Source organism: Lycium ferocissimum, chromosome 1, assembly GCF_029784015.1.
Source record: "Lycium ferocissimum isolate CSIRO_LF1 chromosome 1, AGI_CSIRO_Lferr_CH_V1, whole genome shotgun sequence".
NCBI lineage: Eukaryota > Viridiplantae > Streptophyta > Magnoliopsida > Solanales > Solanaceae > Lycium > Lycium ferocissimum.
The window spans coordinates 64,814,515-64,886,603 of NC_081342.1; the positions used below are offsets into that span (position 1 = coordinate 64,814,515).

At 35.8% G+C, this 72,089-nt stretch overlaps 4 protein-coding genes and 1 pseudogene across 4 annotated transcripts in view; all 5 read right to left on the bottom strand.

The window, feature by feature from the left end:
* Window positions 1–9,771, bottom strand: part of LOC132057379 (B3 domain-containing protein REM17-like) — a 15,154-nt gene extending 5,383 nt beyond the window's left edge. The window contains exons 1-3 of the mRNA XM_059449965.1: window positions 9,727–9,771; window positions 239–408; window positions 1–89 (exon numbers count right to left, since the gene is read on the bottom strand). The exon at window positions 1–89 is cut by the window's left edge and continues 140 nt beyond it. Of these exons, the coding sequence (XP_059305948.1) occupies window positions 1–89; window positions 239–268 (119 nt within the window). The 5' untranslated portion in view covers window positions 269–408; window positions 9,727–9,771. The remainder of the gene's footprint in view (window positions 90–238; window positions 409–9,726) is intronic.
* A 4,400-nt stretch (window positions 9,772–14,171) lies between these two features.
* LOC132057384 (F-box protein At2g26160-like) lies at window positions 14,172–17,254 on the bottom strand. The gene is made up of 2 exons (XM_059449978.1): window positions 15,940–17,254; window positions 14,172–15,464 (listed from the first exon to the last, which is right to left on the bottom strand). Exons 1-2 carry the CDS (start codon window positions 16,126–16,128, stop codon window positions 14,364–14,366), a joined length of 1,290 nt encoding a protein of 429 aa, XP_059305961.1. The 5' UTR covers window positions 16,129–17,254; the 3' UTR covers window positions 14,172–14,363.
* A 7,990-nt stretch (window positions 17,255–25,244) lies between these two features.
* Window positions 25,245–27,433, bottom strand: LOC132057393 (pentatricopeptide repeat-containing protein At2g36240). Its single transcript, XM_059449989.1, has one exon. It carries the CDS (start codon window positions 27,409–27,411, stop codon window positions 25,987–25,989), a length of 1,425 nt encoding a protein of 474 aa, XP_059305972.1. The 5' UTR covers window positions 27,412–27,433; the 3' UTR covers window positions 25,245–25,986.
* Window positions 27,434–34,260: 6,827 nt separating this feature from the next.
* On the bottom strand, window positions 34,261–35,799 carry LOC132030583 (lignin-forming anionic peroxidase-like; annotated as a pseudogene).
* Window positions 35,800–45,399: 9,600 nt separating this feature from the next.
* Window positions 45,400–46,775, bottom strand: LOC132030594 (lignin-forming anionic peroxidase-like). The gene is made up of 4 exons (XM_059420294.1): window positions 46,550–46,775; window positions 46,260–46,451; window positions 45,980–46,145; window positions 45,400–45,888 (listed from the first exon to the last, which is right to left on the bottom strand). The coding sequence occupies exons 1-4, from the start codon at window positions 46,769–46,771 to the stop codon at window positions 45,500–45,502; spliced, it is 969 nt and encodes a 322-aa protein (XP_059276277.1). The 5' UTR covers window positions 46,772–46,775; the 3' UTR covers window positions 45,400–45,499.
* Between the last annotated feature and the right edge of the window lie 25,314 nt (window positions 46,776–72,089).

The following is a 72,089-nucleotide window of genomic DNA, read 5'->3' on the forward strand; positions in this document are numbered from 1 at the left end:
ACTGACCATGATCTCTGTTTCTCATCTCTGAGAATCATCTCACAATGTCTCATCAAGCCATTTGATCTTGCAAAAGCCAATGGAAGATGCTGCTCAAGTTTATCCAAACATGTAAATCAATGCCGTGTTATCACAAAAAAGAGAATGTACTACTGTATTCTTAAATATTAAGGGCTTAACTCAAATGACTTTAAATTAAATAAAAACAGAAAAATTAAAGTTAATTCAAATTACTTACAAAATAAGGTCTGCTGATGGAATAAGCCATAATACTAGAAACAAATTGACTGTTAGCATTAGCAGATGTTGAAGCAGGTATATTTGCTTCTTTCCTTCGGGCTGAAACACTTTTAGCATCCAAATTAGGCTTCTTTCCTTCGGGCTGAAGTGATGCGTTTGCTCTCAAATCTAGTTTTTAAATTGAAACAACAATGTCAGAACTGAGACAAAAGACGAATTTAAAATTATGAGGATAGAAGCAGTTAAAAGAGACTAAAATAACTGGACGGATCGCATAAAGAAAAGTAATACTATCATTTCATCATATTATGATTTAAAGAAAGAAATTGATAAAAAGTGGAAGATGGACGAAATTTAAGAGAAGGAATCAGATGAGAAACTTGCCGTAAAATCTCCAACAACAACACCCAGCGAAATCCCACAAAGCGGGGTCCGGGGAGGGTAGATTGTATGCAGACCTTACCCCTACCTTGGGAGGTAGAGAGGTTGTTTCTGGTAGACCCTCGGCACAAGAACAAGCAATTTAAAGCTGTATACATAATATAATCAATGGCAAAATATTATAGAGCTTGATAAAGCTGACTGGAAAAAAAAAAAAAAAAAAAAAGGCCGTAACTAACACAAAATAATACAATAATTGAAGAACAAAGAACAACAGATAATACAAGTAACAAAAATCGAAGGACAAAGAACTACAAGAATAAAGGTTACTAGTATGAAAGGATAGTACTCGACTACTTACTAACTTTCTACCCTAATCCGCGTCCTCCATAACCTCCTATCTAAGGTCATGTCCTTGCTAAGCTGGACCTGCGCCATGTCCTGTCTAATCACCTATCCCCAATACTTCTTCAGCCTACCTCTGCCTTTTAGAAAACCGTCCATAGCCAACCTCTCACACCTCCGCACTGGGGCATCCATGCATCTCCTCTGCACATGCCTGAATCATCTGAGACTCGCTTCCCGCATCTTATCCTCCACCGACTCCATTCCCACCTTGTCCTGGATCTCTTCATTTCTAATCCTACCTCTCCTATTATACCCACACATTCATCGTAACATCCTCATTTCCGCAACTTTCATCTTCAGAACGTGAGTGTTCTTGACTGGCCAACACTCCGCCCTATACAACAGCGTCAGTCTAACCACCACCCTGTAGAACTTGCCTTTAAGTTTTGGGGGCACCTTTTTATCACACAAAACCCCATATGCGAGCCTTTATTTCATCCGCCCTACCCCAATACGATGTGTGACATCATCATTAGTCTCTCCATTTCTTTGGATAATAGACCCAAGATACTTGAAACTTCTTTTTTGTTGAATGGCCTGGTCACCAAGCCTCACTTCCATGCCAGCCTCATGCGTTACATTACTGAACTTGCACTTCATATACTCTGTCTTGCTTGTACTCAATCTGAGCCCTTTAGACTCCAGAGTCCGTTTCCAAACCTCCAGCTTAGCGTTGACTCCACTAAAAGTCTCGTCAATCAAAACTATGTCATCCGTGAATAACATACACCATGACACCTCACCTTGAATTTGCCGCGTCAGTCCATCCATAACTAAGGCAAATTGGAAAGAACTAAGAGCTGATCCCTGATGTAACCCCATCACCATCGAAAGTGCTCTGAATCACCTCCTACTGTCTTTACCCTGGTCTTGGCTTCATCATACATGTCCTTGATAGCCCTACCTCTAGCCTCCAAGCATCGTCATAGAATCTCCCTTGGAACTTTGCCGTATGCCTTTTCCATGTTGATAACGTCCAAATCCACTCCTCAAAGAAAAAGTGTATATGGCCGTCACAATATAATTCATCCAACTATGAGTCGGGGTCGAATCCACAGGGAACAATATAAAGGCGATTTAAATAAGGAATTATCACCAACTAAGCTAAGCCAAACACTTTTTTAACATTTGATTTTTGGTTTAACAACTAACAAAGATAAAACTAACTAGAAAGCGGGTAAAATGATCAATGACCACAAGTATGGATACAAAGGAAATTACGCTCAAGTAACGATCCAATGTATTTCACGATTTTACAACTAAGAGTGTGTTTATGCTAATTAGATAATGATTTCTAAAATCTCATTGAAAGTCTTCCAATCAATTCAATGAATTTCACTCTAAGCTTTTCCAAGCCTTAGAGTGTGATATCACGCACAATCAATATAATCTCAAGTAACTATTCTATTCCTAGCTCAAGTTATTAGATGGGTTTTAAAGCTCAAATTCTTGTTAATTAATTTTTCCCAACCTCAATTTTCCTCTTCCGAGTTCAAATCAAAGTAAATGGGCGGGTCTTAGGGTTGGCTAATCCCTTAAGAAACATTAAAGAACAAGATTAATTAAAACAACATTAACTCACTTCATTAGCAATAAAAATCATTCAATATATATAAGTAAAAAAAGAGTTTCATCCAACACTTTAATCATAGAATATTTCCATAAGCAAGATTCAAGTGAAGAAAATAAGTACTACACACTTAGATATTCATTACAAAGCAAGGAATCAAAGAAATGGAGAAAAGTTTAAGAAAGTTCTCAACCCAAATCTTCAAATCTTCAACCCCAAAGTTTGGTGTAAAAACCCTAGCCTCCAAAAATGTGTTTTCTACTAAAGATGTCTCTCCAAGGAGCTGTGGTCGAGTTTTATTTGGTTTGGGATAACAAAATCGTGAAATTCCAAAACTGCCTGAATTTGCCCAAAATTACTTCATCGCGATCGCAGGAAGGTCCCACGCGATCGTGCGAAGTATGACACGCGTGCGATCGCAATTGCGCGAGTCGACATCGCGATCGCGAAGGGTATTTCGGCGGCAGAAATTCCAGTTCTTCATTTCAGCTCTTTTTGCCTCGCTTTCACTTGGTTTGATCCTAATTCTCTTCATGACTCGATGCACCTGAAATAGCAAAGAATACACACCAAGCAATACACACAATCATAGCCTCATATCCTAGATAAAGGACACAAAAACCAAAGCAAAAAGGCTATAATAAGTGGTAAATTCGCCACTTATTAACACCCCAACTTAAAGTCTTTGCTTGTCCTCAAGCAAATCAAAAACCAAAATCTTAATGAGGATCCATCAATACAAGCATAGGTAGTACTACTATCATTTTCAAAGCACATTCTTCAACTAAGCACAACTCTCATGGCTTTGGTTGGTACCAACAATTAGGCTACAAGCATGTGAACTTTAACCAAATAACTCTCTCATTTCAAAATACAATTTCCAGAATGCAATGGAGGTTCAAAACAATCAAGCATCAACACTCAAGCCTCAATAAGTGACTCACAACCACTAGCTTACTAGATATGCTCACTTGACTCAACTCGAAATTTGTCAACCTCACCAATCTTTCATAATCCATATGCCCTCGCAAGAAAGAAAGTCCCAAAATCACTATATTCACAACAACAACACGAGGGACATATACATAAAGTCACTCACACTCAACAAAGAAATTCTAGTGCTAACAAATATCACACCATAAGCTTGTCCTTATTTTCATTCATCACTAACTCAAGAACATTCGGTTGGAGATCATATAGGGACTTTTTAAGCTTGTAACGTAAGCTTAGGGAAGGGTAGGTTAACTATTTGGGATACAAGTGATTACGCCCTCCTTGAACAATACACAATATCTTTTGTCCACTTTCCTCTTCATTTCAAAACATCACTCCTTCCTTTGCATACTAGTTTCCCAAATTATTCCAACTTCTTTTTGTGCAACCATTTTCTTGATTTCTAATATTTTTGTTCTTTTCCAATTCCTTTTTCACACAGATACATTTTTTTGCACAAAAAGTCTGCAACCTTTTTGTATTTTTTTCTTTTCAAATTTCCGTCATTTCTTTTGACTTTTCCATAACACCAACCTTCACCACTTCTCAAGCAACATTAACACCCCCAATGTAGGCTTTTGGCCTCAAATTCACAATTTAATGTTCAAGGAGGGAAAGGTTCAAAAGAGAGAATTTCATCAAAAAGGGTAAAAGCTCATAATGTGGCAATCAAAGAAAAGGTCATAGGCTGAAATGGGGTTACTAGTAAATATTATTTATGCAATGGTAGGCTAAAGAGGCTTTTTCAAAAATCAAAAAGATAGCCCAAGGTCATCTCTCCAACCAACATAGCCAAAATTGGCATTGAATGACTAACCGGGCAAGTTCTAGATGATAAAAGTAAGCACAAGAATTGTTCAACAAACACTCACCACACATGGCATATGAACTGGTCAAAATAGATGAATTTCACTTCCTATGCAAGAATAAATAGACCAACATCTCATCATCCCAATTAAACTCATCCAGTAAGTAAAGAGTCACAAAATGAGCCAAAAAGCGCCACAAAGATCACTCTCCATGCATCTTGCTTTTCATTTCACTAAAAAAAAATCGGAGTGGTATGCTCAATTGAACTCTTCACATGCAAGAGACTACTCTATTAGTACCAAACAAGCCACAAGTTTCCACAGTTTGCTCAACGGAGAACCTACACCTAAACTACTAAGACTAATAAAGAAACTACTACAGAAAAATAAAAATAATAAAAGAGAGTAATCCACAACTACACCAATTATCACAAAACAAGCCCAACAATATCCATACATAACATAAAAGCCCGGCAAGGGCACAAATCAAGCATAAACAAAATATAATGTGCCACTACATGCCACCTCCAACTAAAAACATTGCAGTGTCCTCACTGCACAATATCAAAACAAAACATAAACCAGTTTGAGGGACTCCCTGAAGTCTGCATCAGACTAACCGACAACAGGAGAGGCTAATCGCTATGACATGTGCATCACTCAGAGCTGGAGCTACTAGGCTCGGATAGGACAATGTCGTCCTCATCTACATCATCATCCTGTGCTCCACAGAACTATCGCAGTGTGCTCATGAGCTTTGTTAGCAACTTGCTCTTTTTCTTTTCATGCTCTCTTTGCTTCTTCTGTCTCCTCTCAATCTTTCTCAGTCTTTCTTTGATGTGTTGCTGCTCCTGCACAACACTCAATAAGGTCGGAACATTCGATCCAGACAGAAGTGTAGAAGAGCCCTCTCTAGTTGGGCCCGAAGGGAGACCAGCCACAAGCTGGCGAATATGTGTGTCCATATCATGGACTTGAGTGGAGATGTATCTAAATGGCATGGCACCATCTCGAATTGGTTCCATGGGCTCTACAGCTGCAGTCGAACCAGTTGTCTCACCAGTAGAGTCAGGGAACTGACCAAATAATGGAGATGTCACATCAATTTTCCTTTTCTTCTGTGAATTCCCTGCCGCTCTTTTCTTCAACGGATGAATCGGCTTCTCGGGACCCTTCTCCCTATCACCATCCTTTTTTATTACCCCATCTTGCTGGCATAGATATGTGATCAAGGATGGAAAGAATAGGCTCTTGGTTCTCTCCATGACCACCTCATGAATCTCTTGCACAATGAACTGGCCAACATCAACCGGCAACCCATCCATAACTGCACAAATTATTCTAGCCCTCTCAAGTGTCACCTCTGTCTCGTTCTTTGACGGCAGGACTCGAGCACACAAAATGGAAAGCCATGTCCTGGTTTCAGCAGTAAACTCAGAGGACTCAATCTTCAAATTGTTGGCTATCCACTTTGGCATTTCCCCCCCGTGCAGATTTGTTACAAACCATTTTGTACCCAACTCTTTGCCCCTTGCCCTATGCACATCATTGTCCCCATTTGGAAGGTTGTAATGTGCATTTATTCTCTCTGAATCAAATCGGACTTGCTTGCCTCGGACCGTGACGACTAAGTCATTGGAAAAGTCGCTCTCAGTTGCGTTAGCATAAAATTCACGGACAATTGTGTAGTTGGCTTTGATTGGTTCCGCAGCAAAGCACATCCAACCACTCGTCATCAACCTTCCATAGAAATCAGGCCATCTTGCTTTAAGATTATCCAAGACGATGCCTCTTTCCTGGTAATGTTCTTCGCCAAATTTTTGTTGAACCACCGGGTACATTTTGGCGACTTGAATGTTTCTTGGTCAAAGTACTCTTTTTTGGCCACTTGGTCGACATTTTCTTGAACATTTTCATTTGATACCGAAGCCATTTTCAAGCTCAAAGTACCTACAAAATGAGTAAACATGTCAAACACTTATATGGGCATCTAAAGCAATGCATTATGAAGCAGTTAGGCTAAAGAAATGGGTCAGAAAGCTTTCGGGAAAGTCTGTGCGAAGCTACTGTCAGATTCTTTCCTGATTATTGTGTTTTTGAAGACCTTCATACAGGGAAGAAGATTGGCAGTGGTAGATTGCATGATGGCTTATATTTGATCGATGGAACTCGAGACTCTGGTCAGGCCTTTTTTGTAGGAAATAAGGATGTCAACCGAGAAATAATACAGTGGCATAGACGGTTGGGGCACCCATCTTTTTTTGCTTTAATTATACCCCAGTTTATTTTCTAGAACTGAGTTTGAATCTTTGTCTTGTGATGCATGTGAATATGCCAAGCACACTAAAAACTCTTATCCTCTGAGTGACAATAAAAGCACAATTCCCTTTTCGACTATTCATTCTGATGTCTGGGGTCCTACTCAAACACTTTCTTTGTCTGGTAGTCGATGGTTTGTTACTTTTATCATTATTGCACTACAATGACATGGGTATATCTGTTAAAAGCCAAAAGTGGAGTTTTCTCCTGTTTTCAGTCATTTCATAAGATGATTTGTACTCGGTTTGAGGCTAAGATAAAGATATTTCGAACTGACAATGACACAAAATACATGGATAAAACTTTTGGAGCTTACTTGGAGTCTTTTAGGATAATCCATCAAACTAGTTTCCTTATACTAGTGCACAAAATGGAGTTGCTGAAAGAAAAAATAGGCATTTGTTAGAAGTAGCAAGATCCCTTTTGTTTACCATGAATCTGCCGAAGCCTTATCGGGGATGCCATTCTAGTAGCTGTCTACCTCATCAATAGAATGCCACTTAAAACTCTTAATTTTTAGAGTCCTTTAGAAGCTTTAAAGTGTAAAAAGGACTGTACTGTTCCTCCAAAGATATTTGGGTGTGTTTGCTTTGTTCACACTAGTAACTTTGGGAAACTTGAACCTAGAGCTCTTAAATGTGTCTTTATTGGATATTCTCCAACACAGAAAGGGTACAAATATTATCACCCTCCTTCTAGGAGATTCTTTGTCAGCATGGATGTTATCTTTTGGGAATCTGAGCCCTATTTCAAAGATTACACCATAACTTCTTTAGGGGGAGAATTATAAGGAAGAAGAGATGATTTTTCCTAGTTCCATTGTTGAAACTACGGCCACAAGGGAAAGTGAAATTGGAGAAAGAATTCAGAGGGAGATTGTTGAAACTACCGCCACAAGTGAAAGTGAAATTGAGAAAGAATTCGGGGGAAGATCGGGCGTTTGGATAGGCGATTTGATAACTTACTCGAGAGAAATAAAGCGAAGAAGCCATCATGCAACCCGCCGAAGCCGAACCTTCTTCTTCTCGGCGAGTTATCTATATTTCTTAATGAGTTAGATTTGCCTATCGCGCGGTGAAAGGAGTCGATCTTACACTAAACACCCTTTATCTAACTTTTTTCCTATAATTCTTTGTCTCCCTCCTATGAGCCTTTGCCTTGTCTATTTCTTCGTGCTTATTCCCGTAATCGAGGGAAGCTTTGCAGATTCTAAATGGAAGCAAGCTATGATGGAAGAAATGAAGGCCTTATCAAAGAATGAGACTTGGGAACTTGTCGCATCACCACCAGACAAGAAGTTGGTTGGTTGCAAATGGGTCTTCACTATAAAACAGAACGTTGATGGTTCCATTGAAAGATTCAAAGCAAGATTGGCGGCTAAAGGATTCACTCAGACTTAATAGAGTGGATTATCAAGAGACATTTGCTCCTGTTGCAACAATGAACACTATTAGAATTCTTCTGTCTTGTGTAGCTAATCTGGACTGGGACTTACAACAGTTTGATATGAAGAATGCATTTCTTCATGGAGACTTAGAAGAAGAGGTGTACATGGAGATTCCTCCTGGTTTTGGTACTGAACAAAGTCAAGGAAAGGTGACTGAAAAAAGCCTTGTACGGATTGAAGCAATCTCCCAGAGCTTGGTTTGACAGATTCTATAAAGCAATGATCTCCTTTGGTTGCCAACAAAGCAATGCGGATCACACCCTCTTTATAAGACATTACAAGGGTAAACTCACTCTTCTCATAGTTTATGTTGATGACATAGTAATGACAGGAGATGACAAGAGGAGATGACCCGATTGAAGAAGTTGTTGGCGGAGGAATTTGAGATCAAGGATCTAGGAAAACTGCAGTAATTCTTGGGAATTCAAGTTGCTAGATCAAAAAGAGGAATCTTTATTTCTCAAAGAAAGTATATTCTGGATCCCTTGAAAGAAACAGGTATGATAGGTTGCAAAACAGCAGAATCACCCATTGAAAGCAATCACAAACTACAAGGCGGAGTTGGAAAGTCAGTTGACAAAGAGAGATATCAGAGGCTAGTTGGAAGACTCATTTATCCCTCTCACACTAGACCAGACATAGCCTATTCAGTCAACTGTAAGTCGGTTTATCACGATCCTCGAGAGATCCTCATATGTGTTGTCTTTCACATTTTCGGTATCTAAAGTCCGCTCCAGAAAGGGCTACTTTTACTCAAGACATGGTCACCTCCAAATAGAAGCCTTTACGACGCGGATTGGGGTGGATCTCTAGATAACGAAGGTCTACATCCGGTTCTTGTACACTCGTGGGAGGAAACTTGGTCACTTGGAGAAGGTAGCAAAGTGTAGTTGCTAAATCAAGTGCGGAGCGAATATAGCGTGGCCCGTGGTGTTTGTGAACTTTTGTGGTTGCAAAAGATACTAGAAGAATTGAGATTGTCTGAAAAAAGGAAACTTTCCTTGTATTGTGACAACGCCGCTACAATCAGTATAGCTCGAAATCCAGTCCAAAGATGACCAAACAAAGCATGTTGAAATTGATCGACACTTCATCAAAGAAAAAGTCACGGGTGGTGTCATGAGTTTGTTCCATGTGTCATCGGAAAAACAATTAGCTGATGTGTTTACCAAAGGCCTCAACAAACGGACTTTTCATACACTGGTTTGCAAGTTGGGCATGTGCGACATCTTTGCACCAACTTGAGGGGGAGTGTTGATTTGGTATTAATGATTAAGATTAAGATGTTGATTTGATATTGATGATTAAGATTGATAGCTTAATTATAGGAATATATTGTATTAATGTAATTGACTAGGAATTGATTGTGTAATATTGTCTTTCCTTATTTAGTCTTAAAACTCATGTATAAGTACCCATTCTTATGGGTTGTATAATTATTCATACAAGAAGCCTTTTCTTCTTGCTAAAAATCTTCATACCCAAAATAAAATAAGGTAAGAGTTTATAAAATTGAAAACAAATAAAAGAGAGCTGAAATAGAGACCAAATTACCAAACCTTGTGATGTGAAATTCTTGCAAGTATGATTGATTTCCTCTTCTCCTTCATTAACTCCTTCCGAGTCTGTTCATACTCTCTCTCACACTTATTTGAACCAAAGATGGAAACTTCAAACTCCATTTCTCCTTCATGTCTAAAAACCAAGCAATCTCCCAACTGTAAGTCATGATCCTCTGCAAATTTTCCCCAACCCTCTTCTAATAACCGTCCGTTCACTTTTACTATCCACTTATTACCTCCTTCTCAATATTGCATGTTCTTGATTACATCCATTCAGATACTTGGAAAAAGCTATTGGTATTTTCTGCAAAATAATGATACATACTAGTAAGTGTTTAAAAACATTTCAATAGACAAAATATAAAGAGTTTAATAGTACTCCTTCGTCCAAACTTATGCGACACATTTCGACTTTCATGATTCAAACAAGTCTTTCTTTGATTGTAATTATTTCATCTATCTTTTAAATATTTTGAATTGTCAATCACTGTGACTTATAGTGTTTTCGACATAGTTTCCAAATATATGTAAACTTGAAGATTCCGGCCTGAATTCACGGTCAAAATTAAACTTTTGACTCTCAAAATCCGAACGTGTTACAGAGGAAGTAGTATATATATCACACTCGAAGAAGCTTATGTAAGTACTGATTGAAGCTACAGTCAAATATTCCCTCCGTCCCAAAAAGATTTTTTTTTAGTTTGATTTAGCATAAAGTTTAAGAAGTAAAGAAAGACTTTTGAAATGTGTGGTCCAAAACAAGCCTTAGATATTTGCGTGGATGTAAATCATCTCATAAAGTTAAATTATTTCTAAAAAAAAAAAATGTGTCAATCTTTTTGAGACAAACTAAAAAGGAAAGGAAGATAATCTTTTTGGGACGGAGGGAGTAATCATTAAATCCCTAATAAAGAATTTCAGCAATTCACTGTAATTCTTTTAAACTCTTGAAAATATAGCTTAAATGAAACTATTATAAATAATCTTTAAATCCCTAGTACAGAATTCTACATATTACTACTACTTCTAGAATCTTGACATATTATAACTTGAATGAAGCTATTATCAATAATCTTTGAATCCCTAATACACAAAATTATACCACTCACTACTTTTTAAAATCTTGACATTATAACTTGAATATTACTAATGTCTTTCTTTTTTTTTTTTTTTTTTTTTTTTTTTTTTTTAAAGAAACCAATTATGGGCTTATATATTAAGTGTAAGCCCCATTAAAAGGAAAATCTTTCCTTGATAATTCTGTTTTTCTTGATCAGTGCTTTAACATGATAGATTTTGAAGAAAAAAAAAACTTTTCCTTTATCCCATAATTTCCAGTTATATGAGGTTGCAATAGCAATGGCAACCCCAACAAATAATTTTTTTTTTTTTTTTTTGGGAATATGTTACATGAAAATAATGAAAGACTTACAATTTGATGCTTGAAACCAGGCAAAATAGGTTTAAAGAAGTGAGGATTCTTTGGAGCAACTTTCATGGCGCTGTATTTTTTGAAGCAAAGATTACCACTTTTCTTTTGGGGTCCGTGCCGTAGTTACTAGAAGTACTATTTAAAGTGTTTGACTACATTTATACTCGCTCTATCCTAATTTGACTAGGCACGAAATTTTAAGAAAAAAGAAAGACTTTTGAAATTTATAGTCCAAATTTTTTCATTAATGGTAAAACGAAAAGTTTCGAGTTTAATTATTTTTAAATATAAAAATATATTTTTTTTAAGATAGACTAATAAGAAAAGTATATCAGAGTAACGTTTTTCTTTTTAAAATTAGGGAAAGCCCCGTACGAGCTGAGACTAATCAAACTAATTTATCAGTAAGTACTTCTGGCTTAATGATAAATAAAAAAGAGTATTTATAAAACAAAAATTAGTTAAAAGTTACTTTCTCTGTTTCGAAATGTTTGTATTAATTTCTTTTTTAGTCTGTTTTAAAAAGAATGATTTTTTATTTTGGGCAATTTTTTAATTTTAGGTTTTTACACGTCATGTTTAAGACCAAAGACATTTTGATACATTCTACATATCTTAATTTAAGACTATAAGATTCAAGAGTTTTCTTTATTCTTTTAAACATCGTATTTTGAGTTTTTAGTTTATAAAGAATTTTCGTCTGATAAAGTCTTTATTTACTATTTTATCTATAATATATGTTGTATTTTTGAAATACTCTATATAATTCTCTAATTATCTCCTAATCTATTTTTGTCATTCGCCTTTTTTGAGTAAGAGATACTTTTAAATTTAATTTTTTTTATAAACAATTTTAAGAATATTTCGGTCATTTTAAGAAAAGAAAAAAAGCACCAATCAACTTCTTCTTACGAAACTCATAAAAGGTTTATTACTTCAACAGTTCTATTCAAGCACATAATAATTTATTTATAAATTAAATTTCAATATCAAAAAATACTTTTTAGCACTCGACTTATCACATATTTTTAGTCAACTAACCCGAGCAGACTCTTAATCATCATTTTACTGCCGGAAAAAACACAAAAAAAAAAAAAAAAAACAAAACAAAAACAAAACAAAACAAAACAAAAAAAAAAGCAATCTTATCTGCTCCTGTGGTAGAAAGTATGTATTCCACTACTTTTTGGGCTGTTCATTGGTTCAGTGCAATTTAGAAAAACTTTCGGTTCAATATTTTCCGATTTTTAGTTCTTAAAAATACTATTCCCTCTGTTTCAATTTAATGAATCTATTACTATTTAGAGAGTCTACGAGGTGGTTTCTTTTACCACGTTTTCCTTACAATTTTTCTAATTTATTTGAATTATAAATTATGGTGACTTATAGTACTTTTTATGTAGTTCCTAAATATATAAATTTTATTTTTACAAATTTAAAATATTCATGTCAAAATTTACAGTCAAAGTTATAAAGTTTGATCCTCGTACTCCAAAAAGGTTCACCTAAATTGAAACGGATGGAATATTTATCATAATCAAACCTAATTAATGCAATCTTCGGTTGATGCAGTTTGAGTTTACACCACAATAAAAAGGGTTTTCAATTTTGAGTTTATACAGATTGAGTTTACACCACAACAGAAAGGGGGTCACAAACGATAATATGAGCATGTCGTATTATCATCTAATATTGTGATGAATACAAGGGTGGTATTAGGGGTGGCAAATGGGCCGTTCGGGCTAATCAAGATGGGTCAATCCATAAAACGGGGCTTAACGTTCAACCCCGCTTTGAAAGTGCGTTGAAGTGGACACGCCGAAATTTTAAGACAAGAACATTTAAACGATGTAACCCAACCCGCCCAACTTGACCCAATTCTTTACAATATTCTCAACTTTTAAACAAATCAAAAATTTATAATAAAAAATTTCTAGTAAAAAATTTAAAATAAGGAAATTAAAAAAAAAATCTAAAAATAAATATTTTTAAAAGTAAAAATAATTACAAATATAAATCTAAATAATAATTAAAAAAGAAGTTAATCATGTTTTGTAGCTTTTATACATATGAATGGAGGAGACAATGGAGTGGGTTTGGGGTACCATTTAATGGGCTAATTTGGGCTGATGATTAGTGATGGGTCAACCCAGCTAACCTAAATCAGCCCATCTTCAAAATTACTACTTAAACCCATTAAAGCTCATGCATTGGACGGATCAAATGGGTTTGATTAATTTGCAAGTACCTTCCTGGTGGTATTAAGTTAAATATGGTTACCTATAGTCAATAACGAACACGGTGAATAGACTATCACAAATTAGAGTACAATTTTGTGCGACGATCCTTTCAAGAAAGCCTTGTGAGAAAGAACATTACACAATAGTATGCTGAGGGGAAATACAACATGGTCATAAATAAGACGATTGAGCTGATGAAGTTGCTTGATATTTTTAAAATTCATTGCTTAATATTTTTAAATTTTATTTATAACACGTGTGAATATTTATTAATGACAACGATTTTCTAACTGTTTGCTTCTCTTTTATATATCCGAACAATGGAAGAGAAAGTCACAAAATCTCTTTGGTTTACTAGTGAGGTCATTGATTTTTGGACTCTTGCACTCGGGAAATGAAATCTAGGCTCTTGGTACCGAATTTAGCAAAATTAGAACTTACGATGTGCACCTAATCCATGCATCACTTGTTGCATTCTTACCACTAGACAAAAAGCCGAGGACGGGAAGCTTGAATTAAGCTAGCAGTTCCTGACTGGGATTATTGCCCAATACACTAGGATTCCGGGCAGGAAATTACACTCAATGGCCTTGGAAATGGGTGGTCCTGAACTTCTGGATCCCGCTTGCCCCATGAGCAAACCTTCAACGTCAAAAGTCAAAATTTGTTGAACTTGATGTTTTGCTCATGGGACAAGCGGGGTCAAAAGTTCAAGACCAGCAACCTCCACGGCCATTCTTGTCAATCACTCTTTAGGTGAAACCAGCTAATGACAAAAAGCAACAGGCCAAATTTAAGGAACTAGGAATTTACGAGCACAACAAACATTTGCTCAAAACTGTAAAATACATATTGCATTTGCAGGACAAGAACTAATCTATCAGTATCACTGGCCAGATATCTGTTTAGCAGAAAATCGCATTGCGTGATGTACATTACTGTCTCACTCAACTGAAAAATCCTTAAGATAAACTTGGTATTATCCAAAGTGGCAGTGAGAATGCAAAGTCAGATTTATTTTCCTGAAGAAGAGGTTTCACCCTGCCATTCTGAACGTTGTAAATACCCATATCATAGCCATGTATTGCATCGTAATAAGCTCCAGAGAAGTCATCTGTGAAGTATATACAATTACTCTCACATTCTGGGTAAGCTGAGCACGAAAATGAGAAGGAATGATTGCTTCCTACAAAAATAGACCAATCACCCAAAGATTTCACTTCTTCCCACTTCTCGTTGCAGACGTCCAACTTGTAAATTTTGAAACACCAAGTGCTTAGGCAAGGGGCATCTGTAATTCTTGTATCAAACAAAAGCCTCATTATTGCATGTATTTGGCCCTCTATCTCGGCAAGATATGTAGTAACATACGCCAAATTATCCATATCGCGAGATGGCGTGAAAGCTATTTTCTTCAAGAAAGAGCCCGAAAAGTCCCAAATTAGAACTTCGCCAAAAGTGTCGATAGCATAAAACTTTCCGTCATGACAGATGGCATCATCAACATGGCCATGGATGCAACTCAAGGGAGTCCAAGAAACATCACCTGGCTTTGCAAATGCCATTTTCCAATTATCAGAATAAATAGCAAAAATTACACAATCCGCTGAGCACGGACTAGCAGACAAGATAACTTTGTACACGAACGAGTCGCGAAAGCTCTTTCCTGTACAAACTAGATTCAAATTAGGGCATTTATGCAGTGGCGGGAGTGAAATTTGGCCCCTTGATAATGGATTCAGCAAGTGCATCTCAAAATTAGCACCTAAAGTGACTAACCAACCATGAGAAGAACCCCAACAACGCTTATCTAGAACATCCGGTAAACATATATCATAACTCTTACAGTTGAAAGGACTATAACATGTGCGCAAGCTTTCATTTTTCCTCTGAGGAAGCATCAGCCAAGGAAGGAATGAGCATGAAGAATTGCCATTTTGTAGTATACCAATTCTCCATGACTTACAAACTACACCAAATCGCAAGCAGTCTTCAGCAAAATGCAGCCGACTAGCAATTAACCCCACAAGTTCCATCGGCAACTTTGACCAATCCGCAGTTGACTGAAAAAAAAAAAAGTTACAGAAAGGTGAACTAGAACTTCTAAAATATCAGTGATATGCAAGATGATAAACTATGCATTTTGATATGTCAGACAAGTTTTATTCCCTCGTTGGAATATCAAAACTAACTCTCCTAACTATAGGTGTGGCCGCTATGGAGGAAAATGTTTAAGAAAATCATCCTCAAATACCTCAGAAGAATTTTTAAAAGATCATTTTGAAGTGCTTGGCTGGATATGGAAAGTTGGTAACACATGGTAATCATACAATTTGCAGGATAAAGTATAAATATTGTCTTTTGACGATATTATTAAGTACCAAAGGTTGATAATAATGAACTGAGTGATATGGAGGATACGGACAAAGGAAAAATGACTTCCGCCCTAATTTTTGAGAAACCGCTTTGCATAACTTAAGGTAACTCTTAAATACCTTTTGCTTTCTCATTCCTCAAAGTAGTAAGTGGAAACCTTACCATTATACTACTGAACTGCCGAAAGAGTCTGCAAGGTTTTGCTCTGAGAATCTTGAAATTCTGAAATAAATAAATGAATAAAAGATTTAGACCCAAGATACAACATATTTGGGAAGACAAATTGGCCATTACAACATCTAATCCTATCACAAGTTGGAACAACCTCGAACTTTGCTTCAAAAAATACATACAGAAAAATTCATCAACAATATTAAGAAATGCGTAGCTAAATGATGCCCAGAATTAATTTTGCATCAGGAATGTGCATATGACTAAAATATGTACTCATTGACTCTAAAATCTGAACTAACATCAAGTCAAACCTAAGAGCCTTATCAGAAGCCTAACTAAAGGCTAGGTAAAACCATTATTTTGGAGGGAAACAAATCCCACCGTATACTAGTGATATGATGGGTTATGAGAGACATAACTCTGATCTAGGTGCATAACTAGAGGAGCATTCCTGCCGCGACTTCCATACAGACATTTTATCAAACAATTGGGCGACACTAAGGATCTCAAGTACATGGATGAACCAACTTCTAACAGAGGCAAAGTTAGACCTTTTTGCAAAGTACAAGGCAAAATGGACCTTTACCCATGAATATTTTACTCATTCTGAACCTCATTGTCGCTAAATTCTGAAATAACATAATACCAAACCCAAGACCCTTATCAGAAGCCCAAGTAAAGACTGATATCAGTGCAGAGGCGGAGCCAGGATTTGAAGCTTATGGGTTCCACATTCTAGTTCCTTAAAGTTACTGGGTTCTAAACCAACAATTTTTTTGAAACAGGTAACATAGTTCTAAACTAACAATTTGTACATGTTCAATAAATTTTAAAGACAAAAGCAGTGTTTGGATCAAAGTTACTGGGTTCGGCCGAACCCGTAAATTGTATGCTGGCTCCGCCCCTGGCTATTCAAATTCCACCTCATACTAGTGATCTAAGTTGCTCGGACTCAAGTGCGGGTACACGAGTGTTGGATTCGGCAAAATCTAAATTTTAAGATTCGGAAGTGCGGGGATTTGGCTAAGAAAATTCAAAATTATAAAAAGTAGAGCTATAAATATTTAGAGATATTCAATGAAAACTTACATGTATATTGTAGAATTCAATCTCCAAGATGGGCATTATACTTCCATTCTCGTACGAACAAAACAAAATATTAACAGTACATTACAATAGAAATATAATTAAAAGAATAAAAAATGTAAAAAGAAGAACTAACCGTTTATCCAAGAACACGAAGGGTGGCATAACTGTTGAATAAAGAATGTAACTTGTGTTGTACAAATAAGATCTTACATAAAGTGAAAGTGTGAAAGTAGAAATTCAAAATTTAAGACATAAACAAATATAGTCATTTCATCCACAATTTATCTATTCATAATTAACGAATTGCATGACTAATCAATAGTTCAATACACCAAGTAGAAACCCATCCTTTTACCACAAAAGGCAAAAACAATAGAACATATTACTCAAGTTAACTACTCTTAGGCCCCAACTTTCCTCCACAACACCTTCAACTTCTTCTCCAAAGATCACTCATTCCAACTGATGATCATCCATTGATACCTCGGGTAAACCATCAATTGTCTTATCAATATCAAATTGATCTCCACATAAAGTAACAAAAAAAAAAAAAATAGATATATTAGAAAGTTCTCATGAAAAGGAACAAGTGTTATACAAAATAAATAATTGAGGAAAATGTCAAATTAAAAAAATGTAGACATATCACATAACGAAATCCCAATACTTGCTCGGTCCAGTTGTATATTTTTCCTTCTTGCGAGAAAGTAACCGCAGATTATAGTGTACAAAAACTAAATCTTTGGCTCTTGAAGTTGCTAATTTATTTCTTTTGATGTTGTGAATCAAAGAATAAGTGCTCCAATTTCTTTCACAACAAGAGGAAGAAGCCGGTTGAGTAAGCAACTTGTAAGCTAAGCTTTGCAAGAGTGGAGCCGAGACACCATGATTTGCCCACCAAGAAAGAAGATCCTCATACATCATAACCTCAATCACATGAGGCTCACCAAAATAACCCACCCAACTACAAAATGCTCCGTACGTCAACGAGACTTACTTCAATTCATTATCTTTAAAGTATCTTCAAAACAATGTGACCCTATTCATTGAGATTTCTTGATCTTCATTAGGAGTTGCCTTCAAATTCCTTTTTCACCATGAAGCCACGATAGTATTTTGAAATCAAAGAATGTGTCAAACAATTACTTCTATTCCACCTAGATACAAGAATTACATTAAAAAGGTTTGATTAACCGGAAATGAGATCCTTCCCCTTCTGCTCAAAGATAAAAAAATTTAACTCTCTCAATCAGTGTGTCCCACATATCATAAATGAGATGCAATTTCCGACTATCAAGATCGACGCTTCTAAGCATATCTACAATAGGATCCGTAAACTTCAAAAAGTAATCAACGCTATCCCACCATTCATCATCCATTATAAGAGATTTTATTTCACGTACTTTAGCTTCTAGTCCGTTATCCCCCTATAATACATCCATTCATCACCATCTTCTCTAATGACGATTTTACTTTTTGAACACGAGTGGTCATAATAATGTGTGAGACAAATCTTGTTTTGACAACTTTCAATAAGCACAAATTAGAATGCTTTTGAAAAAATTGCAAGTGCCATGTCATGATTCACAACAAAGTTCTTCAAATTACTCACTTGACCAAGTAACTTTAATACCCATTCGCAATTTGCAGAGTGAGTTGAATTTCCCGAAGTTTGGCACATACTTTTCAACGCTAGATTTAAACAATGAACAACACAAGGAGTCCAAAATATATGAGAGAATGTTTTCTCCACGGTAGAACCAAAGATTTTTCATGTTACTTGCGTTATTCGTAATAACTTGAACAATCTGGACCTACATTTTCTATTGCTTCAATAAACAAGTTAGCAATATATCCCCAAATTGTACGACCCCACCAGAATTGATTGAATTTTAAAATAATGGACCCCCACTAAATGATGCCGTTATATTTACCAAAGGTCGTCTCTTAATGTCGAACCATCCACCCGAACAAATCGATAACCCTTTCTTTCTCCATGTATCTTTAATTGGTTGCAACTTTCTAGCAATATTAGTCTTTTCTAAGCCGAAAGAGTTCTCAACCTATTATATGACGAAGGAATATAACCAGGAATAGAATTTTCAGCTAGAAACTATGAATTTTTTTTTGAAATAGGGAGATCTTGCAAGATTAAACGATAGACCTGATGCGTAAACTGTGAATAATTTTCTTTCAGCTTGTTCATGCTCCATCTTCAATGTTTTACACATCAGGTATATCGTTTAATCTTGCAAGATCTCCCTATTTCAAAAATTATTCCCAGTTTCTAGCTGAAAATTCTATTCCCGGTTATATTTCCCCATCAAATAATAGGTTGAGAACTCTTTTGGCTCAGAAAAGATCAATATGCTAGAAAAAAGTTGCAACCAATTAAAGATACATGAGAAAGAAAGGGTTGTCGATTTGTTCGGGTGGATGGTCCGACATTAAGAGACGACCTTTGATAAATATAATGGCATCATCTAGTGGAGGCCCATTATTTTTAAAGTCAAACAATTCTAGTGGGGCCGTACAATATGGGGGATATATTGCGAACTTGTTTATTGAAGCAATAGAAAATGTAGGTCCGGATTGTTCAAGTTATTACGAATAACGCAAGTAACATGAAAAATGCCGGTTCTACCGTGGAGAAAACATTTACTCATACATTTTGGACTCCTTGTGTTGTTCATTGTTTAAATCTAACATTGAAAAGTATGTGCCAAACTTCGGGAAATTCAACTCACTTTGCAAATTGCGAATGGATATTAAAGTTACTGGTCAAGGTAGCACTAAGAACTTTGTTGAATCATGACATGGCACTTGCAATTTTTTCAAAAGCATTCTAATTGTGCTTATCGATTTAAAGTTGTCAACGAGATTTGTCTCACACATTATTATGACCACTTGTTTCAAAAAGTAAAATCACACAGAAGATGGTGATGAATGGATGTATTATGTGATAACGACTAAGCTAAAGTACTAAATAAAATCTTTATAATGGATGATGAAATCGCTGATAAACATTATTACTTTTTTCGTTTACTTGATCCCACAGATATGCTTTAAGTTATCGATCTTGATAGTCGGAAATTGCATCTCATTTATGATATGTGGGACACAATGATTGAGAGAATTAAAAAAAAAATTATCTTTGAGCAGAAGGGGAAGGATCTCATTTCCGGTTAATCAAACCGTTTTAATGCAATTCATGATATTCTGGTATCTAGGTGGAACAGAAGTAATTGTTTGACACATTCTTTGGTTCCAAAATACTATCATGAATCATGGCTTCATGGTGAAAAAGGATTTTGAACAGTTCCTTAAATTAAGATCAAGAAATCTCACCTATCGTGGTCACATGCTTTTTTGAAGATACTTTAAAGATAAATTTAATCACAAGTCCCAAGTAAAAGCAGCATTTTGTAGAAATGGGGTGGCTATTTTGGTGGGCCGCATATGATCAGAGATATGACGATGAGAATCTCTTCTTGCAAGGAAAATCATGGTGTCTCCCTACCCACTTGCAAAGCTTAGCTTACAAGTCGCTTTACTCAACCGGCTTTCTTCCTCGATGAAAGAAATCGAGCACTTATTATTTGATTCACAACAACAAAAGAAATAAATTAGCAACTTCCAGAGCCAAAGATTTAGTTAGTGTACAGTATAATCTGCGGTTACTCTCTCGCAAGAAGGAAAAATATACAAGTGAACCGAGCAAGTATTGGGATTTCGATATGTGATATGTCTACATTTTTTTAATTTGACATTTTCCTCAATTATTTATTTTGCATAACTCTTTTTCCTTTTCATAAGAACTTTCTAATATATCTATTCTTTTTTTTTCTTTTTTTTTTAACTTTATGTGGAGATCAATTTGATATTGATAAGACAATTGATGGTTTACCCGAGCTATCAATGGATAATCAACAATTGGAAGGAGTGATCTTTGGAGAAGAATTTGAAGATTTGGAAAAAGTTGAAGATGTTGTGGAGGAAAGCTAGGGCCTAAGAGTAGTTAACCTGAGTTACTTGACTATGTTTTGTCGGTTTTTGTTAGTTAAGTTCAAATGTTTTTGCCTTTTGTGGTAAAAGGATGAATTTCTACTTGGTGTATTGAACTATTGATTAGTCATGTAATTCACTAATTATGAATAGCTAAATTGTGGATGAAATGAATGTCTTTGTTTATGTCTTAAATTTTGGATTTCTACTTTCACACTTTCACTTTGTGTAAGATCTTATTTTAACATTACAAGTTACAATCTTTATTTCAACAGTTATGCCATTCTTGTTCTTGGATAAACGGTTAGTTCTTTTCTTTCACTTTACATTTAATTATTTTAATTATATTTGTTCTATTGTAATATACTTTTTTTGATGACATGGGAACCCGCAGCCGCTACCCTTCGGGTGCGCACAGGGTAAACCCAGCTTCTGTGCAATAGCTCGCAAACCATTCTATTGTATTATACTTTTAATATTTACTTACTATTTTGTTGGGTTCGTAGGAGAATGGAAGAATAATGGCCATCTTGGAGAATGAAAGATTGAATTCTACAATATACATGTAAGTTTTTCATAGAATATTTCTCAAACATTTATAGCTCTACTTTTTATAATTTTGAATTTTCTTAGCTAAATTCCCGCATCCCCAACCCCGAATCTTAAAATTTAGATTTTTCTGAATCCGAACTCGGATCCGTACCCATTTCGGGTACCCGCACCCGAGTCCAAGCAACTTAGTGCCCCGCATAGCATTTTTTTTTTCTATTCTCAACCCGCCCCACCCCGCCCCACAGCACCCCACCCCACTTAAAAAATTTCCCCACTTTATTATTGACATATACAAAAATTTCAGAGTTTTACAAATCACCATTTTATATTTAGAATAATTTAACAGTACATTAAAAACTATTGTATCAGCTAGCAACATTTCGTGGATAAGGTATAATAAGGCTGTGAAAAGAGGAGATTCTTATATGTGAAAAGAAACAAACCCAGCTAGATGAACTCTAAAGAGACAGAAAAGAAATTAGGAAGAGATGAATTTTTTTTTATTTTTTTTTTTAAAAATAAGAGTTAAAGTACATTATCGTGAGTCATGTAGCTTCAGGTCAAATGTTGTATTCACATCCAAATACTGGTTTTCATATGGTACTGAAGAAAATAATATAATCTAATGATTTAATATAATCTATCCTAAATCCTAAATTTCAAAAAATTCTTTTACACCCGCCCCGCCACGTCCCGTTGCCATACCTACAAATGGACCTTTTTCCAAATTCCATGAATATATACTCATTTGGAACCTCACTGACTCTACACTCTGAACTAACACCAAAGGTATGTTTGGTATGACGGAAAATGTTTTCCACGGAAAGAAAACATGTTCTCGGATAATAAGTGATTTTCCTACTTATTTTCTTGTGTTTGGAGTGCAAGTTGAAAAATGTCATTTTAAGAAAGATTTGCATATATTCAAAGCAAAACACTATGGGATATTTGAATTCAGAGTGCAACTTTTGGTTTGGGGGTGGGTGGAGTAGGCAGCTAGAGGAGTTGGGTGGATAGTGCGGTGTGGGGTTGGGGATTCATTGGTGTTTTTATTGATCCGAAAAATGTTTTCCCCAAATTTTCAAGGAAAACATTTTCTCCTATATCGAGGAAAATATATTTCAAGATATTTAGTGCAACCAAACAAGGGAAAATAGGAAAACATTTTCCGTCATACTAAACACACCCCAAGTATAACCCAACACCCTTGTTAGAAGCCTAAGTCTCGTTATATAACGATCTTATTTATCAATGCAGGTTATGGATGAAGAGGTTGGGGAATCCGATGATCCGCCACTGTTTTAGAGAAGGGAATCAGGCCACACATCTCTTGGCACAACAAGGTTCTATTGAAGAAGAAGAAGAAAGTCAGCAACTGTTTTTGGAAATATTCCACCAGCTTTTGTAATGAAACAAGTACTAGTTAATATGGAAGAGCTATATATTCTATATACTACTAGAAAAATCTCTTCCAATGCTTGTAGTAATCTAATGAAGTTAGGCAACCTAAATGTTATCAATGCTAATGCAATCTCTAACTAGTAGTAGTGGTTATAAATAAATAAAATGTTTGGTCAGTTCAAAAAAAAAAAAAAAAAAAAAAAAAAAAGGTACCACTCTCCCTGAAACAAATCTCACTTCATACTACTGAGCTGATGAGTTAGTTATAAGAGAGAAATTCTGACCTGGGAGAATAAAAAAGGAGTCTTTCTACAGCAACTTTCACACAGACATTTTATCAAACAGTTGGGCGACAATAAGGACATAACAAAATTTCTAAGTTTTAATGGGAAAAAGTTTAAAAAGGAGAAATGTCCTTTATAGACCCATTTTATCCACAAATCATGTTTTACATCCTTTAGGTCCACGAGCCGTTTTGGACCTGATTTGAAATCAACAGATCAAATAACGTTTGGACATGTAATTTAAATTTCTTAAATTATATTTTTTGTCATAGATATAAAAGTTTCACAAGTTGTGAAAATCATCAAAAAATTTTAAATTTTGAGTTCATAACAAAATTAATACGTTACTAGAATAACTTTCTGAAAAAATACAACATTCATTGATCAAACTTTAATTTAATAAAATGAAAAATTGAATATGAGTTGTAGTGTAACTACTCTTTAATATAACCCCACACATGGTTGGTAAGAGTAAATTTGTTATACATATACTACCAACTTATAGATTTTTTAATATTTGATATAAATGGTTGGTAAATATATCTACTAACTTATGGATCTATTTTTTATAAAATATAAACTTATGCGTCAAGTTTTACATTTAAAATTTTGAAATCATGATTTGAAACTCAAACTATGTCTTTTTGGATGATTTAGAATTTCCTCTCAGATTTCATCTCATAAGATGAAATTGCATGTCCAAACGCTGTCGCATGTCCAAACGCCTACTAACATTGAGGTTAAGGTGTTCCTGGTTCAAATTTTTAATTAATTTTTTTAACCATTAAAATCAACCAAACCAAACATCACACAAACCATTAAAAAATTAAAAGTACACTTAATAATCTGATGTCTGAATAATTCAGATTTAAATATTCATAAATGTAAATAAATGAAACCTAAGTTGAAGAAAGTACATAAAACAAAGTTAACCACCAGTGAAAAGGAAAAAAAAATTAAAAAAGAATATCGAGTTAAAAAAAGTATATTATAAAATGGGAAGTTGATATTTTAAAGGTTAGAATAATACTACTACTCACTCCGTCCCAATTTATGTGATACAGTTTATCTAGTCACGGAACTTAAAAAAGAAAGTAAGACTTTTGAAATGTGTGGTCTAAAACAAGTCATATATATTTGTGTGGTTATAAATCATTTCATTAAGGATAGAAGGGACAGCTTTAAATTAAATTATTTATAAATATATAAATTTATAAGAAAGTGTATCACATAAATTGATATGGATGGAGTATTAGTTTTCTAAAATCACTAGTCACTGACCGATGGTTGAGGTTTCCGCCGGGTAAAGTTTGAGGGGAAATTTGATTTTTTTACACATACTTAGAGAATGAAGATAGTTATCACCCAACCCAAATGCCCTATGAATGATATATACAGAGCCAAACGCCTTACAATCAGCTAATAGCTTTTGGCATGATGGAAAGTGTTTGACCGTAGCAAGTGATATTAGGGCCAAAATCATAAGTTCAATTCCCACAAACAACACGTTACACGTCACAGGTGGAGAGAGGGGAAAATTGTTGGATAACACCAACATCTATCTATGGCGAGGCCCAAGTGCAAGCGAAGAATGATCAGTTGAAATCATGATCGAACATGCCGCATGATAGGCTTACTTGAATCCTCGAACATGATGCATGATAGGCTTACTTGAATCCTTAACTTAATGGCAATGCGGCTATTCAAACATCAATTTGTACCCTTATGATAACATAAGTATTTGTATTTAAGTGCTTATTCTATTAGGTTGCTAAATTTAAAAACTTCCAATTATTTTCACAGGAATTTTGGTACAAAACCATACCATTAGGTTAATAAAACTTTCATACTTCATCGAACTAAGGATATATTCGAGCATAGATGCAAAATGCAGAACAACCAGATGGTTCTTCTAAACTGAATATTGTCTACTGTTAAGTCGTTGTTATGATGTCATATATCTCTTGGTTCAATAACATAGACAATTTTCCTTGTGTTCTCCCTTCATTTAATGTAGCAATATTTCGAATTACATTTTCCCTCCTCTCTGACAATAAATCAGCTTATAAACATTAGCATGTACAGAGCCTACTGGATACATCATATGGCTAATAGGTTATTCCAGAAAAAGAATTCTCGGATCCACCAAAAAGGCTACCATACCCATGTCGGATCCTCCAAGGATGGATAACTTTTGGAGGATCCAACACATACCTGACGGTCTTTTCTAAGAACCCGAGCAACATAGTGTCAAAACATGTGTTTTCTCCCAGGACAAACTGCTCATGGGATACACATCAATATTTTTCTCCACATTCTCTTGAGTTGTTTCTTTGTCCGTCCCAGCAGAGCTTCCTTCAATGTGTGCGGCAGAGTCCACTGTACTCCATGGTAGTTAAGAAATAAGCAGCATATCTGCTATGATCTGTTGCAACGCAGAATTAGAAGAGTCAACAATGACAAAATTTTTGTACCACACAAGCCATGAGAACTCCAAGCTGTTCTTCAGTTGACTCTCTCAAAAAAGTAGACGATTCATAACTCAGCAATCTTCTTTGTAGATGATTGGAAGTAAAAGGGAAAGAAAATCATTGACTTTCTCCATTGGTACTTCCTAACATGCCTGTCTTCATGTCCCACATGGATCGATAAATCGCAACCATATAAGTTTTCATCGACTCGAAGATAGCAGGTGCAAAGAAAGTTAACTTTTTGATTTAGCTTGTCCATCAATCAACCTGTTATAAGTAGCAATATCAGGTATAAACCCCAAATCCAACATCTCTTCCACCAGAGCTTCTGATTCCTTCTTTTTACCCTCCCTCTTAAAACCTGATATCAAAATATTATACGTTACAGTATCAGGATCCAAGCCCTTGTTTAAACCCAATAACCTCATCTTATTTGCTTCCTTCGCTCTTCCTGTATTGCACATGTCAGTAAGTAGACAATTAAACGTTACACTATCCGGAACCATACTTTCCTGCAGCATTTTGTCCATAATTTCAGATGCTTCGTCAATCTTTCTCATTCTCCTTAGACCTTCAATCAAGGTTGTACAAGCGATTAAGCTTGGAGAATCCCCGTTCCTCCATAACTCATTCACCAATTCCATTGCTCTTGCCACGTTTCCTTCACTACAAAGCCTCTCAACTAACTCAAAATAATCAAATGTTCTTGGCAACACCTTTTTCCTTGAAAAGTCTACCAATAAATCGCACGCTTTTAACACCATTCCCTTCCTGCAAAGCCCATCAACCAAAATCTCACAAGTCACCGACGAAATCTCCCATCCCATCTCAGTCATCTCATAGGCCATCCCGATCCCCTCCTCAATCTTGCTATCCAATAGAAACCATTTGATTAAAGTATTAAAACTAACTACATTTGGAGCACATCCATGAGTTTTCATCTCCTTAAACATTTGCAGAGCCAAACCCAATTGTGAGTTCTTACAGTACCCAGAAATCAAAGTATTGAACGTAATCACATCAGGCTTTACTCGTTCTCCAATCATCCTACGGTAAAACTCCAAAGCCTTATCAAAATGCTTAAACTTCACAAATCCATGAATTATTATATTGCAAACAGCAACATCAGGCTTCCCGTCAATCAATCTCCTCATCGTATCAAAAGCTAACAACGCATCATCAAATCTACCAGCTTTGCAATAAGCATTAATGGCAAAACGGTAAATAGGTTCAGTTTTGGGGCAAGAGAAAATACCATCAGCACATGGGCAGGGGTTAGAGGAAATAAATTGGAGGAGAGTAGTAAGATATTGGAGGCGGTGGGTGGTGGCAAGCGTGCGGGCCATCCACTCATAAGTGGTGTGATCATGGCGGAACGAGTCAACGGAAGCAGCATAGTTGAAGAGGTAGAAGTCAAGGTTAGTGAGGATAGGGTGGTAATGGATGCGGTTTTTGAGAAAAGAAAGAAAATCTTTGGCTGTGAAAGACGGTTTAAGGTGGGTTTCCATGAGTTCATTCAGTTGGTTTTGGGCAACAGGGGTGACATTGTTGGTAGTGCACAATGAAGAATCTATTGTTCTCACCGCAAGAGGTAGCAGTGAAGTTCGATCAGAGGCGGTTGATTTTGGAATGGATTTGAGAAATTTCTGAAATCCCATTTCTCTTTGTCCTGCGTCTCTTGGCTGAATTTATCTTCCCTCGTTTCAACAGTAGCTAAATTTTCACGAAAACCCTGTAATGTGAAAGTATGTCATTCTAAAATCAATCTAACAAACAGTTACTTTGATCAAGAAATTACTTTAGCTAGTTCTCTAAGAAGAAACTTCAAATTTCAACCATGGTCAAACAATTTAAATCAATTCCATTCAACTTCAATAACGATTTAGTTCAACTCAACTGACACATATTAGTTCAATTTGACGCCAATCACAAGCCCATTTAGTTCAACCTATAAACTATAAATCACAATTCAATTCAATCCCAATAAAAATCTAAATTCAATTCATTCCCAAATCAAATTGTATTCAATTTAAGTTAGTTGGGAAGCTGAGATGGAGCAGTTAGTTACAAGAAGTCGGGATTATACACTGATTATACAAGTCAATCAGGAGGATCTGTTGCGACAGAGTACTTAGCGTTACAATTAGGAGTTGCAGTTCCAGTTAGAAGGAAGATTTACATTGTATATAAATACATGTTCCTGATATTTAAGTAGGTGAATAATATCAGCTTGTTCCTCATTTAATTTCCAGTTTCTTTGTGCCTTAATTCTCGATTTCAATCATTAAATTGGCCACTAGAACCCCAATAACTCTATCTTCCTGGTTTCAGTGTGACAGTTCAATTTCACAGATCACAGTTTCAAGTTGCATACTGGAGTGTGAAGCTTGAGTAGAATCAACATTGTTAAGAGCACAAAGAGCTTCTAAAGGCACTCTAATAGTCCAATTTGCTTCGTCAAACTGAGCTCTATTGATAAAAGATAGAATAACATTAAACCAATTATCCTCACAAGTCGTCGAAAGATTTGCAAAGGACCAATTGTTAAACCAATTTATATCCAACTGCCACTCATGAGCAGCAAAGTATAACGAAAAGCAATGTAAAACGCTCTCTTAGAGTATGATTACATTTCATTTCAGTATGACGAAATATCGATTACATTTCATTTCAGTATGAAGAAAAGCAATGTAAAACGCTCTCTTAGAATATGATTACATTTTTTTTTTTTTTGAGGTAAAGGTAACTTGAGTATGATTACATTTCATTTCAGTATGAAGACAAACAAACGAGAAGATTTAACAACAACACAACAACAACATACCCAGTGTGTGGGGTCTGGGGAGGGTAGGGTGTACGCAGACTTTACCCCTACCTTTGTGGGGTAGAGAGGGTGTTTCTAATAGGCCCTCGGCTAAAGAAAAATGATTTTCAAAAGAGTTTTGAAAATGCAAGAGTAAAAAAAAAAAAAACACTATGATGGAAATATTGAAGAGAGAAGATTCATTCCAATTAAAATATCATATGCTGCTCCACCTCAAGGTAACCGTCTTTTGCTTCTTTTTAAGTAGTTAAATAATATTACAACGGAGGCAGTTTCTTCCCATCTGCCAAGCCTTGGTGGTAACTCTACTTATATTGGTGGGAGGTAACAAGTATCTGGTGGAACAATCGAGGTGTGGATGCCACCATCATAAAAACGTAGGAGTAGTCAAATAATATGCAAAACCTATACTACCATTTCTGGAAAATCTCCACATTCTTCCTTTACCTTTATTAAAGAACCAAGAAGTTGAAGTAGCAACTATACTCCACCACAAGCGAAGTTAATAATACATCCTTAAGACCCGAGGGAGTAGCATAAAAGCTAACCCTCCATTTCAATTTGTTTGTCTTACTTTCTTTTTTAGTCCATTTAGAAAAGAATGTCTTTTTCTCTTTTAGTAACTCTTTAATTCCAACTTTCCACATGACATGTTTACAACCAGGCATTTCGGTACATTCTATATATCTTTAATTTAAGACCACAAGATTAAAAAATCTTCTTCACTTTCTTAAACTTCGTGTCAAGTCAAAACCAGACAAACTAATTGAAACGGAAGGAGTACTAAAAACAGCAGATAATTTGAAATGAGGATTACCTTTAAAAAAAAAAAAGGTGAGGAAAAGTTGAAACTTTTTTTGTTAGTAACAGTTTGCTCTTTCAAACAAGATGATTAATCAGATAAGTCTATTCCAAATACCAGAAAGCAAATTAAATACAATCCCTACTCCTTAAATTCATCAAGAAAAGGACCCATAGCCACAAAATAGCAAAAATCAAAACCATTATATGAAATCCCCAATCTTTTAAACAGTAGTTCAAGATTGCAAAACCCAATCAATATAGTTACAAATTTTCATCTAAGGTGACAAAATTGGAATAATAAAGGTAACAAAATAAAGGATAAAATTAACTTTTGAGACTATGTAAATACCTTGAATGGTTTCAAGATTCAGGTTGGAAAGTTGGTGACCAAAAACCTCAAAAATCTCCATTTGTGAGGACTTCTTCGAGTAATTTCCAGCAGCTGATGCAACAATTGTTCTGACTCAGGAATATAGCCCCTTAAGTCTGGGGATGAGTTCAAACTGATCCCTTAAATATACTTATGAACAATTTTGGTCCTTTAAATTTATTAAAAGTGATCCCTTTGATTTTCGACAAATATTTAGGAACTCTAGTTATTAAATTTAACTCATATTTAAATTTTGTAAATAATATTACTCCCTCGGTCATAATTTATGTAATGTAGTTTGACTAGGCACAAAGTTTAAGAAAGAGAAAAAGACTTTTGAAACTTATAATATAAAATAAGTCCTAGATATTTGTGTGATTGTAAATCATTTCATTTAGTGCAAAAGAGGATATTTTAAGTAAATTATTTCTTAGTATAGAAATGTATCATTCTTTTTTGGATTGATTAAAAATGAAAGAATATCACATAAACGGGACAGAGAGAGTAATATTATTAAAATAAAATTTTGAATAAATAATTATACGTGAAAGAATAATGTATAAGTTTATGCATGATCATCGTATAGTGACTTGTTTGTTGAGTCAAGATGATTGTATCTGGGCCGAAACTGCGACGAAGAACAATAATCAAAATATAAATCCGACAGAAAGAGACATTTCTTTAATAATACTATTTTCTACTTTCGGTCACCGTTATAGCGTGAAATTATACACGATCAACTGAGTTAGGAACATATTGCGTAGTTCGTTTACGATTTTCTCCATTTGGTGTATTCATTTATTCTGTTAATAAGGCTTCTCAATATTTTGAGTCATTCATGTGTCATATCTTTTTTCTAAGAACGTTGATTATTTTTATATGTTTGATCGACCAGTATTTATTTTGTTGTCGCCGGATTAAATACCTTATTCAAATAAACGTTCATTGTACATACAAGTAGACAAAATATATTCAAATTAAGACCGTAAAAGTCGAAATTTATATTGTGTAAGGATGTGAATTATCACGTTTGAAAAGATTCTTTAATCTAAGTATTATTACAAACAACAACAAGAAGATACCCAGTATTATTAAACGGAAAAGGGCCAAATATAACCCTGTACTATCAAAAAAGGGCCAAATATACCCTTAGTTATACTTTGGGTCCAAATATCTTTTTCTTAGTTATACTTTGAGTTCAAATATACCCCTCCACGGTTAAAGTTGACTCCAATCCCATGTGGCATTAATATTTTGCCCATCAGTGAAACCTAGTAGAAGGAACGACTAGTAGCTTGTATTGCAGAACCAACGAATAGTCCAATCCAAAGGCCCTTTGCTTTCAGATTTACAAGGAAACACATTACGGCAGCAGAAATTTCCCAATAATTAATGGTGGTAGGCATAAGGACGGTAGTACTACAGGAGTAGGTGTGGTGGAAGGAGATAGGGAGGAGAGGGAAGGGGTAAAATTGGGCTTGTAAGTGAGGTGGCATGCCACATAATATTTATTTTATTAAAATATTAATGCCACGTAGGATTGGGGTCAATTTTAATTGTGAAGTGGTATATTTGGACCCAAAGTATAACGGCAGGAATATATGTGAACCCAAAGTATAACGAAGGGTATATTTGGCCCTTTTTCGATAGTACAAGTTATATTTGGTCCTTTTCCAATTATTAAATCGCATATTCCACTTATCCCATCAAATAATGCTTTATATTCTCGTCACTTCTCTCAAATCTATTTCATTCAATTTTTAATTCATTAACTAATTTAGATATTCAATCTCTATGAACCAACTTACTTTCAAGTTTACTCAATTATAAAAATAACTAACAAAATTCAAGTTGAAGTGAACTACAAGTTGATTTCGCCGGAGAATATATTGTCAGAAATTTAGAGGAAAAGATAGATGGACAAAATAGTACCAGGACCGCAACTCTAACTATCAACTCCAAGAGAAAAAACCTGTGGGAAAAAAAAATGGCCAAGGAAAGAGACATCGGTCTAGTGAAAGAACCGTAAAAACTTATATTACTTTAGATTACTTTACTACTATACATAAGAGCGGATCTCTAAGTTTTGTAACCCTCACATGAATTTTTTATCTCTTTTTACCTCTAATTGAAGTTATAATTACTTTGCGAATCTTGAAACATTTTGATAAATGTTAAGAACTTTAAGGACTTTTGTCATGCCATTAAAAATGATGACGCCGTGGAAAAAGTTGTGGCCCCCCACAAAGCACACTCATATATATTTGAGTCTTTTATGTGAAACAGTACTATTTAAACTTATTTTAAATTATATTTTATCTTTAAAAAAAAAATGGCCAAGGAAAGAGACATCGGTCTAGTGAAAGAACTGTAAAAACTTATATTACTTTAGATTACTTTACTACTATACATAAGCGCGGATCTCTAAGTTTTGTAATCCTCACATGAATTTTTTACCTCTTTTTACCTCTAATTGAAGTTATAATTACTTTGCGAATCTTGAAACATTTTGATAAATGTTAAGAACTTTAAGGACTTTTGTCATGCCATTAAAAATGATGACGCCGTGGAAAAAGTTGTGGCCCCCCACAAAGCACAATCATACATATTTGAGTCTTTTATGTGAAATAGTACTATTTAAACTTATTTTAAATTATATTTTATCTTAAGAATTTATTATAGACATGTAATAAATTATCATGTCATTTAAATTCTATCTTAATATAGGATTAATTATTGAGTTAAAATATTATTCTTATAATAATATTTATTATTTATTGATATTATTTACCATTTATCATTTTCTATTTTAAATTTTTATTCATTCAATTAAAACATATTTTTTTTATTTCATCATGTAATTTTGGGACGTAGGTGCTGGCAAACAAAAGTAACTAACAAAAATATCACTTAAGGTAGGATTAAGTTTTAAATTAAAAAAATAAACAAAAATAACTTATATCATTATTAAATACTTTCAAAAGTATTAAAAATGTAAGTTATAGTCTTTTCGTCCCAATCGAAAAATGGATTCCAAAGTAGGGTAGTTAATTAATCAAATTTTACGTGCACACACTTTCAACGTAAAAATTATCTAACAAATTACTACATATTAAAAGAGGAACTATAAAATATAATTTTTGTATATATTCCGAATTTTTTTGAAAAGAAATTGTAGTCAATTGTAAGAAGTGTATATTTTACTTTAATATTAAAATATTTTGCAAAATACCGGATATTAACATCTTATACAATTTAGGACAAAATAGTAAAGTTTAACATGAAAAAGTTATTTCAATGTAGATATCATAAAATGGTTCATTAAATTAAGAAAAGAAGTTATTTTACATGCATCCTTTGGAAGGAAAGAAAAGGAAAAAAAAACTTGAAGTAAGAACAATTTAATTTCATTGATTTTTTTTTAGTGTGGTTTAATTTAAAAGAACATCTACAAATGTATCTGTCAATACCAAAGCTATTAATAATTTATATTTATTTATAAGCGAACTTTATTAATTTCATCATATAGCAGTATTTTTGAAAGTGTCGAATTGGAAAAAACTGACCTCCCCGAGGTCAGTTTTTTTTTTTTTTTTTTTTTTTTTTTTTTTTTTTTTTTTTTTTGGGGAAAATATCGACCACATGAGGTTGGTTTCAAAATTACATAATTATAAAAAATGCACCATCCACGAACTGAATCTTCGTCTTGACAGTGATAGGATACATTTCCACACTTTTAAAACGCACTTCCATGAGCTTTAACAGGTACGCGACTTGATCTCGCTTTCTTATATAAATTAATTTATTGTTATTTCATAAAATGGCGTCTCACAAGTTACTTGTACATACAATATTCAAAATTCACAAGTATTTAGTAGTAGAATTTAATAGGTTTAATAGTAGAAGTACATAGTAGCGCAAAATTGTATCTAAAGTTTTGTGTTTTATCTGATCCATCCCCTATGGAGTTCAACCACAGCGTTTATTTGAATTTTGAAATAGCCAGAAAATACTGTAGAATTGAATATGCTTAATTATTTAGAAGTCTGTCTTTAAAGTTAAAGAAACCATTATATTTATTTGTTTCTGCCTCTTTTTAGTCTTAAATCATATCAAAATATTCTCAATTGGGGGAGATTTGGGTGTTGCTATATTTGCCTTGTTAGTTTTACAGAAAAATCGGGTAAAAAGCAAATTAACCAAAATAATTAAGAAGTATTTCAAGCTCAAGTACTATGAAATTTATTCTTAATTAATTACTATGATAGTAATAGTTTTTTCTCTTTCACTGTTCCAGGAGATAGGGAGGTAGTTAGAAGTTGGGTTTGCAATACTGATTAGGCTATTCTAACTAATAAAACAGAGCTTATAAGTTAGAGATTTTGACCTTTTTAAAGCATAACAAAGATTTTATTTCATTCTTAAAACACTACATAGGGAAAGAATCAAATCAATATAAATACACTTAGCAGCCATACAATGCAAGTAATAGCTAGGATTTTGAAAGTTTCAATTTATAGAGCCACAAGTAGTTCTTATGATCCCATTTCGACCAGTTAAGGGACTGATATCTCCCAATCTAATCATGGCAGCAGCAAAATCAGAGGCAAATGCTCGAGGAGAGTTGCTATATTCAGAAACAATATTATCAGTAGATACTCCACTGAATAAGACTTGATCTGATTGAAGAAGACCTTTTCTTTGTATCAAGTTCTTAAAGTAATTGTTGTCCAAAACATTAGGTGTAACCAAATCGAGTGGAGCTAGGTTTCCGTTCTGACCTTCTTGAGGACACCGACCTCTTCTAGTTCTTGCAAATCCAACGTCGATGTCTGTTCCATTGCTATAAATCCTATCACGGAAAAGTAAACATTATTGTGCTTGGCCAATTGAGTGAGCTCCTGAAATAAATAGAATTTAAATATTATTGTTAGAACTTCAACTATCTATGAAAATCTTGGTGATCGGTTTTCACTTACCTGACAATGCAACCATATCCCTTGTGCTAAGACCCTCGCTTGCAATGCCAGAAATAAGTCTTTGAAGAGGATCAGAAAAATCAGGAAGGTCAGTATTTGCAAGATCACGATTTGCGGTGGTTGAATCTCTTCTTCCGAGTTTCACTGTCCAGGATGGACCACCAACCTGAATATTATTAGCATAATGTTGAGTTAGAATGCAACAATACCTTGTATACATATCATAAAAGTATTTCTTCTATAATGTGGAAAAGAAAGAAATTCGATCGATGAATACTTACGAGAGCCGATGCACCCCTAGCAGCGACAGTAAGAGCCTGTTTGGATGAGCTTAAAATAAGCAGCTTAGAAGTTGGAAACAACTTATTAGCCAAAAAAAAATAAGTTGGGGTAGGCTAACTTATTTTTTTAACTTATAAGCTGTTTTCAGCTTATAAACTGCTTTAGATAAGCTAAGCTAAACGGATCCAATTATTTTTTTAGGCTTATTTTATGCACAAAACGCGAACTTTAAGTTAGTGGTAAAACACTCAAAAAAAGTGTTAAAACAACCTTTATAAAGAATTTATAAGCCCAATCCAAACGGGCTCTAAGTATGTCTGCACATGATACAACTCCGGGACGTGTTTTCTCAAGCTGTCTTTTTGCAGCTTCTATAACACCATAACCTCTAGCTGACCCAAGATTTGGCAACGCAGTTTGTTCACTAACAATTATAGGGGTCTCGTCGAAGCATCACAACCCTAGAATTAAAGCAAAAATTTAGCATCCACATTCAAACCATTCAATCTTTTATGAGTACATACATAGAGAACACAAAAATCTATACGTATGTCTAACCAACCTGAACAAAGCAATCGTGAAAATGAAGGCGAATAAGGGATGCAGCCATGTGACGCTCACGTGACACTGCTTGTCTAACACTTATACTAATCGTGTTGAGCGCATTAGGACAAGTTCGATCATAGAATGTTGATGAAAGTTGTGCATATCATTGCATGCTAGAGAGCATGAGAATAGAAAATATAGCAGCAATGGCTACAGAAGAGTTGTTTGAAATACTCATTTGGAATACGTATATGTATAGACTATAGTGATATGATGTACTCAGGAAATTATAGAATAGATGTTTATTTTTTGCTTTTGCTTTGTGATTGACAACGGAATTTGGCACTGAAATATTTAGGGTCCGGAACAAAAATAACCCCAAAAAAAAGGATATGAACCAAAATAACCCAGGAAAAAAAACAGGTACAAAAGTACCTTTAACGCATGATTTTCATGCGTTAAAGGACTTAACGGAGAGGGACCCGTTAAGTCCTTTAACGCACTATTTTCATGCGTTATTGGACTGTCAATAATTTCAATCCAATAACGCACTATTTTCATGCATTATTGGATTGTGTTTTTTTTTTTTTTTTTTTTCTTTCTTTCTTTCTTTCTTTCTTTCTTTCCTTTTTCCTTTCTTTCACACTTTTTTACATATTTTAGCCATAGATTATTCATGCTTCGAGACTCCGAAACGTCAACATTTTATATAGAACCTGATATTTTTTTCTGCGTACTATAATGTAGGCTCGATACATCAAGGATACGTAAACGTTCGGATCGTCGTTTTAGGGGTTGAAAAGGTGCCCGAAGTAAGTTTTGTTTGAAAAAACTTAGTGTTTTTTCCATACTTTAGCCATAGATTAATCATGCTTCGAGACTCCGAAACGTCAGCATTTTATATAGAACCCGATATTTTTTTCTCGCGTACTATAATGTAGGCTCGATACATCAAGGATACGTAAACGTTCGGATCGTCGTTTTAGGGGTTGAAAAGGTGCCCGAAGTAAGTTTTGTTTGAAAAAACTTAGTGTTTTTTACCTACTTTAGCCATAGATTAATCATGCTTCGAGACTCAAACGTCAACATTTTATATAGAACCCGATATTTTTTTTTACTCGCATACTATAATGTAGGCTCGATACATCAAGGATACGTAAACGTTCGGATCGTCGTTTTAGGGGTTGAAAAGGTGCCCGAAGTAAGTTTTCTTTGAAAAAACTTAAGTGTTTTTTACATAATTTAGCCATAGATTAATCATGCTTCGAGACTCCGAAACGTCAACATTTTATATAGAACCTGATATTTTTTTCGCGTACTATAATGTAGGCTCGATACATCAAGGATACGTAAACGTTCGGATCGTCGTTTTAGGGGTTGAAAAAGGTGCCCAAGTAAGTTTTGTTTGAAAAAACTTAGTGTTTTTTACCTACTTTAGCCATAGATTAATCATGCTTCGAGACTCCGAAACGTCAACATTTTATATATAACACCGATATTTTTTCTTTTAACGTACTATAATGTAGGCTCGATACATCAAGGATACGTAAACGTTCGGATTGTCGTTTTAATTAGGGGTTGAAAAGGTGCCCGAAGTAAGTTTTGTTTGAAAAAACTTAATGTTTTTTACATACTTTAGCCATAGATTAATCATGCTTCGAGACTCCAAAACGTCAACATTTAATATAGAACCTGATATTTTTTTCTGCGTACTATAATGTAGGCTCGATACATTTAGGGGTTGAAAAGGTGCCCGAAGTAAGTTTTGTTTGAAAAAACTTAGTGTTTTTTACATACTTTAGCCATAGATTAATCATGCTTCGAGACTCCGAAACGTCAACATTTATATAGAACTCGATATTTTTTTTCGCGTACTATTATGTAGGCTCGATACATCAAGGATACGTAAACGTTCGGATCGTCGTTTTAGGGGTTGAAAAGGTGCCGAAATGTAAGTTTTGTTTGAAAAAAAAACTTAGTGTTTTTTACCTACTTTAGCCATAGATTAATCATGCTTGAGACTCCAAAACGTCAACATTTTATATAGAACACGATATCCTTGATGTATCGAGCCTACATTATAGTACGCGAGAAAAAATATCGGTTCTATATAAAATGTTGACGTTTCGAGTCTCGGCGTGATTAATCTATGGCTAAAGTAGGTAAAAAAAAGCACTAAGTTTTTCAAACAAAACTTACTTCGGGTACCTTTTCAACCCCTAAACGACGATCCGAACGTTTACGTATCCTTGATGTATCGAGCCTACATTATAGTACGAAAAAAATATCGTTTATATAAAAATGCCGACGTTTGAGTCTCGAAGATGATTAATCTATGGCTAAAGTAGGTAAAAAACACTAAGTTTTTTCAAACAAAAACTTACTTCGGCACCTTTTCAACCCCTAAAACGACGATCCAAACGTTTACGTATCCTTGATGTCGAGCCTACATTATAGTACGATTAAAAAAATATCGGTTCTATATAAAATGTTGACGTTTCGAGTCTCAAGCATGATTAATCTATGGCTAAAGTAGGTAAAACACTAAGCTTTTTCAAACAAAACTTACTTCGGCACCTTTTCAACCCTAAAACGACGATCCAAACGTTTACGTATCCTTGATGTATCGAGCCTACATTATAGTACGCAAAAAAAATATCGTTCTATATAAAATGTTGACGTTTGAGTCTGAAGACGATTAATCTTAATTGATAAAAAAGTGTGAAAGAAAGGAAAAAGGAAAGAAAGAAAGAAAGAAAGAAAAAAAAAAAAAAAAAACACAATCCAATAACGCATGAAAATAGTGCGTTATTGGATTGAAATTATTGACAGTCCAATAACGCATGAAAATAGTGCGTTAAAGGACTTAACGGGTCCGTCTCCGTTAAGTCCTTTAACGCATGAAAATCATGCGTTAAAGGTACTTTTGTACCTGTTTTTTTTCCTGGGTTATTTTCGTTCATACCCTTTTTTTTTGGGTTATTTTTGTTCCGGACCCAAATATTTATAGGGTCTCAAACGCGTAATACAATTAAAGCTCATTTTGGTCACTATTGGCTGCCATCGCGCTATTAATGGCTAGCTTTTGTGTTACTTCTTGACTTGCCCTCAATGGATCCAGCTCCAGCTCCCCTCCAGTAGGGGATCCGTCCAGTTGCTCCGGTGCTACCCGAAATAAGCTACACGTGTCCTTTTAATTGTTCAAAGGACGAGATTCATTTCGCTAACCCAGATATTAACTATGGTTACATATATCTCTCACTTCCATCTTTCCTTCTCACCGCAAGTAAAACCTTTTCCTTAGCTATGCAATCTCTTCGAAAAGTAGAACAACAAGACGATGCAGACTGCTCACACAATATCACTCCTTTTCTTAATCACTATTTTCACAAAAAAGAAAATACAGTTCATCCGATATCTCTCTATAAGAAGAGGAGAACAAATCTAAAAGATGCACAGGGTTTAAAACATTTTAAAAATCTTAGCAAGGAGAGTGTATTCAACTACTCTAAAGCTTAGTTTTGGCAGAAATGGAGATCCAACAGAGCTTTGTTGACTTCTTCGGTACAAAAAATTCAACTTGGAGTTTCTTAGAACTATAAAAGCCAAATAGAGGACCCAGAGAAGCCATGAAAATTGAAAAGAGAAGAAAAAAAATGGTTGATGCACTTGGATGCAGAATTTGGGGTTTCTCATGAAATACATAATTTTTTTCTTGGGTTTTCTTTTTCTCTTATTGTATTCATAATTATATTCTTCAATTGAGACTACTCACTCCGATTCAACATTTTTCCTTTGAGATTCTCCCTATTTGTTCCAATTATTTGATTTGCATAAGTAAATATTACATCTACCTGCTCTGTTTTCTAGATAAATTTGGGAGCTTGGGATGTGTTTCTTGGTAGCAGCTAAAGGTAAACGAAGAGAGGAGAGAGAATTATTGGTAACTATAGTTAATACTCTGTATTAGTTATTGAGTTAGCAAAATGATTATGGTCCATTAAAAAATTATAAGGACACGTGTAACTTATTTAGGGTAGCACTGCAGCAACTGGACGGATCCCTTACTGGAGGTGAGCCGGATCCGCCCCGAAGCTAGTGCCCTTTGCTACCTACATTTGAAAGGTTCTTCGGAGTTCTTATATTTACAGAGACCTTTTGTTTAGTTTTTTTTTTTTTTAATAATAATCAATGGTCACGGTGTCTGAATTTTCATTAGGGAATTTTGTAGACGCCAAAATTGTATCGGATTTTAAATATGATTTTACAAGATGAGTCCAATCCGTTTTCAAACTCTAAGGTCCATTAGGGTTTCTTGGAGGCTACTCTACCCTAAACCCTAGTTGGCTTATAAAGGACACATATTCCCTCAAAAAGACATCTGAATATCGCACAAACTCCGAAATATTCATAAAGAGATCAAGGCATCAAATCTTGTTTTTCTCAAAGCTCAGCTTGATGTTCTTGGAGACAAATACATCACAAGAAGTCTTCATACGTTCGAGAAATACACTACTAACGACCCTCGAATCACGGAGAAAATTAGGAGAGAAGAATCAAGGGAATAAACAGAATTTTACCCGCATTCTTTATCAATAAAATCTTTGTTTTAATATATTTGCTTGTGATATGCAGTTTATTTCTATCACTTAAAATTTGTTGCAAACAAATTTATAATATAAATTGAAAATAATGAACAATTCAAGGGGGATTCAATACATATAGTATGCATATACATAATATAAAAAAAATTAATTAACCTATCTGCATGGTGTAATTTCTTAGTAAGGAGATGTCAATTAATTAAATCCCCTTGGATACAGGTGGCTTCACTCCTAATAATGACATCCTCCCACTTATGTCTAATATAATTTTCAGTATTATATTATTACTAGATATCTATAACATTGGTGAGAAGTGGGGTAAATTATTTAGTCCATGTGTAAGCAAGCTTGCGTAGAAACTACTCTTTTTAACCCCTTTCACCAGGAGATCCGAACCCTCTTTTTACTCCTTTGGTGACTCGAACCCACAATTATCGGGTTGAAGGTGGAGGGTGCTTACCATCTGAGCAATCCCTCTTGTCATACGTCGACACTACTATATACCCATTAAGAGAATTTTCTTTAAAAATAACATCCTCATGTTTCAATGTTTAATAGTGATCCCTCAATCGGAAACTTCTACGATTAATTATACCCTAAACTCCTGAAGTACCTAGTCCATCTTCTTCAAAAGATACTATAAACTTGCTTCAATTACTAATTTGAAGCTTCACTCTTGTGAGTGTTGACCAACTTCTAATTGTTTATTTAATTTTTAACTTGAACTGACAATATTTAGCTGAGTTACCTCCATGCATCTTAATTAAATATTCAGAAATAAAATACCTTACGTACTTTTACCTTGTCGTTATGTATATTATATTACTTGAATATGCTAATTATAGTACTATTCAAGTTATAAAACTGAAAATAAAGGAGGTACTAAAATGTCAAAGGTCAAAGGACCACTATATTAAATTCGAACAATTGCCATTTTAGGAGAATAAGCCTTAAATTCAAAAGCGTTCTAAACTCGATTCCAGCTAGACTTATACATAACACCCAAATAAGAACATTATTCATGCATGTATTAATTAATTACTTGTCCATGTTGCACTTGGAATTGGATAAGGTGAAAAGGATCCGTACACCATGGCAGCTTACGCCTATAGACTTTTCAACCTCATAATTTGAAAAAAGGGTTTTACAAATACTTTTTAAAAAATACAAGAAAAAATCTAGTTAGATTGAGGAGCAATTAAATCCATGAATATAGAAATGATCAAAGTCAATGGCAACACACCGAAAACGGCCATCCGCCATATGTGGGCATGCAAAACTTACAAAACGAACTTCAAAATAATATTTTAAATTTTTTTCCAAATCAAAAATTCAATTTTGTTACTTTTCATAAATATTTTTAGAGACTATTTCCTCAAACAAGAGGCAATTGCTTCCTTTTAAATAATAGTACTAGAAGGCAGAACAAGAAAGGGTCCATCACAATTTTGGTCCATCACAATTTTTAGTCCCTTACTATAAACCTTTTAATTAAAAGGTCAACCTGCATGTCTACAACTTTCAAGTGTCAAAAAGTTCAAAGTTTCAACCATTGACATAACTCGCAAGTTGGGAATAATGGTTACAAAAGGGAACAGAGAAAAAGAAAGGAAAAAAAGCTCATTTTGATATTAATTTGAAGAAAGTACGTAATCACGTGGCGTTTTATTTAACGGCCCAGAATAAAACGACAAATACGTACAGAATTTAACGTGTGTTTGGTATGATGAATTGTTCCTGGAAAATATATTTTTAAAACGGAAAAGGGTCAAATATACCCCCCTTACTATTGGAAAAGGGCCAAATATACCATTCGTTATATTTTGGGTCCAATTATCTTTTCTTACCGTTATCTTATTGGTTCCGAATATCTTGCTCAAGTTAAAGTTGTCCACCTTGAACATTCTATCCTACATGACAATGACATTTAATGAGGTGGATGTCACGTGGCATTGCCACCTCATCACCCCTAACCCATTTTACTCCTTCCCTCTTCCATCACTAAAACTTCCACCTCCTCCACCACCATTACCGCCATATTATCCTTCGATCCCACCTGAAATTTGAATTTAACGCTTGAGATTTAACTTTTCTCAACTAGAACTTGAAGATGGCTTAGGTATTTGTTTATATTTATGTATTTTTCAGTTTATTTTCGTTTTTGTTCTTTTATTGATGTTCGATATCAATTTCAATAATCCGATAATATATAGCCTCGTTGATGTTCCTCCTATCTCTATAGTTTGATTGCCCAAATTTAATCCCACCTCTAAACAAAAGGGGGTCTTTGACTTCTTGTATATATATAATTGGTATTACGCATTTTCTGCTTGTTACATTTTTCACTTTCAATTAATATGTTTATGCGGAAAATTCCCTTACTTTAGTTGCTTTACTTAAGACTCATATCTATATGTGGAGAAGTACTTGGCTAACAACCTAGCATAATTAGGACATTGATGCTAAATTCCACATGAAAATGGTGGTATTGGAGGTGGGATAGAAGGATAATATGGTGGTAATTAATGGTGGCAATGGTGGTGGAGGAGGTGGACATTTTAGTGGTGGAAGAGGGTAGGAGTAAAATGGGTTAGGGGTAATGGGTGGCAATGCCATGTGGCATCCACCTCATCAAATGTCATTGCATGTAGGATAGGATGTCCAAGGTGGACAACTTTAACGGAAGAGGGGTATATTTGAATCAATAGTATAACGGCAAGGGTATAATTGGACCTAAAGTATAACGAAGGGTATATTTGGCCCTTTTCTAATAGTACGGGGGTATATTTGGCCCTTTTCCGTTTTTAAAAAGTAAGTGATTTTCTTACCCTTTTTTGTGTTGGTAACTAAACAAATTAATATTATCCCAATGCTAATTTATGAAGGAGAAAAAAAAATTATGGGTGAGGAGTTCGGGTTTTTTTTTTTTTTTTTTTGGGGGGGGGGGGGTGGTGGGTGTGTTTGGTTTGGGAGATGGAAGGAGACAATGATTGAAATATGACTTATGGAATGACTTATGGAACTTGTTTTCCTTACTCCCATTAGAGAAGTCATTTTCTTGATTTTTAAGGAATTTGTTCATGTTTTTTAAATAAGTTGAATTTGTTTCCTTAGAAGACCAACAAAACATAGAAAAATTGAAAAATATTTTCTCCTCCATTCCAAACACGCCCTTGGATTAGCATATTCCGGAAGTATGATCTTATTATATGCATACATTTTATTGTATATGGACATATTTAGAATCACTAGTTTTGGACATGTGTCTCGCAAGTGTATACTTAGCACCCACCATTGCTTAACAGGTACAAAAAATAATAATTTATTACTTGTTTCTAAAAAAAAATGAATTACCTAAACTGCATATATATTCTAAAATATTTGAGTTTAAACTCAAATTTATAGCGTACCAAAAAGGACAAATAACACCACTTTCGGTTGTAAATACTTGTATGTTAAATCCTATATGTTGTCTTTTTCAAAAATATTATAATCACATTACACTATAAAGAACAAATTAATTAGTGGGAATCCTAAAATTAGTCTTTCAGAGGAACCAACTCCCTATCTTCCATAACTGACAAATCTTCGTAGCGCAACGTATCTAGATGGTAGTCTTCATCATCCATGAAGTTAGAAGGTGATAGGAGTTGAATCTAGCGATTATTCTGAATCTGACATCCATTAACTATACATGTTTCTCCATATATCAATTTCTTTAATTTTTCGCAATTTTTCTTTAAGGGGGAAAGGAAAAGGATAGAATAAAAGAAATCAAAATGAGAGATTATATTCACTACAAAAGAACAAGCGATTAGCTATGGAATTTGTCGATAATTCTCAGCTAATCCATCGCTAAATAGCTTCTAGCTAATTGAATTTTCTTATAATCCGTCGTTAATCCGTAGCTAAATGGGATTAGCATGGAACTTTTATTATTTAGCTACAAAATTTGGTCCGTCACTAATTCCTTGTTTTCTAGTAGTATTAGAAAAAGTCTGCTAAACTAAAAACTGTCGTTGAGAAAAATGTAAATCATTTCTTTCCTTTATATAGTTGTTCCTGATTAATGTTCTTTGGACTTTTCTTTCACATATTTATTAATTGAATTAGCCTACATTTAATTTGTTAATGGCTCTTCAAATTCTACAGGCTATTTACTCTTGATAAATAATAATTTCCTTAATTATATATGTTGTTAGCCTCTTTCTATACGTGTTCAATGTTAATTAAGCTTTTATTTTATTTTTACTTGTTATTAATAATCTTGAATTATTTGTATTTAACCCAAATATTATATAAACATACATTGAATTACTCTATAACTTTTCACCTTCTGCTATTTAATTGTAATAACTTTTCACCTTCTGCTCATTATTCTCGGCCTTCAGATACGTACACTTTGTTTCCACGATTCACAAATATGGTCATTGATCATTTGGTAGGATAAATGCACAAAAATTAAGTTGGCTATTCATTTGGAATCCTATTAAATCTAAATAATGACTACAGTGACTGTTACTTCAACAAAATACAGATGTACACCAAAAGTCTTACGTTAACTTTGCTATTGATTTTCTATTAAAATTCTGATTTCAAAATGTTGCACTTATATATACAAATGTCCTTTGATTGGAAGTAAATTTGCTATTGATTTCCTATTAAAGATACATTAAATTTCATTTTACTTTTCATTTTTGTACGTTAATGCCAAGGGTATGCATGCTGAATGGGTAAAATTGTACAACATTTTAAGGATATTAAGGTCTTACATTGTGCGATTCTAAATTAGTTAAACCTCAAAAGAGAAAATGATTAACTTGTACTGACGTTGCTTAATTAAAATGAAAGAAAAAAAAACATGTTTCTGCTTCCAAATGTACGTGATCTTGATTTAGGTATCACATGCTTGATCTTCAAACATAATCGTGAATCAAGAAGTTTACATTTGTTTGAACTTACACATTTGCTTGAATCATGATTCATCACTCATCAGTCATGCAAATGTGCTATCTTAGAATAGCAGAGCTTCTTAATTAAATCTTTATCTTGCCAGGTCAACTTCTCTTTAAGTAATGTCTTTCTCTTTCATTTTTTCAGGTGATATGGAAGTCGTAGAAATTTGAATTTGTATTTTCAATATTGAAGCTATTCTAACTTAACCAATAGAGCTTATAAATTACATTGTGAAACACTAGCTAGAATTATTAACTTCCTTAAAAACATTACAACGAATTAATTTCATTTTTAAAATATTACACAGGGAAAGAATCAAATCAATGCAAATACACTTCACAATTATACAAGTAATAGCAAGCTAGCTAGGCCTTTGGAAGATCAATTTATAGAGCCACAAGTAGTTCTTATGATCCCATTTTGACCGGTTAGGGGACTGATATCTCCCATCCTGATCATGGCAGCGGCAAAATCAGAGGCAAATGCTCGCGGAGAGTTGCTATATTCAGAAACAATATTATCAGTAGATCCTCCACTGAAAAGGACTTGGTCTGATTGAAGAAGACCTTTTCTTTGCATTAAGTTCTTAAAGTAATTATTATCCAAAGCATTAGGTGTAACCAAATCAAGTGGAGCTAGATTTCCATTTTGACCTTCTTGAGGACACCGACCTCGTCTAGTTCTAGCAAATCCAGCATCGATGTCTGTTCCATTGCTATAAATCCTATCACGGAAAAGTAAACATTGTGCTTGGCCAATTGAGTGTGCTCCTGAAATGAATAGAATTTAAATTGTCAAAACTTCAACTATTTATGAAAATATAGAATGAAATATGTGTTCAATAACTTGGTTTTTAATTACCTGACAATGCAACCATATCCCTTGTGCTAAGACCCTTGCTTGCAAAGCTAGAAATAAGTCTTTGAAGAGGATCAGAAAAACCAGGAAGGTCAGTATTTGCAAGATCATGATTCGCTGTGGTTGAATCCCTTCTTCCGAGTTTCACAGTCCATGATGGACCGCCAACCTGAATATTATTAGCATAATGTTGGGTTAGCATGCAACAATACCCTGTATACATCATAAAAGTATTTCGTCTATAGTGTGAAAAAAGAAGGAAATTCGATCGATGAATACTTACGAGAGCCGATGCATCCCTAGCAGCGACAGTAAGTATGTCTGCACATGATACCACTCCAGGACATGTTTTCTCAAGCTCTCTTTTTGCGGCTTCTATAGCACCATAACCTCTAGCTGACCCAAGATTTGGCAACGCAGTTTGTTCACTAACAATCGTAGGGGTTTCATCAAGTAAAATCGAAGCGTCACAACCCTATAATTAAAGCCAAAAAATCAGCATGCACATTCAAACCATTCAATCTTTTATGAGTACATAGAGAACACAAAAATCTTTATGTGCATCTAACCAACCTGAACAAAACAATCATGGAAATGAAGGCGAATGAGGGACGCGGCCATACGACGCTCACTCGACACTGCTTGTCTAACACTTGAACGAATCGTGTTGAGAGCATTAGGGCAAGTGCGGTCATAGAATGTTGATGAAAGTTGTGCATGGCATTCCATGCTAGAGAGCACGAGAAGAGAAATTATAGCAGCAATGGCTGCAAAAGAGTTGTTTGAAATACTCATTCGGAATATGTATGTGTATAGCGTGATATGATGTCAAGAAATTAAAGAATAGGAAGCTTATTTGCTTTTGCTTTGTGATAGAGAAGGGAATTTGGCACTGAAATTTATAGGGTCTCAACACGTAATATAATTAAAGCTCAATTTGGTCACTATTGGCTGCCATCCGCGTTATTAATTGCTATATAGCTTTTATGCTATTTATTGGCTTGCTCTAAAGCTAGTTGCTAGGCTACCTACTTTTGAAAGGTTCTTCTGAGTCCTTATATACACACACATAAACATAATAACTATAATGTGAGAGTGTGTGTGTATATATGTCATATATATATATATATAGTAGTTATAGAAACATTTTGTTTATTATTAAATCAGCGGCGGCATTAAGATTTTTACTAAGAAATTTAAACTATAAACAAGTAAACATGCAAAGAAGCCAAGAGAACACAATATATTGTATTTATGAATAACTAAAAGAAATCTATATCTATATATAATTTAAAGCTAGGTGAAGGTGATGTGGCACCTCTCTATGGCCTAGAAACACAATTATCTTTTTTTCTCCTTTTTTGGCCTTTTCTCTATTTTTTTGTCATTTATGTGCTATTTTTACAAAACTCAAAAGTCACTCCTTTAACTCTCTTAATTATGTTAGATATGTTATGTTAAAAAACTAACGCTCAATTATTAAATCCAAATAATTACGGTCTAATTGCGGTTCTTTAATAACTAATGAAACACGAAGAGCACCGTTTCTAAATTCTCTGTAAAACCACCGGTTCCAAACCAAAACCGTTTTCAATTTTAATCCAAATAATTGATGTTTAATTGCAACTCTTTACTAAAGCTAGGCAATAGAAGAATGGTGTGGCACCTCTCTATGGCCAAGAATCCTATTTATTTATTTTTTTCTCATTTTTTTGACAATTTTTCCTCCTCCAGCCTATTAGTTTAGCTTATATTAAAAAGCATAAAAGTCTCTTCCCTTCTTAATCATTATTTATGATTCTCTAATTAAACACAGCAATAAATAAATATTACTACCTATGTTTTTTTTCATCTTCTTAGTCGGTTGTTTTTTGCACATTTTGCCGTTCATAGGCAACAACCATTTTAATCTCCAATTAAATTGAATAATTAATACCTATTAGTGTCCATTTATGTGATATTTTGTCTACTAAGGTTCATCCATTATATAAGTTTATTAAGTTGAGAAAAATAATGTTGTACAGTGCTCCGTAACTCATAGGGATCCTCCTCTTCCATTTGGTTCATCCAATTAAAATAATGCATAAGATAGAGTAGAACTGTGGTCATTATTCTTTATTTTTGGATGCATTTTGTTATGTTTTGTTTGATGTGTTGGTTTGATTTCTTTATTTTTTATTTTGGATCTATCTGTTGTCTTTGGTGTTATTGCAGGTTTCGAGATTGCTATGTGTGATTGTGGTTGGTGACTAGATGTTATACTTTTAATCTTAACGATTTATATTTTCCTTTGCCTATTCCGACAAACAAGAGAACCTGAGAAGATTGGGTAGCTTTGAGGTGAGGATAAAAAAAGATTTTGAGAACTATCATGATTCAATTAAATATTGCTTGGTTTCTTTTATCATATATCGGAATAAACTATATACCAGTTATTTCCAGTTCTGTCCTCTTTTTAGCGGCTGTGATGACAAAGATATACCTGAACTTTTAGATTTATAACTTTGGGGTTCTGTATTACATGTGTGGTCCATTAATAATTTGTTGTTATGGTGTATTGAATAATTATATATGAGCAGAGAAGGCAAGCAGAAAAGAACGGTCAAGAAGAAGCCTATGTCAAATAAAGTTTCCGATGAAGAAGAAGGCCAAGGCTTTGAAGAAGCTTCTCAAAATGGTGCTTTATGTTGCAGCCACCAGTTCCTATTTTTAGAATACTAAATGTTGAATACCATGAAATGAACTTTCATATAAGTTGTATGCTAACTATGAGAGTATGAGTATCATCTTCTTACCTTTCAAATTTTTTTATAGCAGTTTGTACTCCAAATATTAACTGAAAATTATTTTCTTAATTCAGCAACTACTATACTTCATCAATATATTAATGAACGTTGATTGGTACACACGGAGGATACATGAGTTTAGGGAGTTAAAATATGAGGAAATAGTTGTTGAAGCAGAATTTTTCCCAGCTTTCATTAGTTCAGTACTTTTGTTTTAAAATTTTTATTATTTTCTGACAATGTTACTTACATTATTTTTGTTTTTGAAATATGAGTAGATTTGTAGTACTTCACTATTCACCACTTTTTCTCATTAGTTTAACGTGTATTATTAAGAGTTTTCAGACCATTAATTTTGATTTACTTTAAAGAGTTCAATGAAGTTATTTGCTTGACAGATATATGTTATTATTCTCCTTTTAAAAAAAAAAAAAGAAGCTATGTACAATTATAACCTTTCTAATAATGGAAGAGTAGTTTTATTTAGATGAAGCTAGAGTGTCATATTTGAAGTTTTGATTTGAAAATTGCTTAAAGATAGACTTTAATTAAACTATCATTAAAAGTATAAAAGATGAGACCACATTAACATATACCGGTTATAATATGCTATTCATATCACATGTTGTAATGTTTCATGGTAGAATCACAAAGATATATTTGATTAATGAATATTAATTTTTTTATAAAAACTAATGAAATATTTTGATTTTTGCTCACGACCGAGCAAAGCGCGGATCAATTCACTAGTGAACATATGTACACAGTGTATTAATATTTCAGGAAAAGAATATCAATTGTCTTTCTTTGTACAAGGAGCAACTCTGACCCTCATAATGACATTCTCATACTACTATCTAATATAATTTTCAGTGGATGGTATTATGGGATGTCTATACATTAGTGAGAAGTGGAGTAGATTATTTAATCGGATTGTGAGCAAGCTTGGCTCGACATTATACCCATTTAACAACCTTCAGTTTCAATACTCCTCTGTCCCATATTAATTCGTCTGTTCCGTTTTTCGAGAGTCAAATTGACTAATTTTCTAAGTTAAATTGAATTTGATCAATTCAATATTTTAAAATTATAATTTAGATAATTAAAAATTACACGAAAAGCACTATAAATTGCAATTTTCGCATAATAATATGGTGAAACATATATCTCAAAATGTTGGTCAAAATTTATATAGTTTGACTTTTAAAAAAGGAAAGTGGACAAGTAATATGGGACGGAGGGAGTATTTTATAGTGATCCCTCAATCGGTAACTTCTACAATTAGTACTCTAAAGTTCACGTAGTACATTTTGTTGAAAGAATAACTATTAAATTGCTTCAAATATATTTGTTACTTCACTACCATATCTCAATGTGTAGTATCTTACGTATCTTTACCTTGACGTTAATTATGTATATTACTTGAATATGCTAATTGTACTTGTGATGGAAAAAAAAAACCTACTACTATTCAATTTAACACACGCATTTGTAACTTGAAAGTATGAAGTAGGAACATGTCAAAGGTCAAAATTCATATGGGCCACTACATTACTATTTAATTTAATACACATTTGTAACTTGAAAGTATGAAGTAGGAACATGTCAAAGGTCAAAATTCATATGGGCCACTACATTAAATTCTAACATTGCCACGAGAATAAACCTTAAATTCAAAAGCATTCATAACACAAACTCCATTCCAGCTAGATATATGTAGCAATTATTCATGACTTAATTACTTACTTATCCATGTTGCCATTAGGATTGGATAAGGTGAAAAGGATCGATCCACTTGGACAGCTTACACCTAGATTTTTCAACCTCATGATTATTCGAAAAGCTCTCTCTTTTTTTCTTTGTTTTTTTTTTTTTTTTTAAAAAAAGTTGTTAGATTCAAGAGCAATTAAATCCATCGATTTGGAAATAATCAAGTCAGCGGCAACACACCAAATGTGCCCATCCACCACCGATTGGGCATGCACAACTTGAACAAAGAACTTCAAAAATGAAAATTAAAAGTTTTTCTCAATCAGAAATTCAATTTTATTAATTTTTTTTTAAACAATTGTCTCTGCTACTAACAATCCGACTACATTTAAAAAAAAAAAAAAAAAAAAAAAAATCTTCAAAATAACATTAGAAAGAAGAACGAGAAAAAGTCCGTTCCTTACCATGAACCTTTTAAAAGGTCAACGTATGAAGTGTCAAAAAGTTTAAATTATAACGGATATAATGGCAGGCAAGTGGGCTGCATTTATGGCAACAAAGGAACATAGAAAAAGAAGGGGAAAATAAAAGGCACCTTGATATCACTACAAGTTTTTTGATTTTTTCAATTAGTTCCATGTCCAGGCTCGAACTCGAAACGTTTGGTTAGATTAGAGAGTCCCTATCCTTCGCACCACAATCCTTGAGGGTCCAAAACTACTAGTTGGCAATAACATTCTTGAAAGCGTGCAACTTGCTAAAACTAGTCAATTACTCTACAGGATACGATGATATTGAACAAAACTAAAGTGAAAAATTTATAATGAACTATTAACATAAACGTTTCAAGAAACTTGTCAAATTTGAGTAACTTTATGGGCAAGGACGGAGCTAGGGGATAGAATGAGATCATCCGAATCCCCTTCGCTTGAAAATTACAATGTATATGCGAGGTCAATTTTTAATTTTTATGAATATATACATTAGTCTCTCGGTGAAAATTCTGCCTCCGCCGTTGATGGTAGGACAATATATCATGTCCGAAATTCTCAGTAGAATGATACCATCTTCTGATCAACAAACATGGATTAATCAAATTTTGGGTGAAATCAATTGTTCTTCTAAAAGAAACGTCTATACAAATACTTGGTCGATGCACTCTAATTATCATCTTCTGTTTGCATAACCAATAGCAACGATCTTTTTTGGCTACTGGAACGGTTGATGGAAACTATTGCAACAATACATTACCTTTTTGATAAAATGCAGTACATTGAAATTTATAAATTACGACAAAACTATTCATCATCATAATCATAATCCAAAATATCTAATTAGTATCGTACATATATAAAAGAAAAATATACAAAATTGTTCAACATTCAAAAGTTAACATACAGAAGTTTGCAAAAAATTTCAAAATAAAAGATCCTAAAACATGTGAAGGTCTAACAATGAGCAACTAGTACTCTTAAGTAAGGTCTTCACTGCTTTCGTCTACCCCTTGTTTATCTTTCTCACCTACAATTTTTTTTAAATAAATGATTAAGCGAAATGTTTAGAAAAGATATATTCTTAATATATACATATCAAGGTAGAATGTACATTTAAGAAAGTTCTAGCTTTAAATTATCAAAATAAATGCCCCTATTGTCTTGTAGAACATCCACAATTATAGTTTAACTTCCCCACATACAGATCAGTGACCCAAATAGTTTACATTTTCTCCAGTAAGCTTCAAGTTCAACAGAAATGAAACAGTCCTCCTAGCAAGTTGTTATTTTCAACTAAAGAACAGGTTTGGACAGCCTCATTTCCATTATGAAGTGCAGCTACTAGCATATAAAACTTAGATACCAACTGTGGAGCTATAATTTGAAAATTTTGCTCCATCTGAGTCCTTAGTGCCCAAACTGGTTAAGCAAAACTAGAAAAGAGAGTTGCTTCACAAAGCTGGACATTAGATGCTGTGAACAAAATAAAACTTTCCAAAGAACTAAACAGTTTCAAAATAGCTCACTGAAAACAACTACTGAATTTTAACAAAGCAGATGCACCCGCTCATACCTAATCTGATTTCAACAAGGTTCCGGCATCTTTTCTATAATTTCCAACTCACAACTAAGAGAATTAAATCAAAATAGTATCGACAATTTCAGTTGTCAGTTTTCTCAATCAACAGGTATTCAAATGAAGATAAAGAACAAGGAATGTAACTAGTTTGAAAAGAATTTCATGTTAAAATCCGTCAAACATAATCGGAGGGATTAAGTCACTCCTGCAATGTTTGCGGCAAGCCAAATTACTCAAACTTCAGCAACACAACAATGATCTATTAGTTTCAAACCAATTACGGCTTTAACTTCAAACAGCAACAACAACAACGTACCTAGTCTAATCCCACAAGTGGGGTCTAGGGAGGGTAGAGTGTGTGCAGACCTTACCTCTACCTTGAGAAGGCAGAAAGGCTATTTTCGAAAGAACCCCGGCTCAAACAATAATAAACAAATTTCAAGTGCCAATCTCAACGAAAAAGAAAGAATCATCAATCCAGCTTCAAGCACACAGGCTGTTCTCTGAGCATTTAATGTACATGCATTTGTAAAACAGTTCGAAAGTTGCTATTTCAATAGATCCCACGAGGCTTAAGAACAAACAATTCAAATTTCAAAAATGAATTCAGTTTAACATCACTATTATGAGCAGTTCTTCCCAGTACATTCTCTGAATTGTAATTGTTCAAACCAGCTACTCAAAATGAACTTCAAGTTCTTGATCATTGAAGACTTCAAGTTTCCATTTCATATTTTAAACTAGTGAAAACAGTAGCAAGTAGTAGTTATTCTAAAGTAGATCGCCAGATTCTAAACTCAATTCCAGTTAAGAATATAGACATCAATAGTGTAAACTAAATCTTTTAATGGTAAAAAAGATGATGTTATTTGGTGTCCATAACCATTTTTTAAATCTACTTACACTCCACGCTACTTTTTCAAGTTCTTCTTGAGAATAAAATCAACTGGGACAATAATAAAGGGAGAACTCAAGTAATAAGGAATTCAAATCCTTTTTTGTTGACAAAAGCAATAAGGAATTCAAATCCTTATGGGCCTCAATCATGAACTAAAATACTCAAAATCATAATAAAATATCCCAAGTTCACTATTCTTTTTCTTTGTAAGTATCTAAGGTTCATTTTTCTAGGCAAAACAAAAAAATAAATAGCACGTCATAACCAAAAATGCCATTGCATCCAATATACTAACAATAACAATATTTCAAAATGAAGGTTCTGAAGTATTTCTCTTCTTTCTTAAGTTACCTGCCAATTATTTAGTAAGAACATTTCCTTCAAGATTTTTTTGAAAGAAAACTCATAAGTTTCAGCAAAATAAAAAGTCCTAACTCAACAACATCAATTTGGTTTTAGTTCAACTTTATACTCGTACAAATAACTCTAGATATACAAAAAAAAAAAATGAGCAGATAGAATCCTTTTGAGTTCATTATGATACAGGCAGTGGTGATGTTCTATTACGTGATTATCTGAGATTCCCTTTCTAATTTTCATGTTGAATGTTTGGTGGAAGAACATAACAATTGTGATACCTCTCAAGAATGACACAAGTGGCCTGGAAGCTCTCAGCTCTTCTTGTAGTAATCTCTTTGAGTGAGTTTGCCTGGAGTGACAAACAATATCCAATCTGAAAGTCACTGTTAATGAATATTTCACTAATTACTTTAAGTCAATACTAATTAGTTATTAAGGTAATCACAGTTGACTCCACTTTCATTTGACACAGAACATCATATATTCACTTTCTTAGACAATAAGAAAAAGGCTATTACCTCATGCCCTGTAATTTCCTTGAGAAATACTTTGATCCTCAAACACTTCATGTAATGACCCGTCCGGTCATTATTTAATATTTTACGAAATCATGCCCAATTTAAGTCTAGGGTTGTAGTTAAAAAGCTTCATAATATGTTTTAAGAGTTAGGAGTGGGAAAAATCAATTTTGGAAGGGTTTAGAAAATGTCGGGCCAGAATTTAAGGCGGACCGCCGTAATGGTACCGCTATAGCAGCCTGAGGACCGCCGCAGCTGTCCTCGCGAAAACAGTGATCGAAAATCGTGTACTTAGTCTATTTTCTCTCTTTTTTCAAACATAAGACTCCCAAGGGCTGCTCCTAGGGTTCCTTATGAAAGAAAAACCATGGCCCCCAAGATAAAGAAAACCCTTCTAATCCCTTCTTCCACCTTTCCCTACGAAGGATACCCGCTCATAGATTTGGATGGAGGTTAAGAAGACGAGCAATTCATGGAGAGTCAAATATCTGTTCGCCAAAGAGGTAGGTTACGATTTACTTTAATTAGACTTTGATTAGCTAATCGTATATACGTTAGAGTTGATGGGAGAATGCATGCTTAGGTCTTCGGGCATCGGAGTTTGGAGAGACGTACTTGTAATATGATTAAAATAGGGTATAATCAGGACTATGATAATAAAGATTTAGCTTAATAGGAAGTGATGGGGTCACTACGGAGATACCTCGAAATTACTTAATGCTACCCTAGGAGGAGGGAGTGAATTCTGTGTGTATATCTATTTGTTGATCGTTCAGATGGTTATTTCCTTCAAATTAGGAGGTCGTATTAATTGAATTTTATGAAATTGGTTTGCATTTCGCCCATCAAGGGCTGGGATTATGATTGATTTGTCATGTAGTTTTATGCATTGCAACTGCTGCGTTCAGGTGGAAATACAGGTAAATAGGCAAGGCATGAGTATTGTATTGTGTTATCCGACCTTGTGGCCGTCGAATCGAGTACGTGGATTACATATGTGTATACGAATTAATGTGGCCCACGTACGAGGTTCTTTTCGGAGCGGAGGTTGTGCTCGAGTCCGAGGAGCATTCCGGAACGAGTGGTACATGCACATTGTGGGTCCCCTGCAGGTCATGGATACTGAGCAAAGACATCAGATAGCGTGTATGTACAGTGTGTCAGGTCGTGCATCACATTTGTATTGCATTGCATTCTCATCATTTATTGTTATACATGTGTGTATTACTGTCGTTAACGTTGACCATTAAACCGTGTGTGATGCCGAGAGCCTGGTGGGGGAGGGGTTACACAAGGCAAGTGTAGTGTTGTTCGCTAGATAGTGATCTATTGCCCTAGATACATCGTATCACAATAGCAAGGTGAATAGGTGGACTCTTTAAAACAATAAGTGTAAAGGTACAGTGTACGACCAATGTGAACACGAGGGTTACTAGGTTGGAATTTAGCAGAATACCTTATGATAGGGAAATAAAAGAAGCGAGCATCGGGAATAAAGAAGTAAGGGGGCGGTATGGTAATGGTCCTTATCTAGAATTCTTGAGGTCCTTAACTTATCTGTTTACCCTATTAACTGTATATTGTATTGCGTGAACTAATCTTAGTCGACCTATGATGCTTACCAGTACGTGTGGTGTACTGATACTACTCTTGCTTCGCCCTTTTTGGGCAGAGATGTGTTGCAGGTTTTAGCTGTAGTTTCGCCGTATGGGTCTATCGGATATTCTCCTCCAGCTTCGCCCATCTCACTCCCGACTGAGGTTGTGTCATTTATCTTGTCTTCTTGTATTGTAGGAGCTCTAATACCCGTCTAGACTAGATCCCGGGGTTTTTATTTCGGATTTATTTATATTGAAACGAGTCTGTAATAAATGTCTACGTTTAATTTTATTATTTTAAAAGATGATTGTCACAGGTTTTTAATTGTTAGGTTTTATTGGTAAGGGTTCGCCTACTAGCTTGTCATATGGTAGGTGCCCGCACGACCCGTGGGTTGGGTCGTGACAGTTGGTATCAGAGCCCTAGGTTACCGGTCTCACGAGTACAAGAGCAAATGTCTAGTAGAGTCTTACGGAATGGTACGATGACGTCTGTACCCCTCCGCAAGAAGCTATAGGACATCTAGAAGTTTTCATTCGTTCATTCCATCGTGCTATCCCAATACGTCATCCCCTAGTTGGATCCAATTGGTATCTGGTCGATTTTAATTAATTACTTGACGGGCAAATTGGTATCTGTCGATTCCAATTGGTGTACCTCTAATTCGATTCAAGGAAGACCTTCTATAAGGAGGTGTGTAATTAATTGTGTGACCAAGTAAAAGTTCGTAGTAATGTTATGTGATAGACTAGGTGATTATTCTAGGGCCATTAGCGAATTTAATAGCGTATTCCTACTTACGTGCTAAACGATTAAGTAAACACTTACGCAATCTGAGCTGAAGTACTACAGAAAAATAAAAAGTTTCGACTCAACTGTAGCGGTATGGGGATCCTGACAGCGGGATCGCTATAGTCTACAACGGATCGGTATGGGGACCGGATCGCTACTATAGCGGCGTTCCTACCGCTATAGCGGCGTTCCTACCGCCATAGCGGTACCGCTGCAGCGGTCGAGTGACCGCCACAGCGGTACCCCCTGACCAGTAGCCTCCCCTTCCATCCCCTGTTCTTTCAAGTTTTGTAGTCCATCCACAAACCAAGAATAAATCAATCTCCAAAAGCAGACACGTGCATAAAAACATCCGCCCAACAAGGGCAATTGTCTTACGAGCACCCTTAAACCGGGGTACCCGCGTCAAACCGACCAAAACAAGGATTATCCAAACAAATCAAAACATAACCAAAGTTGTAAATTGTCTAAACATCCAAGCCCAACACGGGCAAATACTAACCAAAGCAGATAAAGGGGGGGGGGAGGGGGGAGGAGAAATCCCTAAGCCACTTCATGGCTAATCGCCTCATCGCCACCATCCGAGTCACTAGAGTCCTCCCTACCAAGTTCGGACTCGCTGAGAAAAGAGAACTGGGAGGCATCTCTGGTAGTCACCTTCGGAACTAGGGCTTTCAGAAGACTTTTTACAGCCTTCCACATCCTCACGTGTCTTCAACCCGACCCTTCGTCTTCTCCTTGTCCAAATCTTCACGAAGATCCACATGAGCTTGAGCCAGAGATCCATAGGCGCCCTGTAAGGCATCCACAGCCTCTCCCATCTTAGTCTGGGTCTCCATGTAAGCTTTCATCTGCTCAAGTGTAAAGTAGCCAGTACCCGCAGCGCTGCTAGACGACCCGGCCTCCGTGGAAGGCCGTGCAAATCCCATCATGGCCGCCCTCACCGCAGCCATATCAGCCTCCATGCGCTCTAAAGTACCTGGGGCCTGTGACTGACCACTCCCATCTGGTGGACCACCACTGTCCTCGCTGTCATCCGAGCCCGTCCTCTTCCTTTTGCCCCTGCCCTGTGACCCTTTGACCTTCAGTGGGTCAAAAGCAACATCGCACTCTATAATACGATCCCCAGGCTCCGTAGACCACCCGACATTATGGTAGAGATGGGTAATCAGGGAGGGAAACACTAAGCTCGAGCCAGCTTTGGCCATAAAACTCCGCCACTCCTCAATAACCTGCATACCCACGTTCACGGGTACACCATCCAGAATGCAAGCCACTACAAGAGCCCACGGGTAAGTGACGTCAGTAGTATTGCTCGAGGGGTGAACCCGCCAGACAATGAGGTTTAGCCACCTCCGGGCCTCAGTAGTAAAGTACCGGCCCTTAATAGCCAATTGCGAGATAGCCCAAGTAACCTTTTTCCTCTTTGATTCTCGTACCAACATCCGTACCAGCCACGGTCCGTTACCGTCAACATCCTTGGCCCGAAACTCATCCTGCGGTGGGTTGGGCAGCCCGTGAACAGCATTGATGGCCTCGGCACTCACCGTCACTGCAACTCCCCGAATAGTAATCTGCGGCTGCAGGGCAGTCCAATCCACAGTGGGGAGCATAGCATAAAACTCCCTGACCCAGTTGCAGTTGACATCACCGGGCTCCTCAGCTAACTGGGCCCAACCAATACGGTGTAGGGTCTGGTAAAATCCGGGGCCATTTCTTCGACCCGGTCCATGACAAAAGCCCTCTCATGAAGCAGGCCCTTGGTCTGCTGCTCCATAAAACGCCGCTTGCAAGCGTTGTTGGGGAACCTGATATATTCAGGAGGAGCCGGGGGTTGTTGTCCTCCTTGTTGTTGATCGGCCATGTTTGGGTGAGAGAGTTAACCTGCAAGGTGAAAAGCGAAGTTAGAATAGTGCAGCATAGAGAATTTACGAGGATAGGCCCTACATGAGATAGGAGAAAAAGCTAAAAAAATTGATTCTGCCTAAAGCAGCTCCGCTGCGGCGGTGGGTTGGCCGTTGCAGCGAAACTGCTATAGCGGTAAGTAGGCCACTACAACGGCCAAGGCGTCGCTATAGCGGTGCCTTGTCACTGTAGCGGGATCGCTGTAGCGGGATCGCTATAGCGGGCAGGTCACCGCTATAGCGGCCCATTTCCAGACCTGTTGGACCGCTCCCAGCGATGGCCTCACCGCTACAGCGGTGTCGCTGTAGCGATGGAAGGACCGCCACAGCGGTCCATCCTCTCCAGTCCGTGAATCCTTTGCCCCAACCTTGTTCCAAACCCAAAATTTTCACCATGATTTTTCCGTTTAGTAGAGGATCAAGTAGTAAGATAGCATGCATGATTTTTACAACGTGTTCCACCCGATTTCAACTAACACAGTTACCAAAATTTTATACAAGAACGCCAACAATTGCACCATAGCGAGACCCCCACCCAAACACAAAAAAAAAAAAACTAGCCCTGATCAGCAAATCTACAGTATAAAGTGTTGCTAGGGCATTATGAACGTAAATTAACCCTCCATGATCCAAGAAACTACCCGCCCCAAGAACCAAAACCCTCTTTTCTAGGAAACTAAATTTCCCTTCCTAGACTAGCAAGTTAAGCATGAGATTTTCGAAATAAAAAGCCATATACAAGTTATAGGATAGTAAAGGAGAGCATTTACCTTGAAATAGAGAAAGATCTGCAAGCCTGGCAAAAGAAAAATGAAATTTTTGTTGTGGAAGGGAACTTCCTTTTTCTGATTCTGTGAGGGGTTTGGGTTATGGTAAAAGGTAGGGTGGTTATAAGGGAGTGGGGAGGGAGATGAGGGGTTGAAAAATGTTTTAGGAGGAAGAAATTTTCGTGGGGAAGGGGAAGGTTTTAAGTTATGGGGGCGAGAGAAGTGGGAGGGGTGAACTGAGTTCACCCCCCTTTTATTTTTTTTAAATCTGGCCGATGAACGCTGCGGCTGTGGTTGGACCGCTGCTGCAGTACCGCTATAGCGGTACTATGGCCGCTATAACGGTGGCAGCGAGACATTTTCCGTTTTTTTTCATTTTGCGTTGTTGTTCCTTCTTTTCCCATAACGATGGTCCGAGACCCTGTTTCACCCGACATAAGCCCCATGACGTTAGCCCCTACTTCATCCCACCCCGTTGGGGGACGAACGGTAGTTTAATTGGTATTTAGTATAACGACCCGTCCGGTCGTTATTTAATATTTTGCGAAACCATGCCCAATTTAAGTCTAGGGTTGTAGTTAATAAGCTTCATAATATGTTTTAAGAGTTAGGAGTGGGAAAAATCAATTTCGGAAGGGTTTAGAAAAAGTCGGGCCAGAATTTAAGGCGGACCGCTATAGTGGTCGGTGGACCGTCGTAGCGGTGCAGCTATAGTGGCCTGAGGACCGCCGCAGCGGTCCACGCGGAAACAGTGATCGAAAATCGTGTACTTAGTCTATTTTCTCTCCTTTTTCAAACATAAGACTCCCAAGGGCTGCTCCTAGGGTTCCTCATGAAAGAAAAACCATGGCCCCCAAGAAAAAGAAAACCCTTCTAATCCCTTCTTCCACCTTTCCCTACGAAGGATACCCGCTCATGGATTCGGATGGAGGTTAAGAAGACGAGCAATTCATGGAGAATCAAATATCTGTTCGCCAAAGAGGTAGGTTACGGTTTACTTTAGTTAGACTTTGATTAGCTAATCGTATATACGTTAGAGTTGATAGGAGAATGCATGCCTAGGTCTTCGGGCACTGAAGTTTGGAGAGACGTACTTGTAAAATAATTAAAATAGGGTATAATCAGGACTATGATAATAAAGATTTAGCTTAATAGGAAGTGATGGGGCTGCTACGGAGATACCTCGAAATTACTTAATGCTACCCTAAGAGGAGGGAGTGAATTCCGTAGGTATATCTATTTGTTGATCGTTCAGATGGTTATTTCCTTGAAATTAGGAGGTCATATTAATTGAATTTTATGAAATTGGTTTTGCATTTCGCCCATCAAGGGCTGGGATTATGATTGATTTTGTCATGTAGTTTTGTGCATTGCAACTGTCGTGTTCAGGTGGAAATACAGGTAAATAGGCAAGGCATGAGTATCGTATTGTGTTATCCGGCCTTGTGGCCGTGGGATCGAGTACTTGGATTACATATATGTATACGAATTAATGTGGCCCGCATCCGAGGTTCTTTTCGCAGCGGAGGTTGTACTCAGGTCCGAGGAGTATTCCGAAACGAGTGGTACATGGACACCATGGGTCCCCTACAGGTCATGGCTAGTGAGCAAAGACATCAGATAGCGTGTATGTACAGTGTGTCGGGTCGTGCATCACATTTGCATTGCATTGCATTCTCATCATTTATTATTATACATGTGTGTATTACTGTCATTAACGTTGTCTATTAAACCGTGTGTGATGCCGAGAGCCTCGTGGGGGAGGGGTTACACAAGGCAAGTGTAGTGTTGTTCGCTAGATAGTGATCTATTGCCCTAGATACATCGTATCACAGTAGCAAGGTGAATAGGTGGACTCTTTAAAACAATAGGTGTAAAGGTACATTATACGACCAATGTGAACACGAGGGTTACTAGGTTGGAATTTAGCAGAATACCTTATGATTGGGAAATAAAAGAAGCGAGCATCGGGAGTAAAGAAGTAAGGGGGCGGTATGGTAATGGTCCTTATCTAGAATTCTTGAGGTCCTTGACTTATCTGTTTACCCTATTAACTGTATAGTGTATTGCGTGAACTAATCTTAGTCGACCTATGATGCTTACCAGTACTTGTGGTGTACTGATACTACTCTTGCTACGCCCTTTTTGGGCGTAGATGAGTTGCAGGTTTTAGCTGCAGTTTCGCGCTGTGTCATTTATCTTGTCTTCTTATATTGTAGGAGCTCTTGTACTCGTCTAGACTAGATCCCGGGGTTTTTATTTCGGATTTATTTATATTGAAATGAGTCTGTAATAAATGCCTACGTTTAATTTTATTATTTTAAAAGATGATTGTCACAGGTTTTTAATTGTTGGGTTTTATTGGTAAGGGTTTGTCTACTAGCTTGTCATATGGTAGGTGCCCGCACGACCCGTGGGTTGGGTCGTGACACTTCACAATTCATGTCTTCTTATGAACTTCTTGTTGTATACCTGCCTTTCTTTTGTTAATTTTTGTGCTTACAGAGCGCAATTTAATTTTCTAGACAATGTGACAACTCACAATATAAAATAATGATTTACGTAATTTGTGGAAGACACATTCAAACAAATGATGGCATTTGCTATTGAAAGCACATAGTTTGAAGTCACAAGTGCACTTCATTAACCAACTCTATTAGCAAAGCCACGCAAAACAAACATTTAAGAGCTGCAGCGGATCATATCAAGTTTCTTGTAGAGGCATGCTACCAGTATTTGCTTACTTCAATAATGAAATACAGTGTCGAGCTAACGGTTTATTGGAAACATCCTCTCCGCCTTTCAAGGTAGGGAACTTAGTATGCGTACACTCTACCCTCCCTAGTGGGATTACACTGGGTACATTGTTATTGTTTGTTGTTGGATATTGAAACACATCAATAGGCGGTTGTATTTTAAATATTATAATATCTAAAAACCTGCATCGGAAGTTATGTTGAATAAATTTTTGCTATAACTTTCAAGACACATAGAAGTGTTTCATGCAAAAAATTTAACAGAGTTATCAGTAATAGAAGGAATGCAAAATTTCTCAAATGAATGAGAAATCAAAGAAACAGGCACAAGATATAAGATTTACAAAGGCAAAAACCTTGAAGAAAAAATAATTCAAAAGTATAAAGAAAGAGACCTTGGTACCGTAGGTTCTAGTGATGAGGGTATTGCAGATAATCTAATAAGCAATTGCTACTGGATCTTGTTTGTTTGACAAGCGCTGACTAGATTCATGAGTTTTGGGGACATAAAGGAAGACAATGGTTTTTGGTTACGGGTATAACCATGGCGTTGCAGTAAATTATATTTTTTCGATAACCGTTCCCACTGTGGGGATCTATGCAATGTTTTCTAAAACCGTTGCAGTAGGAAAATCTATGGCAACAGTTATCTAACTATTGCTACAGTTTTGTTGTAGAAATGTACCAACAGTTCCGAGAGTCTATTGTAACGGTCAAAACCGTAGCGGTAGCATATCTATTGCAACAATTGTATAACCCATTGCCAGAAAACCGTTGCTATAGGAAAATTTTCTAGTAGTATTGCATTACTGATATTGGTCACAAAAAGAAGACGATAGGTACAAGTAGGCCGCGAACAGTCAATTGTTATACATAAAAATGGGATAAGTTCTATCTATAGTCAGGCCTTCTAAAAGATCTCCTAAATTCATTGAGATATTTCAAAGGATCTAAAGTCTAAACAATGAGATTCCGATAGGGATAGTTTGTAACTAGAGTTCAAGAAATAATTATTTGAACAGCAACGTTATTATCAGTAAAGAATTTTGGGAGATGGAACAACCTAGTGATAATTATATTCAAGAATTACTATTTTTACTTATGTACAAGCTAAATGAACAATCTAATTAATCTATCTAGACTAGATAGGATCAAAGAACTATCCTAAAACCGAATTAAATTTTCTAGATAGCTTATTAATTCAGACCAATTCAAATAATTGAACAATCCAATTATACTAGATAGGATCAAATAGTAGTAATTTTGGATAACAGACTAACAATTACTTTATTTGATCTTAATAAATGGTACCTAAGAAAAGAAAAAAGGAAAATCAAGAAGAAACTCATTCATGAGAATCAAATCTATTTAGGGAAATTTACTAAATCTCAATGGATCACAGTACTTAAATAAATCCACCACTACTTCAACTTTTATATAACATAGCAACAGTTCAATGGCTAAAACATAGGAAAAATCTAAAACAATGGCTCATTATTATTATTTTTGGTACATCAAAGCTTTTCATTTCATAGTTAACTAGGTGCTTGATCCGGAGCAATGTCATGGCCAGAGGTGGCAAAATGGGTTAAAAATATGGTTATCCGCCCGATCCAACCCATTTTAAATGGGTTGGATACCCTATCCATTTAATATGGGTCCAATATGAGTCAACCCATATTATCCACTTAAAATATGGGTAAATTAATGGGTAAAATGGATAAAACCCACAACATATAGAGTGTGTTTGGTATGAAGGAAATGTTTCCAATTTTCCCATGTTTGGTTGGTCAAAATGTTTTGGAAAATATTTTCTCTAGAAAACAAGTTCCTTAACCAGCCCATCCTACCCCCACCCCCACCACCCCCACTACCTCCCTCCCCACCCCTATAACCACCCAGCCCACCCCCTACGCCTATCACCACCTACCCCCAACCCTTACCTCTCACCTCCCTACCACCACCCCTATCTCTCAACTTTGCAAAACTAGACATTTTGTGAAAGTAGTAACTTTCAAAATATTACTTGCGAAAAGTAGCCACTTTTCAAAAATAGTCGTTTTGCAAAAGTATTCACTTAAGAAAATAGTCACTTTGTATAAGTAGTCACTTTTAGAAAATAGCCACTTTGTGAAAGTAGATACTTTTTAAAAATAGTCACTTTTTGAAAGTAGTCAATTTTCATGAATAGTCATTTTGTGAAAGTAGTTACTATAAAAAGTAGCTGCTTTGCAAAAGTAGCCATTTTTTAAAATAGCTTCTTTGTGAAAGTATTAAAATAACCACTTTTGAAATGTGCCATTTTCAAGATAGTGGTCAATTTTGTAAAGTAGCCATTTTTTTAAAGTGACACAAAAATGGCTACTTTTGTAAAGTGGCCATTTTTTGAAAAATGACAAAAAAGTTACTTATTTTTGCAAATTTGCATTTTCGGTCGTTTTCCAAGAAATATTTTTTTGCAAAAATAACCATTTTTATGTCACTTAATAAAAATGGTCAATTTACAAAAATAGCCATTTTTGTCACTTTTAAAAAATGGCTTGTTTACAAATATAGTCACTTTTTGGGGTTGTCTTCAAAGTACAAAGTAGTCATATATGAAATAGACGCTTTGGGAGGGGGCGGGTGAGGGTTAGGTGGAGCGGTGGTGTGGGATAGGATGGAGTTGGGGTGGGTAGGTGAAGAATGAAGTGCGTTCGGGGGTGATCGTTGGGTGGAAATTTGAGATTCGGTTGGGGAGTGGGTGGTGGGGGTGGGGTTGGGTGAATATTTTCCAAAAGATTTTCTTTGAGGTCGTATCATTGAAAAGGTTCGAAGTTCTATTCTTCCCACAATGTTGAGGTGCAACTATGTACTAAGATTGATTGTGGACAAAGTGTAAATTAATCTTCTCCATATTGGCTACATGAAGCCAACATCTTTGAAGTAGCTTTGGATAATATGGATATCCATATTATCCGACGGGTAACCCATTTTTTAACCGTGTTAAATATGGGCGGGTTAGGTAACTGATCCGTTTTTTGTCAACCCATTTTCGACCCGACCCATATCCGACTCGACCTACCCGTTTGCCACCCCTATGGGCAACACCAAAAACAGTTGGACTAGCGCTACAAAAACACGGAAGGTCATTAGGGAATGTCCCATGCATATAACAATTACATTAGGAGCATTTAGGTTACAAAAAGATCTAGCATATATAGGTCCTTCCATGTTTGGCCAAAAGCTTAGAGTTGCATACATAGGTAGGACTACTAGTATCTTTGTTCCTCCAAAAAGCTTCCTTCGTGCTCCTTCTCTTGCCAGTGCATCAACGACTAAGTTCTACTCCCTGTAGCCATGTACTATGTTGGATTCCCTATCCTCTCTATCAAGCATTTGCATTCAAGAATCAAAGGATTATAAGTGTCATGGCCATGCTCCAAATTTTTAGTACCTCAGTCGAGTCACATTCAACTTCTAGGGGAAATAATCTCTGCTCATGGGCTTAGCTTCAATCCCTGCATTAAAGTTGTTAGTTCTTCTGAATAATAGAAGAATTTGGCAGTCCTTTGGTAAGGCCTATGATCCAGTTTCCACTGTTGTTTCTAATGACTCCCCCAATCCCTCCTATGTCAGTTTTTTCATGAAAGGTTTTATCAGTGTTGAGTTTACAGAAACCTCTTTCAGGGGGTTTCATTTGACATTGATAGTGACTTTGTTGCTTGGTACACTAGGATTTTTGATAAGCAAGTTGTATTCAAGGGAAGCATTAATGGTGATGGTGTAACTAACAGGGTTGTGGAGGTAATTAAATTGGTTTTTATTTCTATTGATCCATCTGTTCTAGAGGCAGAAAGGGATGAGGTCAATCCATTTCAAGCAACTATTATAGTACTTGTTTTTTATGATGTCCCATGTGGCTTGCCAGCTACTGGGGACAAAACTGATCATGATGCCTCCAGAGTCTGTGAAGGCTTTATCACATACTTCATTCCGGAAGAAGTAATCAATGGGGCATTCAAAGAAGATATGCTTCATGGATTCATTTTAAGTATTACAATAGTGGCAGGTATTGGAATGGGTATTCCTATAGAGGTCCACATGAAAATTTTTAACTTGTTTAGGACATTAAGTTTCCAGATCCAGTTGACTCTTTTGTATTTTCTTGCCGGTGATTCGGTGAGGAGTTAACGATGTCGCAGAATTTCCGATGGTGAACTTACCACTACTATGGAGGTTCCAAGCAATGTTGTCCTCCTTGGTAGAGTTAGTGGGGATGAAGGTGTTTTGAATAGCCTCAGTGATGTTATTGGGGAGTTCAAAAGGAATGAGATGAAGGTGTCATCTGTTGTCCTGATAAACATCAACAATTTTTAGGTTTTCCATACCTAGGGGAATGGGGCTAAGGATGCAGATTCTAATGGTTCATATGATAGGGATCCAATTACTGTGCCAAAAGTTAGTATCCTTACCATTGTGGATGACATTAGTGATACCTTTGTTGCAAGTGCTCCATCCTTAGAGGATGGCTTTCCAAGGTTTGGAGTGAATTGTTTTAGGATTTTGGCCCTTTTCTGTGTTGTTTAAGCAACGAGGATCAAGCCCGCCTGAGGTGGGGGTTCTTTAGTAATCTCCAAGCAAGGTCCAAAGGTGGCCATGTTTTCAGATTCGTCTTTTTAGATTCCCAAGCCCCTTTTACTTTTTGGTAAGATAATGGTGTCCCACCCTACTAGATGCATCTTCTTCTTCTTAGATGTGGTGCCCCAGATGAAGTTCCTTTAGGCTCTGTTAATGTGCTTTGTGACAGTGCTTGGAAGATTAATATACTACATGACATGATTTGGGATGCTGTTGAGGATAACTTTAGTAAGGGTGGTTCTTCCTGCCATATTCATGAATTTAGTCTTCCACCAGCCATTCTGTTATTTAGGTTATCAATGATGTATTGAAAGTCAGAATTAGTGGGCTTATTATGGAATATGGAGAATCCCAAATACTTTCCAAAACTGTTACTCTGCCCAATATCTAACATGGTGGAGATATTCCTTTTGGATTCCAAGGAGGCGTTTGAGGAGAAGACTACCTTAGACTTTGCGAAGTTAATATTTTGTCTTGACCTGGTACTGAAGGTGGCAAGTGTGTCCATAATGGTATTGACGTTCCTATTGTTTGCTTAGGCAAATAGGGTAAGGTCATCAGCAAAGAACGGGTAAGAGATCTCGAGGCCTCCTCTACTTATTGAGATGGGAGACCAATTCCTTTGAGTGACTTTCTGTTCAATATTTCTGGAAAGAATTTCCATACAAATGATGAAGATATAGGGTGACATGGGGTCCCCCTGTCTGATTCCTTTAGTGGGCAAGAAGGGTGGTGTCCTCCCCCCATTTACCAGAACAAAGATGGAACTGGTGTTGATGCAGAACATGATGATATTGAAGAGTTTTTGGGGAAAGTTAAAAAAAAAAGCATTTCTTTTACGGAAAAGGCTCAAATATTCCATCAAACTATAAAAAATGGCTCATCTATGCCCCTTGTTAAAATTTTGGCTTAAATATGCCAATACTGTTACCTTTTTGGCTCATCCATGCCATTATTCACTAAAGATGATTTTAAAATACCAGATATGCCACGTGGCAAAAATTTATTGGTCCACATCATTTAAATGAAAACCAGCCAAAATAAATCCTAATTAAATCAAATCCGACCTGTTGACCCGACCCACCCATCCTATACCTATTTCCTTGCCCCCTCTTTCATTATATTATAACGACTAAAAGCCCTCATCTACCCCATCTCCTCTCCTCTTCTTCCAACATCAATTTCAACCAAACAAATCTGACTTTCCAACTTTTTTTTTTTTTGAAGGATTAAAGGAATAGCTCATCAAGGTTAGTTCTTATTTAAAGTCGAAAATGGCTATTTAATGTGGTAGGTAGGGTATAATGTGGAAAACTTATTTTTCAATCACATGTAACAGTTCTTTCATGTGGTTAACCATGATAGTGAACTTCTTTAAAATAGAATTGGCGGTAGATGCTGCTCTAGTTACAGAAGACATTTTATTTTTGCTGCTAATATTAATTTGGCTATATTTGGAAGTCCTGCACATTTTTTTGGTGTCTAGACTGATGTAGACATCAGTGCTCTCATCACTTTTAACCTAGAATAAGTAGTGTCACTGGTCAATACAATCCTAAAAGATATTGAATCATGACAACAATACGAAAAGGAGCTTTTTCTTTCCTTGTACCTTATAATGGAATATTTGCCTGGTGGTGACATTATGACCTTACTGATGAGAGAAGATGTTCTTTCTGAGGATGTCGCACGGTTCTACATTGCTGAGAGTATTTTGGCTATTCAGTCTATTCATCAGCACAATTATGTACATAGGTACTTGAACAATGCATTAAATAGTTTTCCTTTTTGTTCAATCTTGCATATTACGTGATTGTTTTTCTACACCCTATAGGATTTTCAGTAATACATATGTTTTATAGCTCAAATTAATGATAATGTGTTTCTTACTATTGTCAGAAAAGTTCCATGCTACTATTGATGTAAAATTTCTCTTCTGCTAAATATCGTCAAGTGAAAATGTCTAAAAAAGTTTCTAATCTTCAAAGTATTTCTCATACTATGGAACTTATGTTAAACTGTACGTGCATATGGTACAAATCTCACTTTGCAATCATCCTCCAACATGCAGAGGCGTATCTAGCATGTTAGATAGGGGTTCAATTGAACCCCTAACTTTCGACGTGGAGCATAAATTTATGTGTAAAAAATTACTAAAATTGTAATAAATAGTAGATATGAACCCATAACTTTAAATATATAATGGGTTTAATGCTAAGAATCTCAGGATTGAACCCATAGAGTTTAAATCCTGGATCCGCCTATGCCAATATGTAGCTGATTCAGAAATTATTCTGCTTTTAGGGACATAAAACCAGATAACCTTATACTGGATAGAAATGGCCACTTAAAGCTTTCAGATTTTGGCTTATGTAAACCCCCGAAAAAAAAATACTCATGACATTGAATCATGACAACAATACGAAAAGGAGCTTTTTCTTTACTTATTTTGGCTTATGTAAACTCCTCAGTTGTTACACCTCGGCCATTTCATGACGTGGCGTCATGAATGGACTGACGTCGGCCAAGGTGGACCCGAGACCTTTACGACTATAAGAGAGCAATTGGCAGCCTTAGTGTGTAGAAGATAGGATTTTGGAGTCGTAGGATTTGGTGGAAACTAGATTCGTCCGAAGGAAGTAGGGTATATGTTATATTTGGGAAGGATTTCATGGTCATCGAACTAACGAATGTTTAACGGGGATTTAAGGATAAGTTACGATGTCCGTTGGACCGTTAAGGAGGTGTTGCACAAGTACCAAAAAGGTTCCATAAGGATTCGAGATCAAACGAAGCGACGAGAACGAAACTGGAAAAACTGGGAATTATACGGTCCAATGTACGGACCGTATATTTTATACGGCCCGTATGTTTAGCCGTAGAACCCTTCCAGTGAGGGGTGAAATTTCTGGAGAATTCTGGAAGGAACATACGGTCCAATATACGGACCGTATATTGTACCGTACATTCCGGGTTGGGTCCGAATTCCATTTTATAAAGGCACGGTTTTCTCTTCTTTTTTTCTCATTTTCCACGACCCAAACACTCTCCAAACCTCTAGAATTCTCTCCATATCACACTAATACACATCCAAGAAGGGAAATCAAAGGATCAAACACCAAAAGCTAGTAGGATCAAGGGTGTAAAAGCTTCCGGAAGGTTGATAGAAGTTGGGAATCTTCTTGGTAGTCAAGTGGAGTTCTTCTCAAGTGGAGTATTTTATCCATAGATCATCCTTACGTAATCAAGGTGAGTATTATGATTGTTTCATGCTAGTAAGGGCGTTAAGTAGTTGAAGAACCGGAATTATAAACAAGTATGAAATTGTACTATAGTTATGGTCTTGGGGGATTCCGGAAATGAGTTTAAAGATTGAATAATGTTTAACTTGTGGGAAACTTGCGTATTATGATATTATGGATGTTGTTGTGTTGTTTGGGAGTACCATGCCGGTTGTATGAGGAAAAGTTGTTGAAACAGACGAAATGCTGCCCAATTTTCGTTAGCCTTAGTTGCTTTAGTTTAAACGTAAGTATGCCCTCAACAATCTAACCTTCGTACGAACTCTCTTACATGTAGAATCGTAAGTCAGAAGGAGAGCTTTTAGTCGACGTCGTTAAGGAAACACAAAGGTATGTGAGGCTATCCCCTTCTTCTTTCAAAGGCATGACCCCGATATGTTGATTCTATATATATGTATGTTGATTCTATATATATGTCATTTCCTATGTTTTACCCCCAGAAATGCCAAAAGCTTATAGTTCCTAAAGAATTTCATGATGGCTCCAATTTGAAAGATTATCAAAACCAGCATTCTAAATGGTCTCCTGACGTGACTGAGTGGGCTATAAAGCATATGGCCACTGCACATGTCTCAGTGAGCTATATTACATATGGCCCCAGGCTATAAAGCATATGGCTTCAGTTTATGTCTGAGCTATATTACATATGGCCGTAGGTTACGCCATGGAGCACAGACACGATCTAATGATGATGATGTCATAATGCACCCGGAGGCTACGACCTTATGTCACTCCGAGAGAGCGCACTTTTATTTGGGCTCTCATGCATGCTACGTATATTATATATGCTATAGATGCACAGCCACCTGATCAGCTGGCCTATTATGATATTATCCCGGACGCGGGCTATATGGATAATGGATCGGGCCGTACGTTCCACGTCAATATATGGATCGGGCTGCACGTTCCGCAGCATTATATGATATGATATGTTGCGCGTATGCATGCATGGCTCCGCCTTAAGAGGCAAGCAGTTATCAGCTATCTTTTCACCTTTGTTTTGTCTATTTGTTCTTCGGTTACTTTATGACATATGCCTTACATACTCAGTACATTGTTTGTACTGACATCCTTTTCTTTGGATGATGTGATCATGCCCACGGGTGGCGGGGAGACGACCCCGCTTCTTAGGAGTCAGATCAGCTTGCTCCAGAGCACTTCCCTAGGCCGGAGGTGCCATCTTTGATATATTCTTTTGTGTACATATTTGGATATGATGGGGTCCTGTTCCATCGTCACGACCCTAGAGTTCTAGTTAGAGGCTCGTAGATACTTGTATGTGGGTAGCAGTTGTCATGTGCCCTCGATGTATATTTTGTACATTATTCTTTTGCTGTCATGAATGTTGATATACGTGGATATGTGTACATGTTTATGAAGCTTATATGAATATGGGTTAAGGCGATAATGGTACGATGTACGGTGCTCGGTATCTAACTCCGGGTACCTGTCGCGGCCCTCGAGGCAGGTCGTGACATCAGTCCTTTATCACCAAACTTCTGTGCTGAGCTGTAAAGGATTGCACAATATCATTTCCTTATATGTTGCTAGCGCTCATCCACTTTGTTCTTATTCGATTGTTCACAACCAAAGATGAGAAAGCTGGGAAATTCCAGTTGCATTTGTCATCAAGAGAGATAGGTGTGAACTTTACCAAGCAGCTGTAATAGACTTTGTTTCAAAGCAGGTAATAGTCAGTTCTCTGTCTGTATTTTTAGGTTCTTTGTGTTATTCCCTTGCTTCATCTGGGAGCGAATCATTTGTCTCCCTGCTAGTGGATCGAGAATTGTAGGTATCTAAGCGCCTCAATTGCTAATAGTTTCATATTCTTTATACCAGGTTGTACCATACAAGAAGATTAAAAGGGTTTACTTCAGAGCTTCAATACCCAGGTCTGTAGCTGGAAAGATTCTTAGAAAAGAGTTGAAGAACTTATTAACTTCCAAACTGTAGAGCCTCTTCATTTAACTGTTCAGCTCTAGGTTCGCGCATTGGTTTAACACAGAAGAAACCAATGGTAGATAAAGA

Bases quoted from the DNA above. Each gene is read 5' to 3' on its own strand.
- LOC132057384 (XM_059449978.1), bottom strand. From the start codon at position 16,128: ATGTATTTTTTGAAGCAAAGTTCGAGGTTGTTCCAACTTGTGATAGGA. The intron at 15,465-15,939 runs GTAAGGTTTCCA...TTTTTTTTTCAG, and splicing joins GGCAGTTCAGTAGTATAATG to TCAACTGCGGATTGGTCAAA.
- LOC132057393 (XM_059449989.1), bottom strand. From the start codon at position 27,411: ATGGGATTTCAGAAATTTCTCAAATCCATTCCAAAATCAACCGCCTCT.
- LOC132030594 (XM_059420294.1), bottom strand. From the start codon at position 46,771: ATGAGTATTTCAAACAACTCTTTTGCAGCCATTGCTGCTATAATTTCT. The intron at 46,452-46,549 runs GTTGGTTAGATG...CTTTAATTATAG, and splicing joins TCCATGATTGTTTTGTTCAG to GGTTGTGACGCTTCGATTTT. The intron at 45,889-45,979 runs GTAATTAAAAAC...TATTCATTTCAG, and splicing joins GGATATGGTTGCATTGTCAG to GAGCACACTCAATTGGCCAA.